Source organism: Atractosteus spatula, chromosome 14 (genome assembly GCF_055471065.1).
Source record: "Atractosteus spatula isolate fAtrSpa1 chromosome 14, fAtrSpa1.hap1, whole genome shotgun sequence".
In the NCBI taxonomy this organism is placed as follows: Eukaryota; Metazoa; Chordata; class Actinopteri; order Semionotiformes; family Lepisosteidae; genus Atractosteus; species Atractosteus spatula.
This window is the reverse complement of record NC_142719.1, coordinates 19,530,735-19,581,456: the sequence shown is the minus strand read 5'-3', so window position 1 is coordinate 19,581,456 and position 50,722 is coordinate 19,530,735. Positions and strand designations below refer to the sequence as shown.

The window sequence follows — 50,722 nt, the reverse complement described above, 5'->3', positions numbered from 1 at the left end:
CGTGTTAAGCTATCAGTCCATGCCGTCTGGGATACTTGCAAACCAGTAGACTTCCATTTGTGCTCTAGTTTGCGGCACTCCTGTTTAAGAGATCGTGTGATCATTAAACAATGGAGTGTCTAGTGGTTTTGACTACCTTAGTGTTTAACAGGGCTACTTCATTGAGGGACTGTCTGACCACTGTATTAGAGTTATGTGTGATTTCATCAACATTAGTACTAGAGATGAAGTTAGCATTATTCATCGCGTTCATAAATTTTAAATAAGTACCCCTACTGATGTGCCGTGTCATAATAATATTCTCCTTGGCAACTACAGAGTGTAGTCAAATCTCAAAAGTAATTAAAAAGTGGTTAGAATGATCCATGGGATGGACTAATATATGATGAATATCAGCTCTATGAGTGGTAATTAAGTCTAGGGTATGATTGTACATGTGTTTTGGCCCTGTTATATGCTGACTAAAACTAGAGTCAGGAACAAATGTCTCTTCACATGAGGTATATTAATGTGTTATAATCAGAGAAAATGAAGTTAATCTACATGTATTTGTGAAGCAGTGAGAAAAAGATATTGCTGAGAAAAACAGGTTAAAAGAAAAGTTGTCAGGCTGTAAGTCTGTGAAAAATGGAAGGAAGTTATGTCCTTGAAAAGGAGCTCTCCTGTCCTGTGTGCTGTGAGATCTTCAAGGAACCAGTTCTCCTGTCATGTAGACACAGCTTCTGTAAATCCTGTCTGCAGCAGCACTGGGAACAGAAGGGCTCTCAGGAATGTCCAGCCTACAGACATTCTTCAATGGACCACCCTCCTATCAGTCTGACTCTAAAGAAACTGTGTGAGGTCTTCTCACAGGAGAGGAGCCGGAGACCTCCAGTCGGGTCTGAAGAGCTCTGCAGGCTGCACAGAGAGAAACTCAAAGTCTTCTGTTTGACTGATCAAGAAGCTGTCTGGTTTGTTTGTCAGACTTCAGAAAAACATGAAAACCACAAATTACGCCCTTTGGAGGAGGCAGCAGAGAAGCAGAAGGTTTGAAAACTATTTATAAAGCAAAACAATGTTATTAAGAAGATGTTTTTGTCAATGTATTTTGCAAACTGTGTTAGTTTAGTTTAGGAGGATTTAAAATCTTAGAATGTGCGGAGAAAAAACACTATGCAATTAATAGTAGAGCCTACACAAATAACATATTGTATTTTTTGCTTCGTCACTGACAATAATAGTTTAAGATGTAGGGGTCTTGTAAGTGTTAAACAATCAATAGAAAAATCTGATCCCTGCAGAGGTAAGTGAACAGAGAGTGTGTTTCTCCAGTCAAGTGTGAACTCTGGTTACTGTCAACCTGTTCAGTTGCTTTCTTGTATGATTCGCTTGGGCAGTGAAACCTGCTGTCAGTAGTTCCTACAGTAAAGTGTGGACTGTCATCTCATTCCACGAGGAACTCAAGGCTGCACTGAAGCTCCTGCAGAAGAAGATAAAACTCTTTAACAAAGTAAAACAGACATGTGATCAAATTGCAGAGTACATTAAGGTATATTAAGAAATACATTGCAACCAGCTCAGGTTAAATGACCAATTAAGTGTTATCACTTAGATATTTTAAAGAAAGACATCAGAGAAGATATTTTAATACAGTACAACAATGAAGTGAAGATTCTTCCTAGCATGAGTTTTAGAGATAGTCAAGAAATTGTTTCAAATTTTATGCAGAATTGATTTGAATGTTTCATTGATTTGTTTAATGCCAACCTAAATAGATAACTATGTTGCTGCAAGTCAAGACTATGAGCATTTTGAATTCAAAGTAATCCAGCATCTCTGAAGGTGTGAGGAAACTCCATTGTGATAGTAGAATATAATTTTATTCTTGATTGTTACACTCTTTCCATTTCAGACACAGGCTCAGCAGACAGAGAAGCAGATAAAGGACGAGTTTGAGAAGCTTCACCAGTTTTTACAAGCAGAAGAGGCCACCAGCAAAGCTGCACGGAGGAAGGAAGAAGAACAGAAAAGTCAGATGATGAAGGAGAAGATTGAAAGCCTTACAAGAGAGATTTCATCCCTCACAGACACAATCAGAGCCATAGAACAGGAAATGGGAGGTGAAGACATTTTATTTCTGCAGGTAGAGATGACTCTGTGACAACAGTCCACTGAATGCAGACTGCAGACTGAAATTAATGAATGGTCAAATTCACACACTGACAACTAGAATGTGCACTATGCTGCACTGAGGAGTCAGTTCTACTATGAGTCTAATGCTGCCAACTAGAGATTTTCTGAATTCTCTAGGAAGGTCAGGTCCTCTCCATGAGAGAGCTGAGTTACATTTGTGAAAAGAATATGAAAAATGTTACCTTCATTTTGTTGAAGAACACCAGGGAAACATCCAGAGAGGACAAAAGTAGTTACAGCTTAGATTCTTCATTTACAAAGGTCAATTTCAAATATAAAGAGAATGAGAATTATTTTATGATTGTTTATCTTTCCTTGCATTATATTTTCAGATATTGTATGTGTTAAATGGTGCAGAACGTCAATTAAATATTCAGTGTTTTGTATAAATCTTCATTTTTAAATGTTTCAAATATATTTCATTCAGCTGTGCATTCTTATCTCCATTCTGTCGTCAAGTGTAATAGCCACTTAGCAGAACGATCTCTACTGTTATTCAGTCTGCTATTCTGAATTGTCACAACAAGTACTCCAAAAATCATTGCTATACATGAGCATTTAAATAAATCCTTGTAAAAAGATTCTATTTGCAATGATTCATTTTTCACATTAATATTGGTTTTCCAGAACTACATGGTCACAAAGAGCAGGAATGTAAACTCCAGACTGTCTTCCTGTCTTCTATTGTACTGTGCTGTGCATATGGATCCAAACCCACAGCAGCACTGACTCCTGAATGTTATTGCAGAGCCCAGCACACACTGCAGGATCCAGAGGTGGTTTCAGGAGCACTGATAGATGTTGCCAAGCACCTGGGCTCTCTGAAATACAGAGTCTGGCAGAAGATGCTGGGGATTGTTCAGTACAGTGAGTACTTGGGTGCAGGAGGGATTTGGAGGCCTTCACAGTACTGGAGGAACATTGAGAATTGTGCAGTCAATCAGATAGAAGCAGTGAGAGTGTGACTGTCTGTGTAAGAGCCCTGGAGTGAAGTGACTGATCTCCAGTTTGCTTTACAGGGGTTACTACATGGCTAGTTTGTCTCTCCTGACAGTGTGTCTGTAGTGTCCTGACTATTTATGTGCTTGCTCATGCATCACCGGCTTGATTGTGTTCTCCAGTGTTGTGTTTCCCTGCCTCTTTTTTGAGATTCAGTTTTTATTCCTTGAAATTTAATATACTGATACCACAGCACATTATTGCAGTCATCCTCCTCTGTAATATCATACACTTTAGACAATGTATGATAAGGGCTTCATTTAATAGGCTTGATATCTAATGCTTTCACCTCACTTAATTCTCATCAATATGATGCTGTTCAGGTTGTTCAATAAAAATCACTGACACACTCCATATGCTCAGGTTCAATGAAAAGGTTTAATATTAGAATCCTTATTTCTTTGCATTTAAGTTCTTTCACCTTTAGACTCAAAAATGTAATTCCATTGCTGCCATCAAAGAAAAAAAAATATTGTGAGAAAATTAACTTGTTATTGGCAGATCTTATCTTATGAGATTTACTATCTCATAATTACATGTACTGTATACTGTATATGATAATCACAAGATAGCACAATTGTCATACAATACCTATATTATCATTAGTTGATTTTCAGTTTGTGCTTCCTTAGATACGATTATTTTATTCTAAAATGTTTCTTATGTTTCTGTTTGTACATCTTCTCTATTTATTTCCATGTTGCTTTTACTGGTTAATTTATTTGGAAGTTACACTTTGAAAAAGGTGTAAATTTAATCACGTGTAAATAAGTCTTAATAAATTAAAAAAGTCTTAATAACTATATTAAATATTTAATATATATTTTTTTTAGCTGGTGTGATATTTCTTGTTATTTGTATTTCCTTACAGCTCCTGTGACTCTGGACCCCAACACAGCAGAACCTCGACTCTCACTGTCTGATGATCTGACCAGTGTGAGATGCAGAGCTGTGAGAGGGCAGCTTCCTGACAACCCAGAGAGGTTTGATCACTGTTACTATGTTCTGGGATTTGAGGGGTTCACCTCAGGGAGACACTGCTGGGATGTGGAGGTAGGATACAACACTTACTGGATTTTGGGTTTGGCCAAACAGTCCATCAGCAGGAAAGGAATAATCGCTCTGAGCCCAGAAGGGGGTGTTTGGGCTCTACAGCTGTGTGGAGATAATTACTTTGCTCTGACAACACTGTAGCGGCAAGGCTTATTAAAATACAGGACTTAAGTATTGCTGTGCTTTCTCAAATGAGGCCCCATCTCTCTCTTCATCTCTGTGGTGCAGCCACAGAGAAACTATTCATGCAGGCTGATTTAAAGAATGTTTTCTTTTGATAAGGGACAGCTCCCAAATGGGGATGCACTTAGCTAAGCCTGGCTATCATGATCAATGGTCATCCATTGGCGCCTATCTGTCTAGGGAGTGCCAGATGGACATCTGGACTGCATTCCTATGTGTCAGGAGTAAGTGACTCATATCTCACCTTGATCAACCAATCAGGGACTGGTAGGGCCGAGTAACCAACGTGGGTCTCTGATGCCCATGAAATTTTCAGCCAATGAACGAGCTGAAGTTCCTCCAGGTAAAAACAGGCAACACAGAACAATTCTAAGGAGAATTCCAAAAGGAGAATTCCAGGGGTGGGAGACAATTCCAGGGCAGGACGGCCCAGGAGCAGAAAGGCTCCCAAGGGCAGGACATTCTCGCAGCGCGCCTCCTGACCATCCTGAGACTTAGCCCGGACAACCACGTAACGGCCAGTGTGTCCGAGTGCCAGAACTTTGCTTTGTTCTAAGAGTTGAGAGCGGAGGTCGCCACGAGTAACCAAAGGATCCACCCGAGGTTAGCACCAGCAGCAAGCCTCGTGAACAGATCGGAACTGTGGACAGCTAAATCAGTATTCAGAACTAGCGCCTCATCAGGAACGAACCGGTCCTCTTCCTGACCTGCTGGGACCCACAGTCATCTTTTCTCCTGTGCACAAACTTCGCTAGTTAAAGCCAACACTAACTAGCCGGTCTCAGAGAGCATCAGCAGCGCACCGTCGCAAGCCGCACAGCACAGCCTGGCACGGAGCCAGAGAGCGCGGATTGGACAGCAACAAGCCTGCAACTGTTTCTTTGTGCCTGCAGGAGATCTGAATCCCCAGAGATTGGATGAGTATTCAACTTCACTGCATTACAGCTCGAGAATTCAATTGTTATCCCAACCAGTTGATATCAATTTAATTCCTAAGAGTTATGCACTTGTTTTGAGTATCTAATGAAGAAGTTGTAACCAAGTTCAATTACGAAACGGTCTAAATGAATGATATACTGAACATATGTCCTCTTGATATATGTAACTCTTTGTAACTGAATGAATATATATCTTTTGTATTCTGATAACCCTCACAATAAGATCTGTTATGTTTAGATGCACATTTTATGTATTAATAAATGTATCCTCGTGTATTAGTACCTGTGTGTGTGCGTTGTTTGAGTTATATCCCATGGTTGGATTCTAAGGCCATTAAAAGAATCATTTTGTGATTTACTGCCACAATTAATAATTGTCCCAGTAAATCCCCAAACCCCTACAGAACTGGTGCCTCGTGAGAGCACACTACAACACCACAGGCAAAACTCACTCTGAAGAAAAGACCTCAGAAGATCAGAGTGCAGCTGGACTTTGACAAGGGTAAGGTGTCATTCTCTGACCCCAGTGATGGGACTCATATCTACACTTTTAAACACACATTTACTGAGAGCGTGTTTCCAGTCTTCTGGCTGAATTCTAGATTTTCTCCTTTGCGAATCTGCCCACTGAAGGTGTCTGTAACAATGGACAGTAACACAGTGCGTTGAAGTTGAAGATCTTGGCACAGTGGATCACAGAAGTATTTTGGATGAGCACTTTATTTACAGTATATATTGATAGAATAAAGAAACACAACACCTCCTCCTCCACACTCTGGCCCTCTCGTCTGTGTGGAATGGGGCTGAAGAGGACCTGATGCCACTACTGACGAGTCCATCACAGCCTCTGTCTGGCCCAAGCCAGTCGGGTGTGATGTCTAGGAGGCGTGAGCAGGGGGCCTCTGACACGTCGCGTTGCTCTAAGGCCAGCAGTATAGAGTCTCACTGTCCTGTCACTGATGCAGGCATTGTGTCTGCCGGCAGTTTCAGTAGCAGTACGGGTTGCAGTTCTGAAACAATCTCTCAGATGGACCAGTCTGATGTGTTGGTCCTGCTCTGGTGTGGTCACTCGAGGGAGACCGGATCTTGGACGGTCATCTGTCCTGCCAGTCTGCTAAAACCTTCTCTGCAGTCAGGACACAGTGGAGCGGCTTACTCCATGGTGTCTGGCAATGCTGGCACATGACATGCCTGCCTGCAGCACGCCAATGGCCCTCTCCCTTGCTTCTGGTGACATTCAAGGCATTATGGAATGCACAGAAAACGGACTAAGTGTGGCCTTTTTCTTGCAGTGACCTAAGCTTTGAATTAAGGTCATTTTAAAGGTGACCTGATCAGGCATTGTTCCATCTGGACATCGTTGGGTAAAAGTGCACCTAATGAGCTTTCGAGTGATTGGCAAGTTGCGATGCCTCACTGCACAAGCTGTATTGCTGGTCAGAAGGCTTAAAACAAATTGACAACTTTGTGAAAGTACATAAGCTATAACTGCAGTATTCTCATTCCATAATATGTTGAGTTTCTTTTTTCTAGCATTATACAGTATATGCGATAATCTTTAAAAATTACTTTTCATATGTGTACTTTGGATTTTCAAATTTTCAATACACAGACATGCTTGTCTGTAACAGGCAATATCAGATTCTTTGATGGAGCATACAGAATGAGGACATTTCACACTGTTGCATGTAGAACAAACATTGAAAGAAGCATTATGTTTTTTCAAAAGGAATTAATATTGTTCTTCTGCTTTTTTCTGTCTGTTAAGTAGCAATGTTTTTTGCCATCAGTTATATCACTTTGCAACTCACAACTCTTAACCCACTGAATCTAAGCAGATATGTCCCTGAATGGATGGGAGACTCCTGGGAAAAGCTTGTTGCTGGAAGAGGCGTTAGTGAGACTGCACTCACTCTGCAGTCTGTGTGGGTCCTAATGGCCCAGTATAGTGATGGGGACACTATACTGTAAATAAATGCACCATCCTTCGGATAAGATGTCATTAAAAGTCCTGTCATTAAAAGTGCAAGGCGTTTCTTGAAAAGAGTAGGGATGTTACTCTGCTGTCCTGGCCAAATATTCACCTGACATTCACCAATCATGGCATGGCGTCCTTATAATCTCCGTTTATGCATTGGCTTCATTACTCTGTTCTCCTCCTAGCTGATGACTGATATATGGTGAGTGTACTGGTGTACTTTGACTGCCGTTGCATCGTCCAGGTGGGTACTACACACTGGTGGTCACGGAGGGGAGTCTCCACTACCTGTCTAGTGCTTTGAATGAAGTGTCATGAAAAGCACCATTTAAGTGTAAGAAATTGCTCTTATTAATTATTTTGTACGGTGACCAAAATGGAGCAAAATATTCCAAATGCCCAAGCACAATGTAACCATTACTTTCCTTGACTGTAGTTCTCTTTGGAATCACCTACGGGGTAACTACTGTATATATCAAACTGTCTTTATTGCTCAAAGGAGTCGAATAGGTTAATTAAGCAAAATCTTAGAATCTGTTAGAATATCATTTTCATTTATACTCTCTTATAATTGAGAAGTTTGTACTTACAGTAGCTTTATGTTTAATTAAATTAAGCTTTTGTTCTTTAGCTAGCTCATCTGTGATTGCAAAATCTATTGTTCATTCATATAAAGGACACAATCAGCACAACTCTTGCCCTGTGAGCCACAAGTAATATCAAAGAAGCACCAAATGTGTATTTATATTTGCAGTAAATAATGATTTTTGTAACTAAATAATTGTATATTGTGTAATGGACACGATTTATACAGAAACCAATACAGATAGATGTAAATAAAACCTAGATTCTTGTCAGTATATTTTTAAGCTGTAAATATTACAATAGAAGTCATGAACAAAATTTCTGATGCTCCTAAAAGAAGATCTGCTCATGACAATGAAATTATTAAACACTATTTTCAACTTTCCTAATTATGACAATCCATGCAGAAATTTCCATTTCTCCACAAGAAATGTCTCATCAACGCATAACAGACTCTGTTTGTGTGACAGAGTCTGGCTGATGTTATGTCTGAATGCTAAAAGTTCAGCTGGAAATTTTGCACAAAATGAATTAAAATAATAATCAACTGATTCTAACTCCTCTGTCATTTGTTGTGTGACTACTTAGAGCAGTGCAGGTGAGGTGGTGTAAGTATTGAGTTAGAGGACACAGGAGAAACAGAAGTGATGTTGGCTGAACAAGCTTTGAGCTTCTCAGGACGATTTTGCCCCCTAGAGGGAGCTTTAACTGGGAACTGTCACATTTTCCAAAAGAAGATGTACAGTATACCCACATTGCTTGTGTTGTGAAAATTAAGTTGACATTTAACTGAGAGTTGGGGTGTTAGCCCTTGTGCGTTGCATAAATTCCCCCATGGGCTTGTACTGTATAGTCTTGCCTCCCTAAAGTTCCCGCTTAATCAAATTATTCATCCAGATTCACACTTCTTTACCTTGTCTGATTTGCAGTGGGGCTGCTGGTACAGAGGCTGTTGTATGTTTTCCAGGTAGGTTCTTCATTCTGTGGTGGATAAAGTGAATCCCCTCCTACAACTTTTTGAAATGAAAGGTGCTGTATTGATTCCAGGAAATATTAACCTTAGGATATGGTTTGCAAGCATATTGGAGTCTGTATTGTTGTCTACGTTTAAGTGAATATAAAATATCACCTATTGTCAAAAGGTTAGACATGACTCTTCAGTGTCAGATCTTTTCAGATCCCTGGATCTATAAACTGCAAACCACAAAATACGTGTAAGATGGACCAGACAGCCTCTTTTCATCTGTAAAGGTTCTTTTTTTAGTTAGTGTCAGTAACAAATACAATATTAGTAAATACACAGAATTAGAAAGAAATGAGACATGGTTATGTGGATTAGTTGTTCTTTTTTAGATACAATAACAATTTTGGAAACAAACAGAACAAGCTGCAAAAGAAATCAAAGAAGACACAGACAGATTGCTATACCTAACTGATAACATTGGATTTGTACAATTGTGGGGTATTGTATACAGGTAGCAAAACATGGAATATGAAATGTAAAAAACTAAGCTGCGAGGATGGTGCAATTTGGGATGCGTCTTGTGATATTATTTACAAAGATGGTCTGTGGAAAGATATACAGTACAGTTTTTCTTCTGGGCAACCCTTCGGTGAATGTTCAGTGCCAAACCCAACTAGTTGTAGGTAGACACCTTAACATAAGGTAATACAATATTACACCACCTACAGTATATCAGTTTAGAAAAATACAGTATTTGTATCTTAAACATATGTGGAAATAGTTCAACTCTCAATTATAATGTGAATAAAGATATTTTATACACAAAGATCCTTGATGAGTGAAACTCCTGCCTAGAAGACAGAGCTGGCTGGTTTGGTCCATAATTCAGCTTGGCAACTGCTCGCTTTGTCCAAGGATGGTCTCAGTGCCAGAGAGTGGCACTGAGAGAAAAGAGCTTTGCCTAGTGTTAGGCTTAGCCACTAGCCAAAAGTTAGTGTCTTGCTGAACGCAAGTCAGTCAGGTTGGGAGAAGTCAGAAGTCCGTTTGTCCCAGATATACAGTAGATTGGTTCTTAATATGGGTAGATATTTAGGATGTTGACAAAAAGAAAGTGGATTCGCAAACACAAGATTTCTCCTGTTTCAGAAAGAATAACTTGGTCACAATTCTTTTTAACTGACTCACTCTCTCAGCCTGGTGTCTTGGAGAAAAGTGTAAGTCCTGACTGACATCTTGCAATCACGTAGTTAGAAAATCAGATTAACAGTTCAGTTAGAGAGAGATAAGGAGCCAGTGAGTTAACTAATGGAAATGAGTCAAATTCTTGTTTGTAAGGTATGACATCACAAGTTGTTGACTTATGGCAGATTCCTCATTGGTGGATCTTTCTTTGGGTGATGAACAGTAACCTTGAACCCGTGGTTCTGGGAAGAAAATTCATATCTGAAGGAGCCCATCTGCGCTATGAGGTCTCTTATCAGAAAGGGCTTATTACCACATTCCTGCCTTGTCAAGGCAACAAAAATATATATAGTTTTTAGAAATCTTTAAAACACTTGATTCTAAACTTAAATAACAGTCCTTGTTACTCCATCTATATGTTCTGTTTGTTCCTGACTTTGTACATCATAGATCCTCAGATCAATTAGCTAATAGCAACAAAATGATGGGTCTCCACTCATTTCTAACCAGTCTGATGTCCTACTGTTCTTATTTTAAATCCCCACATGCTCTTCACTGTTCCAGGCAAAACGTTTAATTCAGACCAGGCATTAACAGCACTCTTCTGGTTAATACTACTTCTAGAGTAGCAATGTCTGTTATTTTGTGTTGAGACCAAAACAGAATGGAATATTCCAAATACTCTCACTAGAGCATAATTTTATCCAAGGAACATGTTATTCCAAAAATAAATAAAATAATAATAATAAAAGGAACATGGTCAGTGGTGGATGAAACGTAAAAACAAGAAAAAACAGGGTGACACTTGAAGAGCGCTCAGCAATTGTCTCTCCTTTCTATTTTCCAGTGGAATTAACCTTTACTTATTTCTTTGAAATATACAGGATGTTATTTGTTTCCACCATAAAACATTATTTTTTCAGAAATGCAAAATGGTGTTCCATTTGACAGCACCTTCCAAATAAGAAACTTTGCAGATTCAGATTGTTAGACAAAAAAAGTGCTGCTGTATGTACAATTCAGAAATAATAAAATAAAGAAAAGGGAAAGTGAAATAGACACAGGAACAACCCAGCATCAGGAAACAGGCAGAATTAAATAAGAAATGCTGGGACATCATCTGTAAAAGGTATAATAAAAAATGAGGTTTTGAATGACAGATTGTTAGTATGATGCTGCCCCCTAGAGGAACCTGTAACTGTGAACATTTGGCAAGTCCAGCAGGAAGAGGAGGGGTGAGCTGACGTGTCTGAGTTTCTTACATTAATATAATCTGAATTAGTGATGTGTTTCTGTGCTGAAATATGTCACTTTTAAAAAATTAAAAACAAACAACAATAAAGACACAATAAATAAAGAACATCAATTATAGCTGTAATTTCACTGGGAGGTGATTTCAACACAACTTATAAAAGCACTAAGTGAAAGTGAAAGTACTGTATATTTCAAGCTGTGATCAGAAGACATTACTTAAAACAAGACAGTCTGTAACTCTGTGAAGAAATGGCAGTAAGATCTTCAGTCCTGGAAGAGGAGCTCTCCTGTCCTGTGTGCTGTGAAATCTTCAAGGATCCTGTTGTCCTGACATGTAGCCACAGCTTCTGTAAAGCCTGTCTACAGCAGTACTGGCAAATGAAGGGATCTCAGGAATGTCCAGTCTGCAGGAGAAGGTCTTCTAAAGACAAACATACCCTCAACCTGGCTTTAAAGAACCTGTGTGAAGCCATGTTAAAGGAGAGGAGTCAGAGACCTCCAGCAGGGTCTGAAGAGCTCTGCAGTTTGCACAGAGAAAAACTCAAGCTCTTCTGTTTGACTGATCAAGAACCTGTTTGTGTTGTTTGTCAGACTTCAAGAAAACACAAAAACCATGAGCTCTGTCCCGTGGAGGAGGCCGTGGTGGACTATAAGGTGAGAAAACATTGTATCTAAGAAAAACTTTCAAAGTAAAAAAATAGAAAAGAAATTGATAATTGTGAAAGAACATGTTAGAATTGTGACAGTTTGTAAATGTTTTGTTTTGAATATACTGTATACATTAATTCAGTTAATAAATATATTATGTAGACAGTTTTAAATATGGCAAATGATTGAAATTCACTCCATTTATAATAGAAAATAAATGACAGATGATGTACTTTCTCAGGCACTTAAGAAACACAGAGTGAACCAACATCTTCTTTGTCAAGAATACAAAGTACTTTAACAGCTTTCATCAGTTTGGTAGGGGAATTTGAACAGCTACAGTATAAAAAAGGAAAACTGGAAAGGACTGAGTTTTATCCCTTTTTATTTTATCCCTTTGCACATGCTGCACCTCCAGTCATTCCCACAATAATATGAGATTATTTGAGACCCCTTTCGTCCATCTTATTATTTTTTTCCGCTCCTCCCTTCAGGAAAACATTTTAAATAAATGCTTTCAAGAACCGCCTGTTTCAGCCTTGGCTTCTTTCCCTCTGCCATACAAACTTTGAACTCTTTCCCCTTCAGCTATTTTGCCTCTTATTATGCATCTGTATACGGATTGTCTTTTTCATTTTAATTTTGTATTCATTTCTTAATATTGTATGTGCTGTATGTCACCTTCATCGATGTTCTCTTGTTGTATTGAAAGCAAATTACAGCATTGTGAATTACGTGGCAATAAACTATATAAAAAGAAAGTGAGGTCTAGAATTACTGTATAATTTATTAGTTTGAACAAGAGACAACAGGTGTACTATTGCTTATAAATCACTATTGAACATGAAAATACAAGATGATAGTGTATTACGTGCTTTAACATATGAAAACATTTAACCGCAATTTCATAGCACATTACTTAACCAGAGTAATAGAATACCACAAAGGCAGTATCAGTGTATTGTCAAAGTTATATGCAGGATCCTCACTGTTTATTCTCACACATCACTGCACTATTAATACTGCATGGGAACAATGAAATAAAGCACAGAATTCTGATTACTGAGACAGATCACATCAGTGAGTGGTGTTCAGAAACTGAGAAGTTGACATGAAGTTAATACCAAAATCCAATCTTGGATTTACAGTATAGTTTTAAAATCTGAACCAAAATCATTTCAGTAACTGAGATCATATCAATTATCAGAAAGATCAGAACTGATACTTTTGTACTGAGTCCTGGTAACTTGAAGTCTATTCCAGAAGTTTACACCAGAAGGCAATAATACATGTGTGACAGGAGCTCAGTACATTGCTCTGTGTGCACTCACTATTGACATAGCCAGAAATACACCCAGTAAAATCCTGTGCTAAATCAGAGAAAACTTGCAAACTCCCCACAGACCATGCTCAGTCAGGAATTAAGTCCAGGATGGCCAAGGAAGAGAGACAGGTGTTTTCAGCTTTCAACACCACATCTATACTGCTCATCTTAATAAATTAAATGGAATGAAATATTTAAATTATAAATTAAATTAATCTTCATACACTTTATGGCAGAATTGTGGAAGAAATGTAAAATTATAAAAGCCAGTATTAAAGGGTACATTTACCTTCATATGCTTTTATCAAGGTCTTATTATTAGGTCTGAATATGGCTGCAGAGTCATTGGGAAGCCGGTGAATAAGGGGCTATGATTTTTAATTCAGGTTTAGAGGGGACAAAATTCTCTGTTCCCACAGTTAGAAATGACTAGTGCTCTAATTTCTGTTCAAGGAGAATTACACTGGGGCACTTCCATACAGTATATGGGCACAGAATCTCTGTGATTATTCACAAAGGGTTTATTTTTTCAAAAAGTATTTTTATCATTGGCTCTTATTGATGCTCCGATAATGAATAACCTTCAAAATTATCTCACCATTTTTTACATACTAAATAAATATGAGAAACTGGTTCAATTCATTTGAATTAAGTCTTCATTTAATCAATGAACAGCACGGTGAAACAGGAATTTTTTTATTAATCTATACAGAATTTAATCTGATATAGTACATACAGCAGGGATTTTAACGCTCAAGTCCTGTGATCTACTAAATTGCTGTTATTTTCTGCAACCTGCCCCTCGGTTCTATGACCATCAGCACTAATATAAGTGCTTGCTGGTGTCACTGCAGTACTGCAATGGTGTGGACTGGGGGAACTGTAGAAACCCTGTACTAAAGAGACTGATTCTGTGTTGTCAGTTATGTCCATCTGTTTCTGCAGTAAAGTGTCTTCTCATTCCAGGAGGAGCTCAAAGCTGTATTGGAACCCATGCAGAAGAAACTGGAAGCCTTTAATAAAGTGAAACACACATGTGACCATACTGCAGAGTATATTAAGGTAACCTTGCCCTGAAATGATATTTTGTTTCAGAAATACAAATTAAAATGTCTTTATTACAAAGTTGAATTAAATAGTAAGATGAATAATAGTACTGAATCTAAATCTAAATCTAAATCTCTGAAAGGATAATGCATTTAAAATAAATTGCAAGTGCAGCTGAATAAAACACCATTTAAACGTAATTTATGAGGAAACTGGGTAATCACACTTGTTATTGCCAACTGCTGATTCTAAAAACAATAAACTGCTAGGAAAGATACAGTACTCTACCCCAAAATATCCTAAACACAGAGTAATAAAATTCAACCTCTGATCAACAATTTTTATTCCAGTCACAGGCCCAGAGAACTGAGAGACAGATAAAGGAGGAGTTTGAGAAACTTCACCAGTTTCTACGAGATGAAGAGACAGCCAGGATAGCTGCACTGAGAGGGGAAGAGGAGCAGAAGAGTCGGATGATGAAGGGGAAGATTGAGAGCCTTACAAGAGAGATCTCATCCCTTTCAAATACAATCAGAGCCATTGAACAGGAGATGGGAGCTGAAAATGTTTCATTCCTGCAGGTACAGATCAGTCTCTCTGTGACAGCTACCCGCTGAATGCAGACTGAAACTAATGAATGGTCAGATTCACACGACTGCATTGTGCACTGTGCTGTGCTATAAAATGTACAGTATGAGTCAGTTCTGCTGGTAGTTTGATCCTGACAGCTACAGTCAGAAAATCTGAGGCTCAAACTGACCTCACTTTCATACACGAAGACCATTGACTACTCCTGGACTGCAGTCAATCAAAGTTGGCAGCAATACATACTGCTCAGTACACAGCAGGTTCTCTTCATTTACAATGCTTAATGAGGTCTTTAATCAGTATACAGAGTGTTTACAATACCGAAATGTTTTACAACTTTTGTATTTGTTTTAGTGTTCTACTCTTTGGAGATTTTTGGATTTGATTTCTGTGTTTTAATTATGACCAGAGTTGAATTAACTGTTTATATAAAAAAGTATATGCAGTAAAAGGGTGAAAATTAAATATCTATCTAATACATGGTCCTGTTGTATTTTTTCAGAAATACAAGGACACAAAGTGCAGGTAATGTATGTGAACTCCAGTCTGTCTTCCTCTTTTCTATTGTACTGAGTCTAAACTCACAGCAGCACTGACTCCTGAATATTATTGCAGAGCCCAGTGCACACTGCAGAATCCAGAGGTGGTTTCAGGAGCACTGATAGATGTTGCCAAGCACCTGGGCTCTCTGAAGTACAGAGTCTGGGAGAAGATGCTGAGGATTGTTCAGTACAGTGAGTACTGAGGGGCAGGATCACAAGGGGGAGGGATTTACAGGTTCTCACAGTGCAGGAAGAACATTGAGAATTGTGCAGTCAATCAGATAGAAGCAGTGAGAGTGTGACTGTCTGTGTAAGAGCCCTGGAGTGAAGTGACTGATCTCAAGTTTACTTACAGGAGTCACTACATGGCCAGTTTGTCCTGGTGATCCTTTCCTGACAGTGTGTCTGTAGTGTCCTGTCTCTTTAGCTGCTGTTCTCCTACTGATACTAACAGGAATGTTAACAAACTTCTAAGCCTCTATTAATATCATTTTCATGTTTTAAATCTTACTATATTTTATTATTTTAAAACATTTAACTTATTTAGAGCCCATCACTAGTGTATGAATTTCCCAACTGATGCCTGTAACTCCCCAGCTCTCTTAATATTTTAAACATTATAGAATGTGTAACATTTGATTCCTTTTACATCAAGGTTGAGGTATTTCAAAGCTATTGTTTGTTACACCCATTGCTGACTTCTGCACAGTTTTTTAAATTCTCAATTTTATACATCTTTTTGACCTTTGTATTAGTCATAATGATTTGCAGAAATTTGCCTTTACATTTTTCAAGCCTTTATTAATGTTAATTTTGTGTGATAATCCTGCTATACTGTGTATTTAACTTATATGTATGTATTTATATAATATATATATTAAATACAGAATGTCTCAATTGAAGATGACATTGATGCCATTTTTTAAAATCAAACTCATATTTTCATGATAAAATGTACATCTTTAGTTCATTTTTACAATGAGGCTGAGTTTTACTAATTACTAATACAGTACGTTTGTATTATTAAATTTTTACAAAATTGCACTGGTATTTAATTAAATTTTATTGATGGAAAAATGTCTTTCAGGAGGTTAATGTTGATTTCTGTCATTTTTTCTATCAGCTCCTGTGATTTTGGACCCCAGTACTGCACAGTCTCACCTATCATTGTCTGAGGATCTAACCAGTGTGAGATATCATGAGGAACAGCAGCTCCCTGACAACCCAGAGAGGTTTGATACCCATGTCTACGTGCTGGGATCTGAGGGATTCATCTCAGGGAGACACTACTGGGATGTGGAGGTGGGAGACAACACTTTTTGGGCTTTGGGTTTGGCCAAACACTCTATCAACAGGAAAGGATCACTCACTTTGCACTCAGAAGAAGGAGTATGGGCTCTACAGCTGTGGGGAACTGTTTACAGTGCACTGACCTCACCAAAGACACGACTCACTCTGAAGAACAAACCCCAGAAGATCAGAGTTCATCTGGACTATGAAAGAGGGGAGGTGTCATTCTTTGATGCCAACAATGGGACAACCATCTACACTTTTAAAAACACATTTACTGAAAGGCTATTTCCTCTCTTCTTGTGTTGTGACTTTGTTCCTCTGCAAATCTGCCCAATGAAGGTGTCTCTAACAGTAGATAAGCACACAAAGTATTGATTACAGCAGGACTGGTGTGAAAAAACTTTCCTAAATCTTCAGTATGTTCCTTCTGTACAATAAGTAAGAGTATTGAAACTTAGATGTAGATTAAATCAAGCTATAAGATAATAATAATACCACTGTCATTGATAAAAGCCATGTATCTCCTGGACGTGTGTCAGGGTTTGTGTTAATCAGGACCCTATGCAGACGGCAGAATCCTGAAGGGAGTGAAACAAACACAGCGGGAAAGAAGACTAGGGTCGGGGCTGGTAGAAGAGCAGGGGGGCTATTGAGGGTGCACTGGTGCTTGTGGGGCCATGGTCCAGGCGAAAGTCCAAGGGGAGTCCGAAGGATAATCCAGAGTGAGCAAAAGTCCAGAGCCGGGTGATCCATCCTCGACAGACACGACAAAGTTAAAAACCAGAGTGGGATCCGGTGAAGGGTCAGGGAAATAAAAAGGGGTAACGGGACCAGGCGCTCCCAGCCCCCGACCCAGATGGTCAGGACGCCGTTGTGAAGCCTATGCCGTCGGGCCACTCCTGGACCCACTGGTAGGGGAGCTTCTGGGCATCCATCTTCCAAAGCTAAGCCCAGAATGGTAGGAGCATCTGGCTTTTGTAGGGAAGGGCTGGATAGGAGTCAGGTGCAGAAAAATCAAGCAAAACGGGAAAGAGCCGCAGCACCCTTACGAGGAGGGACTTATGGTTGTGACAGTTTGATTAACACACTCTGAACCTTCACACTAGTGGTATCACATATGAAGAGAATTGAAGACAGGTCAATAGAAAATAAATAAGTCCCAGTAAGTGTACAAGACACATCCATATGGCTCTGGGAAATTTGGGATAATATCTAGTCTGGGCAAAAACTCTCATGTTATTTTTTATCTTAATGCTCAGGAAAATTATTTTATAATGACTGTAGCAGTAAATACTCATATGTCATCTATTCCGAACTTTCTAATGGAAATTCCAATGATTGCAAATGAAAAGACAAAATAATATAAAGATTAAATGATTTCTACCAGATAAGATCTCTAATGTATCAGTATCCAGAATTCATTTTTTATGAATGAGATTTTAGAGTTCTGGAAGATTGCTGTTGACTCACATTGTAGAAGATTGTCAGAGCTATGCTATAGAATGTTACACACAAAATCAGGATGAGCAATCATTATTTTTCAATACTGCTGAACAACTATAATAAAAGACAAAACTAATTTAGGGAATTTATTTACCATTAAATCTATTATAACACGGGATGTAAGAAGAAAAACATTTTGCTATGGAAAAAATAATTGTTACAGTACATGTTTATGGAGAATGTCTGGTCTTTCAAAATTCTGAAGCAAAGTATTAATTTCTAACAATTGTATTTTTACTGTAATAATCAGAGTCTTGCATTGTATGTCTGTGGTCTTTGAGTTTAAAACTCCAAAGTCACCATGCAGTTCTGTACAATGTCAAGTCAGCTCTGTGGATCATTAAGCTGTCAACTATGAAATAAGCATGAAATGGGCCAGACAACCTCCCTTCATCTGTAAATGTCTTATTTATTGACAGCAATGATTACAATATTAATACACAGTATTTAAATGACACAAGATAGTAAGATAAGATAAGACTTTATTGATCCCGTAGGGAAATTGATGAATTTCCCTACGGGAATATAGTATTTACTGTAATAGTATTTACTGTACTTACTTAAATAGTGTACTTAGTACACTAGACTGACAGCAAGTCTAAGTAAATAGTGTACTTAAATAGTGTAGTGTACTTACTGAACTTACTTAAATAGTATTTACTGTACTTATAGTATTTACTGTAAGAGAAGTGGAATGTGACTTGTTAGAGTTTTTGGAACATGCAGCAGCAGTTGTGAAGAGAAGAACATACAGTACTGTATAATATGGTATATTTACATTTTCCCAAGACTAGAATGATGTTCTTTGTAAGAGATTGATACTCAAAATGCATGGGGTCAACATTAAAGGAATGCATCCTCGATGAACTTTCTTAGAGCCCTCTACTTGTAATGGTAGCTGGTCCAGGCTCCCGTGAAGCGTAGTTCAGGACCCTATGCAGACGGTATAATCCGGAAGTAAGTGGAGAAGGACAACGGGGAGGAGATGTAGAGGATCAGGACGGGTTGACAGACAGGGGTGCATGACGACGGTGATCCGGTACTCCGGGGTCGTGGTATAGACAAACAAATCCAGACAGTCCAAAGGGGAAATCTGGGGCGCAGTCCAGAGTCTGGAGGATCCATCCAAGATGACACAAACAAGGTTAAAATCTGGAACAGGATCCGGAACAGGAACAGGGAGTAAAACCAGGGTAACGAGGCCAGGCGCTCTGAGCCCCAGACTCAGATGATCAATATGCCGTGATGAAGCCTGTGCCATCGGGTCTCTCCTGGACCTGCTGGTAGGCGGGCTTCCGGGGTGTCCATCTCCCAATGCTGAGCCAGGAAAAGCAAGAGCACCAGGCTTAAATAGTGGCAGACTAAACAGGGGGCAGGTGAACATAATGAACTAAAATACGAAAGGGTCAGAACGCCCTTTAGAGTAGGGATGACGATCGTATCACTACTCTCACAAAGCCACTTGCTACTTGCTGTCAGTCTTTTTCTCTATTGTGAGGTGTCGTAGCTACTAGCTCACATGAATTCTACTCACAGCTACTGTACATTGCTCACAACTAACAGCTGCCAACGTACCTCCCTCATACCCAGTCCACACTACCTTCACACACACAACTCTAGATCCTCTCACCACCTCATGCCCTGCAGAGGGTGGTGTTACATTCCTTAGAGTCACAATCAGGGCCCAGCAGCTAGGTAGACCTGTTGACTACTTTAGACTTCACACATACTGTATATTTGGGCCCCTCTGGCCTCACCTCTCCTCTCTGGTTCTCACATGCTGTCAGCATGTCCCAGAACAGAACAAACAAACTGTTATCAAGTGCTCACAGATAGATCCCCTCTTGGTTCCTAGATCTTACTATTGCTCCCCTTCTAGGGAAGGGGAACTTAACCTGCTGATTGCCCTTCAACAGCACAATCACACAGCTGCCAGCCTCATGCTGAATACACATCTGCAACAAATACAGCTATCATCACACTCACTTCATAAACCAGCTTGCTCACTGCACAGACCTGCGTGTGCTTCAGGTGAACATAACAATACACAAGTAGACTGGCACCTGACTCAATCTGGATTCAGAGCTACTGCCTCACCCCCACATGTGTCAGATGAGCTACTAACAGAGCATAGTACTCTGGAAACACGATCCTGATTTCTGAGGCTGGGTCAGACTGACGGCCCTGTCTCATTCTAGGGAAGTAAGTGGTCTGTATTGATAACACCACCCATAGCTTTAGCTTACTGAATATTGTACTTCCTACGGTATTAAGATATACTCTGGTTTATTAATTGCACGATAACTCATCAGAGTCTTAATCAGAGATATAAGAAGAAATAGAAAGAAAGAAAAAGGGAAGAAAGACACAGAAACATAAAAGACAAAGAAAAAAGAAGGATCACCATCACCCTCCTCTTTCTCTAAGCTTGTGCCATGTGAAAGGATTTTGTACTGATCAGACTTAGGGACCAGATTCTTGCTCAGTAGTCTGAACAGAATTTTAGATAATTTGCTGTCCTGTTTATTTTAGGAATTTCTAGTTTCATATATTGGGCAATCCTTAGGTTAAAAACTTCTGTCCCTGTTTGAGATGCAATTTTTAGAATAGAGAGATTAATTCCTATCAAATTTTGGGCATCCATGCTATCAGAAGGGAGATTTAGTTTTGAGTCATATTGTTTTCTTAGAATTCTATGTTTTTGGGTCTGTAGGACATAGGCATCTGAAATGCATAGATGTGTTACTGGTTTATATTGCGTAATGTGTGCTGTATAAGTTTTGTGTTGATTATTATTGTTACAGATAGGGCATTCAGAAAGTTGTAAGAAAGATAGGGCAGTCAGTCCCTGAGGACGTACGCTTTAAATGACTGGATCCCAGAGCCCTCTGACTGGACTGCCACAACTGGAGAAGGAAACTAATAATAACTTTCTAGTGCAGTTACTGTATGTCTTATTTGATAAGCACAAAGAAGGCATATTATTTGTCTTTGAGTTCTAAGTTGAACACTCCTTTTAGCTGTTGCTGTTGATGGACTCTACTACTTTCAGTAAATCAGAATTTTAGTTTCCTGCTAAACAGTTTTTCCCTTTGCTTTCAAAAGAGGAACAATCTGTGACCTGTAACTGTAGTAGGGTGGACACACAATTTGGGTGTTTTGTATATTGCTGGATAAAGAAAATCTGAACAAAAGAGGTAATGAACCAACCTTCTAAACCATAGCAGGAGATTTATTCCTTTATCAATATTTTCACAATAAGACCATTTACAGATTCAGATAGTTTGCAGGGGTGAACATCGGTACTGCTGCAGATACAATTCAGAAATAAAGGTGGAAGGGAGAAAGACACAGAGACAACCTAGTAACAGGAAACCAGAAGAATTTCAATAAAGGGGCACAAGCAAAGGAGACTGGAGAGTGGTGCAACATCTGAAGAGCCCTGACTGAGAAGGGTGTGAGTGCTCTGGGATGGACAGAGAGTGAAAAGTGAAAGGAGATGCTAATGGGATAATTAATTACTGGCCAGTGGGGATTTATCAGCCCAGACCTGTCAGAAAAGAGAAAAGAAATGGGGAGGTGTCAGTCCTAAGAGAAGCTGGCTAACTGCATCCCTGGTGAAAAGAGGCTGCTAAACAGTCTGTCGGTGGCAAAAAAGGAGCTTGAGGTATGGGAGAAACTGAATGGCGAGCCTCCTGAAAAGGGAACCAAACAGGTTTGAAGGGCAGCCTTGATTTCAATTAAGTACACTGTTAATGCCGTGTGAAACCAAGGACTGAGACAGACAGCTTTCACAGACAAATCTGCTCTTTATTCTGTATCTCACTGAACTGAACAGAACCTGCCAAGTCACCTTAGTACCATAATAGAGTAACAAAAACACAAGCAACATAAACACAAACTGGCGCTGTGTGTCGACATACTGTAACAAAACTGTACCTATCAGAAAAATGTGAAATTACTCACTGTATAAAATTACTAGGGCAAAGTCCCTGGACCTGTGGTACAAAAACAGTAAATGAATGATGAAGAGGAGGGTACTTTGAGAGGATATTCTCTTTTCCTGGAATTGTGCCCCAAGTCAAAACTTTTATATTTCAATTCATTGCACTTGTACCTATCAGGAAAAAGTGAAATTATTTTGTGCCGTTTATTTTACATACTGGGTCAAAGCTCTCGGAACTTTAAAATCTATATTAATCAATGTTTTGATTCTTTTTATGAAACAGTAAAGAAATGTGTAAAGGTAGAGCAGCATAAGAAAATAAACCTGTGAAGTTATTGTCTGCGTTCCGGCGCTCCACCATTCCGGGTATTACCCAGTTCCCATGAAAATTTCATTTAAAAATCTCTTCCGATGTGCACTTAAACACTGAAAAAGAAGCAGCGCGAAAGCAGTAACAGCAGAAAGTATTTTGACCGTGAGCTATAATCAATGAATGGTGTCATGCGATGGAGTCCCTTTTTATAACGATGCAACTTCGAATGCTCGCGCACTTTAAGTCCAGACTTGCGCTACGTCACAGAAATGCGGAGTTGAAAGAAGGGTTTTCCGGCATTTGGGACACCGTCTATGAATCTATATTAATGATGATCTGTACTGAATTATGCCACTCTTTAAAAATACAAAAATGTAACTCTCACAATAAGTAAATAAATGCAACTAATGCATTTTAACAGGACAGTGAACTCACCAAAACTTTTTAAAGCACTACATGAAAGTGAAAGTGGAACTTTTCAGGATGTGAACGTCATAAACACAAACTATATAATATAATATATAATCTGAATTAGTGATGTGTTTCTGTGCTGAAATATGTCGCTTTTTAAAAATTAAAAAAAAACAACAATAAAGACACAGTAAATAAAGAACATCAATTATAGATGTAATTTTACTGGAAGGTGATTTCAACACAACTTATAAAAGCACTAAGTGAAAGTGAAAGTATATTTCAAGCTGTGATCAGAAGACATTACTGAGAACAAGACGCCCGTTACTCTGAAGAAATGGCAGCAAGATCTTCAGTCCTGGAAGAAGAGCTCTCCTGTCCTGTGTGCTATGAAATCTTCACGGATCCTGTTGTCTTGACATGTAGTCACAGCTTCTGTAAAGCCTGTCTGCAGCAGTACTGGGAGCAGAAGGGCTCTCAGGAATGTCCAGCCTGCAGGAGAAGATCTTCAAGAGACAACCCTCCAATCAACCTGGCTCTAAAGAATCTATGTGAGGCCTTCTTACAGGAGAGGAGTCAGAGACCTCCAGTAGGGTCTGAAGTGCTCTGCAGTCTGCACAGGGAGAAACTCAAGCTCTTCTGTTTGAATGATGAAGAACCTGTCTGTGTTGATTGTGTAACTTTAGAAAAACATGAAAACCACAAATTTTGCTCAGTGCAGGAGACATCTCAGAAGTATAAGGTTTGGAAACAATTTAATTAAAACTTTAATATTGAAAACAAGGTTATTGTCAGTGTATTTAGAAAGCTGTTTAACTTTAGTTAAATAGGAATTTAAATGTTAATGAGTGTGATTAGAAAAATAACTTTTTGTTCCATGCTTTTTCACTGATGTGAAAATATATATTGGTATCTTTTATATACTGACTTTTACGTCTTGTCTTCAATATCGACATGCAAAAACACTGTCCATCTTCACAAAGGGAAAAATAAGACCTATGTCACAAAACTATGATTTGTATGATGAATTTTGGTACTGGTATCTAAATTAAATTGCAGGTACTTTATTATTAAAGGTATATAAAACCTCAACTTAAAATGTATTGTTTTGGGAATATTGTACTTTTGCATTTGCATGTTTTACAATTTTTCCTATCATGTTGGAATTACTATAAAGTAATAAAAACTCCAACAGTATTCAGTAACTTGATTGTTTTGTAGTGACCAGTGCTAGACAGTACTGACAAGGGAAAAGACACAGAGAGCTGCACTGTTCTGTTCAGAGTGTTTAATTCCAGAGGTGTCAGGTCCTGCTGTTTAGGGGACACTCTGTGATGAACAGGAACACAAACAGCTAATTTGAAGTCACTGTTTATTCCTAAAATATGATGATGATGAACATAACAATGATGTAATTGTATTTAAATGCAATTAATTAAATCATATCAATCATTTGACATTGTATTAAATAAAAAAATGTGAAAACTAGTTTAAATCAATGAAAAGATCCAATCCTTGCAGTGATACAGTATGTGAACATAGTCTCAGTGTCTTTCTCCAGTAAATGTGAACCATGTGTGCATTATTATCTGGAATTTTCTGTTTGGACCTGCTGTCAGTCATTCCTGGAGCAAAGTGTGAGCTCTGTCATCTCATTCCAGGAGGAGCTTAAGGCTGTACTGCAGTCCCTGCAGAAGAAGCTAGATTCCTTTAAACACACATATGACCAAACTGTGGTACACATTAAGGTACGTTTACTGTTATATGGTTTAAAAATAAAGCAATAAACTGAGTTTACAAATTTAAAATATCTAAAATACATTGTTACTAACCCAGGTTAAATTGCTAGTTTAGTGTTATTTGTGTTTTTTAAAGACATACTATTTAACATTATATATTAAGGTGTAATTTTTAATATATGATTGTAATACTTATACAGTAAGCTGTTTTTTGGGTGGCACAGCGGTTAAGATTAAGCCTCGCTGTGCTGGGTTTCTGAGTTCAATTCCTGACTTGGGGTGCATGGACTTTGTATGTTCTCCCCATGCTCTCGTGGGTTTCCTCCACAGACCAGTAGTTTAATTGGCTTCTGAGAGAATTAGCCCTTCCCTTATGTGAGTGTGTGTTTGTGTCCTGCTATGGACTGGTGCCCTGCCTTGCTCCTATCCCTTACTGGAATCGGCTCCAGCTCCCCCACGACTGATTTGAAAGAAGGTGTTAGAAATTAGAAAATGAAATCACAGAAGAGGTTAATGAAACAATGAAGTGAAGATTCTTCATATCTTGACTGTTAAAGATATTCCCAAGAAACTGAACTCAAAAGGAGTTCTTTGAGTTATTTTGGATTTAGTGTGGGATTTTTTGTCACTGGTTTTATTAATGTGTTAAAGGAAAAGTGACAATACATGTCAAGACTACACATCAAGTAGGATAAATACAGATTAGTCCAGCATTTCTGAAGAGTGAAGAAACTTCATCATGACTGTATAATACAGCTTTATTACTGAGTATTATACCTTTTCCATTCTAGACACAGACTCAACAGGAAGATGGTCACATAAAGGAGGAAGTTGCCTCCTTGGCCAAGGTTAAATTACCAGATAGAGTATGCATTATTTTACAGAAAGTTACAGTAGAGATTGTTAAACACAACTATGAGGTGAAGATTCCTCATAGCATGTTGGATATAGTCACAAAAAATTACATTCACAAGCTGATTGAGTTATTTAAAAAAAAAAATTAGAATGTATTTCATATGTTCAGATGTTTTTCCATTGCATTTCCCATTCCAGAAACAGGCCCTACAGACAGAGAAGCAGATAAAGGAGGAGTTTGAGAAACTTCGCCAGTTTCTACGAGATGAAGAGGCAGCCAGGATAGCTGCACTGAGGGAGGAAGAGAAAGAGAAGAGACAGATGATGGAGCAGAAGATTGAGAGTCTTACAAGAGAGATATCATCCCTTTCAGACACAGTCAGAGTTGTAGAACAAGAGATGGGAGCTGAAGACATTTCATTTCTGCAGGTATAGATCACTGTGACAACAGTCCTCTGAATGCAGACTGACAGTAATGAATGGTCTAGGTCAAAAGATAAAGAGTAACAGGGACTGTTGGGCACTGTCTGACTCTGGTTTTCACTGTAAAGCTGTCTGTGGTGTCCATTGTGAACAGCAGGATGACTGTAGGTGGACCTTTTTAACAATGATTATGAACTTTTTCAAAATTCCATAGTATGCCATGAGTTTCTATAGGGTTTTTTGGTCAAGGTGATCAAAGGCTTTAAGGAAGTCTACAAATGTGAGGATGTATTTCACTTTATGGTCTGTTCAACAATGACAAGCAGTGTAGCAATGTGGTCAAAAGCATGATCTGTCCTGTCTGAATCCTGTTTGCTGGTCTCTCAATTCCTTATCCAGATCTATTGACAGCCTTTCTAGGATGATCCTAATTATTACTTTCTCTGGCACAGATAAAAGCATGATACCCCTGTAATTGTTATAGTCTTTTTTGTGGAGTTTTCCTAAATAAACTTCTGTCCACTCTCTTGATACTTCCTCTTATATCTGCCCAAAAAGTTGGTATAGCAGTTTTATTGCTTTCGCCAGGTTTGCTCTGAGGGTCTCTGGGGGTATTTCAACAAGACCAGGTCCTTTTCTATTTTTCAGTTTTTGTATGGTTTTATTTACTGTAAGTGATGAAACTTCTCATTGAGAGGACTGAGTTCAGTTTGGTAGAAATTCTAAGCCTCAGAATGACCTCACTTTCACACAGGGAGACCATGGTGTCACGCCCTCTGCAGCCAGAGGGCGCTCCTTCTCTGTCCTGTCCCTAGTTTCCTGCCTGCTGTCCTTCCGGTCCCTCTCTTTCCCTTGGGCTATATATTTCCGGGTCTTGCACTCTGCCCTCGCTCAGCATTGACGTTCGGATGTCCTGAGACCCACCTAACACCAGGTCGCCCCACGTCCGCTGCCTGAGGGCATTGGTCTCTATACGGCACTCCTGAACTCTTTGCACGAACGAGCCCGGGCCTTTTTCCCGTTCCGCCGCTATGCATATGGGTCTTTTTCCACTCTCCTGCTCTCCACGGTTAGTCCCTTTGGACGTCCGTGACAAATGGACTCCCATGATCTTGTGCAACAAAACCAGCTGCTTAGTGAAAAGCAGTGTCTCTTCATTTAAAATATTAAACAAGGAATTGTATCAATATACAGTGTATTTACAATATTGGGGTGTTTATGCCATTTATATTATTTATGGTTTAATATTGTTATGGTAAATAGACGTGGTTATTGAGGTGTCTCAAGATGCTAGGGACTATAGTCAAACACCTGGCTTGTGTCAGCATTTGTTCTCAGGATCTACAAGAAAGGAAAATAATGTATTTACTTGGGTCTTGAGACACACTGATCAAAGGAATTGTATTGTTTTCCAGGTAGTGTTCTAGGTAAATGATTAAGAGTTATCAGCAACTGAGGAACAGTGGGTAAAAACAGGCGAGTAGGGGGAGAGAAAGGACAAAGAGAAATGATGGAAATGAGAGGACAGACAGCAAGACACAAGTAAAAAAAAGAGACAGTGCCAGGCTGGGGGGTCCTTGTTTTGATGTACTTGTCCTTGTACCAGTCTTTAAGACAAGATTCAAGATTCCGGTTAAGTACTTAAACATTGTTACATGAGCTTGCCATTCTTTTGTTTTTTAGGAAACTCCTGCACAGATAATCCCTACTGTAGGTTAAACCCGAAATCTCCTGATTTTGGATGTATTTTTAGAATAGAGAGAAAGGTTTCCCATTACTTTTTGTAGTATCCTGATTTACTGTATAAAGAGAGAGGCTTAACTGTAGGTTGTGTTCTGTTTAGTTTAGAAGGCATATCTCTTGTAAGCCTGTGTAGGTGTCATAAAGGACACTGGGGTTTTTCTGGTTGGTCATGACATACAGTATGCTTCTGGGAAAGCTGTGCTAGAGAAAAAAGAACTTACAGTCGGTGCCTATAATTCCACCAGATGCTTGGTTATATTCTTGGTAAACACTATATCTGTAACTATATTGTGCCATTATTCGGATATTGTAATATTTGGTTTTCATGTTTTAACCACGGTCAAAGTTTAATTAAGTGTTCTTTGTAGTTGAAAAATATTATTTTTTCCCAGTTTTAGATTTCTTGTGTACATCTGTTATGTTAGATTTTCTTTCTGTCTTTTGCTATATGAAATGAATAAATATAAAAATATAAATAAAAAATAAAAATGAATAAATTATCCATTTATATCCATTATTATGTTGTTTTTCAGAACTACAAGGACACAAAGAGCAGGTATGTAAACTCCACTATGTCTTCCTGTTTTCTATTGTACTGAGACTAAACCCACAGCAGTACTGACTCCTAAAAACTATTGCAGAGCCCAGTGCACACTGCAGGATCCAGAGGTGGTTTCAGGAGCACTGATAGATGTTGCCAAGCACCTGGGCTCTCTGAAGTACAGAGTCTGGGAGAAGATGCTGGGGATTGTTCAGTACAGTGAGTACTAAGGGGCAGGATCACAAGGGGGAGGGATATTTACAGGTTTTCACAGTACAGGAGGAAGATTTAGAATTGTGGAGTCAATCAGATAAAAGCAGTGAGAGTGTGAATGTCTGTGTAAGAGTCCTGGAGTGAAGTGACTGATCTCCTCCAGGAGTCACTACATGGACAGTTTGTCCTGACACTTAAGCTTCTGTTCCTATGCTGTCACTGACAAGAATGTGCTCAAGAGCATTTAAAAAAAATCGAACCTATTTTTTTTTCATTTATTTCAGCATCCTACAATTTTTTAACATTGTAAAAAACTTTTACAATTTTTACAGTTTTGATCTCAACAACGGTGTTTGATTTTCATATCTGAATCAAAACCCCTCAGCTTACTTAAACATGAGTGTGGTACTGCACTGTAAATCTTTTACAAATCATTTTTACTGCTCCTTATAAAATGTGTAACTGTCCTTAATTATGTTAATTGTTTTTATATCCATTTCTGTCATATAAAGTTTTTAAAAATGTCAGTTTTATACATTTCTATGATCTTTGTATTACTTCAGTTCCATGAATTTAACAGAAGTGTAATGATTTTTAAATACATTTTTATTTAGAAAAATATACATTTGGACAGGTACAGTAAGTGCTGATTTCTATTTTGTTCTTTTCCTATCAGCACATGTGACTCTGGACCCCAACACAGCAGAACCTCATCTGTCACTGTCTGAAGACCTGACCTGTGTGCGATACAGACCTGAGATACAGGAGCTTCCTGACAACCCAGAGAGGTTTCATTCTTTACAATGTGTTCTGGGATCTGAGGGATTCACCTTAGGTAGACACTGCTGGAATGTGGAGGTGGAAAACAGAAGTTTTTGGGGATTTGGTGTGGCTAAACAATCCATCAACAGGAAAGAATTAGTCTCTCTGAGCCCAGAAAGCGGAGTGTGGGCTCTACGGGTGGGCAATGGTGTTTATAGAGCTCTGACCTCACCACGGACACAACTCAATTTGAAGAGGAAACCCCAGAAGATCAGAGTGCAACTGGACTATGACAGAGGGGAGGTGTCATTCTCCGATCCCAACGATGGGACTCACATCTACACTTTTAAAGGCACATTTACTGAGAGGGTGTTTCCAGTATTTTGGCCAGGCGAGTCTCATCTTCTGCGTATCTGCCCAGTGAAGGTGTCTATAAGAGTGGATCATAACACAGTGTGTTGAGCGAAGCAGAGCTGGTTGTGAAGAACGTTTCTGGATGGGTCTTTAGTTTGTTCACTGTGTGGCTGTGATTGTAATTAGAATTCAGTGGTTTTCTACAAATTTTGTGTAAATGTCAGGAAACGTGTGAATCAAGATTTTTACTGAGACAAAAAAAAATACTGAATTGTGTAGGTTGAGTATGTTTTACGTACTCTAGTTCCAGATGTTAGGTCTTCTTAAGAAGATGAAGAGAACTGGACTGTGTTAAGTTCCTAAGCCCCTGTCCTGCTGACATCTCCCCAGCAGTTTTCAATGGAGCCCCATCAATGCCCACATCACTAGTACTTTATTTTTCTTAATAATTTTATGCTGATCAATATTCTACATATTAAGCTTCTAGTGCATTGACTGCAGACTTTATTCTTTGTCCCTCAGTTTAAACCCAGGAGACGTCTGCCCTGTATGTTTTAATACCCTTTGACTATTTGTTAGCAGGATTCCAGTGTTCACCTCATACAGCATGTTCCTCATTTTTTTAAATTAATGTTTTTTTCATTTAAATACAGTATATACTGAATCTTTTTATCCGGAAACATCAAAATGATTTTTGCATGTAAGACTGGATAGAGAAGTCAGAAATTACTTTATCAACCGAATTAAAGGGGAACAGAAGCAGAAGCTAGTGACAGAAAACCACAATGGACTTTGGTTAAGATACCATTGTTAATATTCTTCCCCTACAGTGCCTCTTGATGTGTAAGAGCCCTGGAGTGAAGTGAATGATCTCCTCAGTTTGCTCTACAGGTGTCACTAAATGGCCAGTCTGTCCTGGTGGTTCTGTCCTGACAGTGTGTCTGTAGTGTCCTGACTCTTTTAACTGTTGTCCTCATTCTGACACTAACAGAGATGCACTTTTAATAATTTTCAACCTTAATTAATATTAATTATATTAACCTACTATTTTTTATTATTTGGAAGTATTTAACTTATATTTATATTGTCAATGGTGTGTGAATTTTTAAATTGATTTTAATAGTGAATAAATTTACTTTAATTTCAAAACCATACTCTCATTTTAAAACTGATAATTATTTTTACACTGAGGTTTAGTTTTACTGATATTTTTATTTGTCATAGCCATTGGTGACTTTTATTGGGTCAATTTGATACATCTCTGTGATTGCATTCCTTCTATTTAATAAAATTGTACATTTAATTAAAATGATCATTTATCCAAAAAAAATACATCTTTCCAAAGGTCAGCATTTGCTGTAATTTTTCTTATCAGCCTTTCTTACTGTGGACCTGTCGTGGTTGACATTAAGAGTACCTGGTTGGACCCTACAGTATGTGGCGCTGAGTCTGTAGGCAGCTAGTCTTTGGTGTCCAAATCCCAAGGGCAAATGGCGAAAGTCGTAGTCGAAGTAGAAGAGCTAGGTTGGGTATTACAAGAGTCAGGTCAAGAGTATCCAAATCTAAAATGAGAGACGAGACGAAGTCGAAGCCGGAGGAAAAACAAGGTCGGGTAGCCAGAAATCAGGTCGAGAGTATTAAACGCACACAAGAGAAAGCCAAAGGTTATTCTCAATAGTGAGCGGGGACTGAGTGGAGTGAGAGGGTATAAATAGGGAAGAGCGTGAGGAATGACATTGATTAATTAGTGTGCGGGTGTTGGCGGCGAGAAGTGCTCGTAGGATTGCGGTTCATGACTGGACCCCAACACAGCAGAACCCAACCTCTCACTCTCTGAGGATCTAACCAGTGTGAGATGCAGAGCTGAGAGAGAGCAGCTTCCTGACAACCCAGAGAGGTTTGAACACCATTACTATGTTCTAGGATCTGAGGGGTTCACCTCAGAGAGACACTGCTGGGATGTGGAATTGGGAAACAGCATCTTCTGGTACTTCGGTTTGGCCAAAAAATTCATCAACAGGAAAGAATCGATTACCCTGAGCGAAGAGTGAGGAATTTGTGCTCTCAACAGGAATACGGCTCACTGTGAAGAATAAATCCCAGAAGATCAGAGTGCAGGTGGGCTATGACATGGGGGAGCTGTAATTCCTTGACCCCAGCGATGGGACACATATCTATACTTTTAAACACACATTTACTGAAAGGGTGAAAATCTGTTACTCTTAGAATCTGCCCAGTAAACGTGTCTGTAACTGTGGGCAATAACACAGTATGATGAGGGAGATCAAAGCAGAACTGGAGTGAAAAATCCTCCTTAAGCTTTAGTGGAGTCACTGAGTGATGCTGCTCAGACTCCAATAGCAGAGCAATGGGCAACACCGCCCCCAGTAGGACAGGAGGAGGAGAATTCAAACACGGCAGGACTGGTTATTAGAGGTAGCTTTAAAATTGTTCCTTCTTCTTTGTAGTTCAATAATGTAGAATAAATGCCAACACTGATTTAAATGTGTTTGAATTTTAGGTTACCTTTAAAAATGACTTGCTAGATAATAGCACAGTGTGTTGACCAGAGCATGGCTGATGTGAAAAACTCTCCTAAATGGACCTTCAGCATATGCACTGTGTTGTGCTGTGGGTAATAGTACTGTATGTAAACCTAGATGTAGATGAAATCAGGCTACAAGGTGATGATGCTTGGACTTGTGTCAGGGTCTGATTGATGGACTCTGAACCTTCACACGAATGGAATCACATACTGTATGAAGAAAAAGAAGAGAACTGAAGACAGGTGAATAGAAGAGAAAAAGGATTCCTAAATACTTTCTATTTTGAACTGTCATATGAAAATAATTGTAAATATAAATTAAAGGGCTAAATACTGTAAAAAGCTAAATGATTTACAGTATTCCTGATAAGTTCTCCAATGTATCAGTGTTCAGATGACAATTGTTGCCCCACATTGTACAATAAGATTTTTATTGTCCCCTGAGGGAAATTTTTTATGGACACCGAGCACTCCTGTACATTTAAATAGAATAGAATGCAAAAGACTGTCAGAGCTCTGCTATAGAAATAAACACATAAAATCAAGATGACCAATCATTATTTTTTAGCACTGCTGTCATTTATAATAAATGACAAGACCAGGTTTTAGAATTTATTTAACATTAAAAATTATGTTATGTGTTATAACAGGGGATCTGTTAACAAAAAATATTTTGCTATGGAAAAACATAAATTAACATGTTTACAGAGAATGTCTGATCTTTAAAACAATTTGACTTTAAAACTCCAGTCACCTCTACAGTGCCAGGTCTTAATACAATAAGTAGTTATCCAGAATGAGTGTAACATAGGACACACAGGCTCTTTTCATCTTTTCATTTAGGTACAGCAATGAATAAAACAGCATTTAAAAATTGTGGGACAACATTCAAAAGAAGTGGAATGGGACTTTTAGATACAAACAGAACATGTGATATTGCATTTTTAAATTTTAAGCAGACATTGGAATTCTTCATGAAAGATTATTTCTCACATTGCACACCATAAGCAAATAATCAAATAATGGAATTTATTTAAATTGCTTATTGATAATTGGGTGTGGTCTGCTTTTCGTAATTCGCCATTTTCTCAACCCTGTATTCGCAACAATATTTAATTGAATTAAAATACAGCTCTGTATTTACCTGCCTCAGCTGTGTTTGTGTCCTTTTTATGAATGACCAATAGATTTTGTAATCAAGGGGAGGAAGCCCTATCCTATGAGCAAAATTTAGCATCAAAGTAGCACCACATTAATAGTTGTATACTGTGTAATGGATGCTGATAATGCAGAAAACAATGCGGGCAGATATTAAAAAATGAATGGATATATGTCAATGCGGTTTTAATCTGTGACCTTTACAACATTAATGGTGATGAACAGGAAGTCATGATCGCACCCATATGGCGTCTCTCGACTAGAGGTTGTCCTGGGAAACCGTCACACTCTCACAAGGGCTCACGATGCTCCAGGGCTTGTCGCATAAACCACATTCCCTTCAGGTGATCTGCCTTTAATTACCAATTATTTAATTCCTTACTAATTACTTAGTTTCTCTATTTAAAGCTGGAGCCCTGCTTCGACATGCTCCATCATTGCTCTTTTCATCCCCTTTCAATTTTCATGTCTGCACTTTAATTTCCATTCCATTATTATTTTTCCACCATCCTGTCTGTTCTCACCTGATGTCCGGTTCCTGTGGCAGATGCCTCAGCAGTCTCTCCAGCTCGTAGTCTCACCCTGGATCCCGAAGCCCATCTGCACCCCTGTCTCTGGTTCTCAGCGCCTGGGTTCTGCTCCTAAGTCGAAATCCCATTCTCCCTCGGGGCTCAGCAATTGGATTCCCTTCCAAGACCAAGATACCCGCGGATCCTCCTTTTTTCCCTGGGAGCTCGGCACAGGATTCCGCTCCATAGCCGAGGCTGCTCAATTCTGTTGACAGGCTGATTCGTAGAGAGTCCCAGGCTGGATGCTGGCTACCCATTTCTTGCCATTGAGAAAGTCTGCTCAGACTCCGATCCGGTCTGGTTCCAGGACATCTCTCAGCACTGCAACCACTGTTCCAGTTCCTGACTGCACGCCAACCCTAGACCTCCTCCCTGGATTCCCTGGACTTTACCTCAGCTGGCCTCTCATCCCCAGCTTCTGTTGTTCAGGACCCCCGGGCTCTTCCCGTGCGGCCCTGCATCCCTGTTCCAGATCATTCACTCCACTCCAAATTTTTCACTGTACACTGCAGTCCTGCTTCTCCACTCCCATTCCACTTCACTCCACTCCAGGACTTCAGTGTACTCCAAAGCCTCTGAACCAGATTGCACACAGACATCTGACTTCAGCCCTGGGAACCCTGCAGTTTTTCTCTGTTGGTCTCCCTATCCCACATCCAGGAGGCAGCTTCTGCCGTCCAGGTCCTCAGGGCTCTCCCCATGCAACTCTCACCTGACTGCACGGTGATCCCTGACCTCTGCCCTGGACTCCCTGGACAACTTCTCCGCTGGTTTCCCATTTCTGTGGTTCTGTTCCACATACAGGAGGCAGCTCCTGCTATCCAGAACCTCAGGGATCTTCCCGTGTAGCCCTCTCCACTCCTCCGGTTCTGGTGGCTTGGTTTCTCCTGGTATCTGCCCTGGGAATCCTGGACTTGTCCCTGCTGGCCTCATTCTCTGGCAGTTCCATCCAGCATCCAGGAGGCAGCTTCTGGTGTGGCCATGTATTCCTGTTCTGTTCCAGATCATTCACTCCACTCCAATATCTCACTGTACACCGCAGTCCTGCTTCTCCATTCCCATTCCACTTCACTTCACACTTCACTCCCCTCAGCTCATTACCCACGGCCCAGTTTTGATTCCTGTTTAACCCTGTCCCTTGCTCTTTTTCTTTCCTCTGTCTTTCAGGCTGCTCTTCTGCCTCCTCTTTAAAGCGGCTTCTTCTCTTGGTTCAAGGCTCTTTTCTTTCCCCCACTCTCCTGTCTCTCGGGCTGTCTGGGTTCAATTCCTTCTTTATCTTTTATTCCGTAGTGTCCTTTCAGTGTCCCAGCAGAGCCTTCTGTTCTGTTCTGGCTTCAAAGTAAATGACTAAACTAGAGTAATAGAATCCCACAAAGGCAGTATCACAGTATTCTCACAGTGTAATGCAGGAGCCTGCATGGGAGCAACAAAATAAAGTGCAGAATCTTGGTTACTGAGAAAGAGCTTAGATTTATAGTATTGAAATCTGAACAAAAAGTATTCCATTAACATTCAGTAAGTGAGCTAATATCCATTCTTAGGAAGCTATTTATTTATTGTGAGAATCTTGTTAACTTTAAGTCTATTTCAGATATCTATATTAGAAGGCAATAATACGTGTGAAAAGAGCTCAGTACATGGCTCTGTGTGCACTTTTAACATAGCCAGCAATACAACCCACTAAAATCCTCTGCAAATGCAGAGAGAACATGCAAACTCCCTACACACAAAGCTCAGTCAGGAATTGAATCAAGGACAATCAAGAAAGGGATACAGATGTTTTAACCAATACATTTCCATTCTGCTCATCTTAAAAATGAAATGGAATAAAATATTTGAATAATAATTTAAATTAGTCTTCATGTACAGTACAGTAGAATTACAAAACCTTTACCCCCAAAACAGTTTAGATGCTGTCGTCACTGCAGTTCTGAAATGGAATGGACTGGAGGGGCTGTAGAAACACTGTACTAGAGAGGGTCTCTCTGTGGTGATTTTTTTTCTGCAGTAAAGTATCATTTCATTCCAGAAGGAGCTCAAGGCTGCACTGGAACCTCTGCAAAAGAAACTGGAACACACATGTGACCTAACTCCAAAGGTAGATTAAGGTAATCTTGCTTTGAAATCCTAAAATATTTCCGAAACACAAATGAAAATCTTCTTATTACACCTAGAACAAATGCCTGAAAGGCTGTTCCTTGGTGTTCTTACAGCTGTTGGAATAAAATACTATTTAAATTTATTTTTTGTGGAAACTGGATAACGCTTGTTATTGCCAGCTGCTGATTCGGAAAACAATAAGCTTCTGCTAGGAGAGATATAGTACAGTACCTCCACCCAAGAACAAACCAAATAAAAATCAATAAAATTCAACCTTTGATCAACAAATTTTATTCCAGTTACAGGCCCAGAAAACTGAGAGGCTGATAAAGGAGGAGTTTGAGAAACTTCACCAGTTTCTACATGATAAAGAGGTAGCCACAATCGCTGCACTGAAGGAGGAAGAGGAGCAGAAGAGTCAGATGATGAAGGTGAAGATTGAGAGCCTTACAAAATAGATCTCATCCCTCTCACATACAATCAGAGCCATAGAACAGGAGATGGGAGCTGAATTAGTTTCATTCCTGCCCGTAGAGATGACTCTGTGACAACAGTCCTCTGAATGCAGACTGACAGTACTGAATGGTCACAGCTGCAGTGTGCACTATACCGTGCTATAACATGGAGGAGTCAGTTCTGTTGTGAATTTAATTCTGCCAACTACACGTTCTCCTGTAGTGTCCCTGAAACATTTTTCCTCTCACAGACAGGTCAATTTTTGCTAGAAAATCTGAGGTTCAGACTGAACTTACTTTCATACAGGGAGATCATGGACTCCTATCGGCCTGCAATCAGTCAGAGTTGGCAGCAATGCTGACTGCTTAGTACACACAAGTGCCTCTTCATTTACAATATTAGATGAGTAATTTTCTCAAAATAAAGAGTTTTTACACTACTTTTATGTCTAATAACATTTTATATGTGGTTTAAAAGTGTGACTCTTTTGAGATTTTAATGTTTGATTTGTATGATTTAATTATGTCACAGTTGAATTAACTGTTTATAAAAAAATGTATATTAATGTAAATTGAATTTCTATTTAATAATTGGTCCTGTTGTTGTTTTTCAGAAATTCAAGGATGTGAATTCCAGCCTGTCTTCCTCTATTCTATTGTACTGAGTCTAAACCCACAGCAGCACTGACTCCTGAATATTATTGCAGAGTCCAGCACACACTGCAGGATCCAGAGGAGGTTTCAGGAGCACTGATAGATGTTGCCAAGCACCTGGGCTCTCTGAAGTACACAGACTGGAAGAAGATGCTGGGGATTGTTCAGTACAATGAGTACTGGGGGGCAGGATCACAATTGGGGGTGGGGTGGGGGAGGGGATTTACATATTTTCACAGTACAGGAGGAACACTGAGAATTGAGGAGTTTGCTCTACTGGTGTCACTATGTGTTTGTCCTGGTGATCCTCTCCTGACAGGGTGTTTGTCGTGTCCTGAGTTTTTAGCTGTTGTTCTCCTACTGATACTAACTCTAAAAATGTCCGTGCCTTTATTAATATGCTGATGGAAAAAATGAAACACAACATTTTCTGGAATGAGAATACTATAGTTATAGCTTATGTACTTTCACAAAAAGTATTTGATTTGTTTTAAGCCCCCTGACCAGCAATACAGATTGTGCAGTGAGGCATTGCAACTTGCCAATCACTCGAAAGCTCGTTAGGTGCACTTTTACACATCAAGGTCCAGGTGGAACAATGCCTGATCAGGTCACCTTTAAAAAGGTCTTAATTCAAAGCTTAGGTCACTGCAAGAAAATGGTCACACTTAGTCAGTCTTCTGTGCATTCCATAATGCCTCAAATGTCACCAGAAGCAAAGGAAAGGGCCATTGGCATGCTGTAGGTAGGCATGTCATGTGCCAGCATTGCCAGACACTATGGAGTAAGCCACTCCACTGTGTCCCGACTACAGAGAAGGTTTCAGCAGACCAGCAGGACAGATGACCACCCAAGATCTGGTCACCCTCGAGTGACCACACCAGAGCAGGGCCAACACATCAGACTGGTCAATCTGAGAGATCGTTTCAGATCTGCCACCTGTACTACTGATGAAACTGCCGGCAGACACAATGCCTGCATGAGTGACAGGACAGTGAGGCTCCATGCTGCTGGCCTTAGAGCAAGGAGAGCTGTCACAGGCCCTCTGCTCACACCTCCTAGACATCACACCTGACTGCCCTGGGCCACTGCTGACGAGCCTGCGATGGACTCGTCAGCAGTGTCATCAGCAGTGTCACTGACAATGACATGGATGAGACACTCTTCAGCTTGTTCCACTCTGACGGGAGGGCCACAGTGTGGAAGAGGAGGTGTTGTTTCTTTTTTCCATCAGTATATTATTTTCATTTTTCACTATATTTTATTATTTTCAAACATTTAACTTATATAAAACTTATCACTAGTTTTAATTTCCAAGCTGTAGTCTGTAACTCCCCAGCTCTCTTAAACATTTTTTTACATTTTAAAAGTTGTAACTTTTGGTTGTTTTTACATTGATGTAAAGCTGTAATGAGGCTTTATTGACTTCTGCACGTTTAATTTAAATGTCATCTTTATACAACTTTATGACTTTTGTATTAGTCAAAACTAATTTACAGAAATCTGTTTTTAAAATTGTCCACCTTTGATTAATTGTATTACCCCAATATTTTTATTATTTGGAAACATTTAACCATATACATTATCAATGGTGTGTGAGTTTTCCAATTGAAATTGACAGTGATGTAATTTGTTTTAGTTTTTAATTCATATTCTTATTATAAAATGTATAACTTTTGATTATTTTTACAATAAAACTGAGTTCTACTGATGCTATTGTTACAGCCATTGTTGACTTGTCTACATTTTAAAAAGTCATTTTTATAATTTTTTATTAATTTATTCTATATAAGTTTCTATACATTCTGCAAGATTGCACGGTTATTTTATTTAATATAAAAGGATAGGGTTGATCTCTATCATCTTTCCTCTCAGCTACTGTGACTCTGGATCCCAACACAGCACAGCCACATGTCTCACTCTCTGAGGATCTAACCAGTATGAAACACAGTGATGAGGAACAACATCCCCCTGGTAATCCGGAGAGGTTTGATTATAATTTCTGTGTGCGGGGATCTGAATAATTCGTCTCAGGGAGACACTGCTGGGATGTGGAGGTGGGAGACAACACTTTCTGGGCTTTGGTTTTGGCCAAACACTTTTATCAACAGGAAAGGATCACTGACAATGACAATAAAACATTATTTTCAGAAATGCAGAATAATAGATTTGTTCCATTTGGCAGCACCTTCAAAACAAGAACATTTACAGGTTCAGACTGTTTGGTGGAGAGAACATCAGGTGGAAAGGAGAAACAGACAAAGAACAACAAAGAATCAGGAAACATAATTAAATTATAAATGAGGGAATAAAACGTATCTTTACAATAATTAAGTTTTGAATGACAGTTTATTAGAAAGATGCTGCTCCTTAGTAAACCTGTTACTGGGAACACCTGACAGGTATTTGTCAACACCTAACAGTTCAGCAGGAAGAGGAGGGGTGTGATGACAGGTTTAACTACCTTATATTCAGTAACAATCTGTATTAGTTATTTTATGTAGTGAAATATGCTGCATTTTAAAAATGTTAAAAATACAAAAATAACAACAATAAACACACATAATTACTAGAGAAAAGTAATTACAGCTATAATTTCACAGGAAAGTGATAAACCCAGCAGTATGAAAAGCACTAAATGAAAGTGAAAGCAAATGTGAAGCTGTGACCAGGCACTATTTATGAGAACAAGACGGACTGTAAGTCTGGTGAGAAATGGCAGCAAGATCTTCTATCCTGGAAGAGGAGCTCTCCTGTCCTGTGTGCTATGAAATCTTCAAAGATCCTGTTGTCCTGATATGTAGCCACAGCTTCTGTAAATCTTGTCTGCAGCAGTACTGGGAGCAGAAGGGATCTCAGGAATGTCCTGTCTGCAGGAGATCTTCTAAAGACCAATCTCCAATCAACCTGGCTCTAAAGAATCTGTGTGAGAACTTCTTACAGGAGAGGAGTCAGAGACCTCCAGCAGGGTCTAAAGAGCTCTGTAGTCTGCACAGGGAGACACTCAAGCTCTTCTGTTTGACTGATGAAGAGCCTGTCTGCCTGGTTTGTTAGACTTCAAGAAAACACAAAAACCATGAGCTCTGTCCTGTGGAAGAGGCCACAGGGAATTGCAAGGTGAGAAAATACTGTTCTAAAAAATAAAAAATGTTTTTCCAGTTCATTTATTATTATAAAGATTTGGATTAGCACAGTGTTGCTGTTAAACCCATGTATTACCTTTTCTGACACAGACTCAATCATTATATTTGCCACTTAAATATTTTTCTGGCTTTATAGCTGTCTATAAAATAGTTTATTCTATCATCTGCCAGTGACTGATTTAATTTTTAGAAAATTAGCCTTTCAATTACTGTGCTCTCAATTTAAGGAATTTCTAAGTAGATATCCTCAACATACAGTATCCTCTTCAGTCTGATACATTTTCAGTCTGCAGTGTATGATACTAAATTAGATTTCAGTTAAATTATCTGATTTTTCTAATGGTAACAAAATCAGTAATAAGAGGACAAAAGAATAGATGCATATGAAGCTCAATTAAATACAATTTAATTAAATACAGTTTTCACCTTAAAATGGGAGATTACAGCAACATGTAAGATATCTAGCTACAGAGTCTTTACAAAATTAATTATAATGTTGCACTTTCATAAAGGTTTATGTCTTTATGTTTATTTCATACTGATTTTCATACATATGCTGTGTTTTTCAGTGGGCTGTGCACTGTTTCCCTGTATGCTGCCAGAAAGATGGAAAGACATAACCTGGATTGGATTTATTTTTTTATTTACTATTTTGTTTTTATTTTCAACTGTATGCTTCATTTCTCAATCATGACTGCAGCACTAAAATTAAAATACATTTCAAGAAATTAACTTCAGTGATTTAGAGCATAGCTGCAGTGATCTACAGGAAATCTACACAGTGCAGTATAAATAGAATATAAAATGTGAAAATATATTAATACCATAGGATAGCACAGTGACTACAAGCTAAAAGTGTGTTGTTCAGGGAAACCAAGGTACAAAGTGTGAAATTACTATGATCAGTATTAATTCTGTATGTACTGTAAGTAATAAGCCAACCTTACTGACTGCGAGCACTGACTTAACAACTGCTGTCCCATATTTTGATATCTCTAGTGTAAGAAATTTTGTAATTTTGTAATTTTGTAGAAAGGCCTGCTGTAAAGAATAAAAGAGTGTCCCAAATCAGAAAGGATCAAACAGTGAGATAATCATACTGTATGTAGGGCCACACTCACTGATTATTATTACAGGACTGTTAGAAATGCATGTCCTCAGTGAGATCATTTCTGTTCTGTCAGTTGTCATCAATATAAATTAATTATCCAGTTATATTATTTTTATTTAATTTTTTATATTATGCGGCTGTAGAGATTTCAAGAATCAGATTAAGGAGCAGTGTTTTCTTCAGTGTGCTGACAGTGAGGCTTCTTCTTAAAATGCAATCTCTGTGACTTCATTAAGGAGAAACTCAAAGCTGTACTGGAGCCCCTTCAGAAGAAGCTGGAAACCTTCAATAAAGATAAAGAAACATGTGATCGATGTGCAGAGCACATTAAGGTAATCTTGGTTTGAAATTATAAATGTAGTTGAAAAAATACAGACTAAAATATTCAACTTGGATTGTCTCCAGAATAAGAAATGAGAAAAATAATGGCCAGCTCTACAGTACATCCATCTCAGAAAATCAGTCTGTAAAAAACTAATTTCATAAATGAAATAACAAATCTAAGGATGCTGGAATAAAACAGTGAAAGGCTTTCAGCAGGTGCCAATCTGCAGTGAGTTGGTGCTTTGAGGAGCGGAGGCTGTAGGAGATATTGTATTTAAATGGACTGTCCAAACTCTTGTGAGGAAGCAAACCCTCTTTTTAAAAGAAAACAGTCTTTGGTAGATGACTGGACAGCTGAGCACTGCAATCCAGAGGTGCCACAGAGATGCAGGGAAATCAGCCTGCGAAGTGCATCACAGCTGTGTCACCAGAGATGTAGTCAGACAGGGAACATGGGAGTGTTTAAATCCTGTGTTTGTACTGGTGGAAACATAGCAGTGAGATAGGAAGTGGATGAGTGCAGAGGTAGAATCCCCAGTGGTTTCCGACAGAAGGACAGCTTCTGATTGACAGACCACAGTGATGGAGCCAGCAGTGCATAGTGCATTCCATAGTGGTGTATTAGACTACAGTGGGTTTTCTCTCCTTTGTGATCATGCCTGAGCACGGCTGAGGGGTTAGAGTATGAGTGAGAATATATTGTTGTAGTGAGAAAACGATAAAGATGTAATATGAAAAGGGTTGATGTGTATAAGACAAAGAGTTATAGTTAGGCACAGATGGGGCCAGAATGAACACATATACAGTAATAGGATTGGAGCTCATCAGTCACAAACACTTATTCTTAAGGTTTAACTTATTAGTGTCTAATTCATTAGGATTTTTTCACTGTTTATTATTGAGAACTCTTCAAATTGTTAAAAGTACTGTACCTTGTGTTAGAAGATAGAACACCACCCCCAAAAAATAACAGTACAAGTTTTGTGGAAAATTATCCCTTAGTTTCACAATGAACTAATTCGGCCATTAATAAATACTTTCCTTTCCAGACTCAGGTGCACCAAACAGAGAAGCAGATTAAGGAAGAGTTTGAGAAACTTCACCAGTTTCTACAAGATGAAGAGGCAGCAAGGACAGCTGCAGTGAGGGAGGAAGAAGAACTGAAAAGCCACATGATGAAGGAGAAGATTGAGAGCCTTACAAGAGAGATCACTTCCCTTTCAGAAACAATCAGAGCTGTAAAACAGGATATGAGTGCTGGAGACATTTCATTCCTGCAGGTAGAGATGACTCTCTGTGACATCAGTCCTTGAATGCAGACTGACAGTACTAAGTGGTCACATTCACACACTGACATCTGCACTGTGTATCACTGTAACATTGAGGAGTGAGCTCTGCTGCGAGTATAACACTGGTAGCTAGAAATTCTCCTGGAATGTCCTCTACCAGATATTTCTGTGTTAAATTTGGAGAAAAAAAAACTACTTCTACCTTGTTTTCTGGAACTGCATTTTACCTACAATGTTTATGTTAATATTTTATTGTATGCATGTATTAAATATCAGACAAATTCAATTAAATATTCAACATTGTTTAAAACAATATTAGTTATAGTTATAACTACTAAATACTAGTTATTAGCTATAACTTTCAAAAACTTCATGAAGCTGTGCAAAGTTATTTGTGTTCTTTATTTACTTTATTTAATGTGACTGGTAGAACTATATGGTGGCCTGTAATTAACTGGTATCTGGTTCTGTTGTTGTTTTTCAGAACTATAAGCACACAAAGGGCAGGTATGTGATCTTCAGGCTACCTTCCTCTATTCTATTGTACCAAGTCCAGACCCACAGCAGCACTGACTCCTGAATATTATTGCAGAGCCCAGCGCACACTGCAGGATCCAGAGGGGGTTTTAGGAGCACTGATAGATGTTGCCAAGCACCTGGACTCTCTGAAGTACAGAGTCTGGGAGAAGATGCTTGGGATTGTTCAGTACAATGAGTACTGGGGGACAGGGATCACAAGGGGGAGGGAGATTGACTGGTTTTCAGTACAGGATGTGGTATAATATGGGGTGTTTGGCAAGGAGACATAGTCCTCATTAGAGAGACATACAGTACATTGGTATGTGAACGCAGCTAAAGGGAATGACTAATTTAACAAAATTCAGCTGGGGTCGTACCTATAAGAACAGGCTAAGTACTTCCCAGAGAAGAGCTAAACCCAGGTTATCACTGACTCATTAAGCTTCAGAGTGGAAAGACAAAATCAGGTCCCTGTTAGCAGACATGCTGAAGCACAGCAGTGTGAGTAGCGGGTGCAAGATGCTGCTGACAACAGCAGTAGGAAAGATCTAGCCTACAATATACAGTATGAGAGCCGACTAGTGGCTGCAGCTTTAGATTTTTGGAGGAAAGATCTTGGAAAAGGCCCTTCCAGATCACAATTTGTGGATACACTACTATTATTAACTCCCAACACAACCTTATTTTGCTATTTAGAATAATTAAATATACAGTATGAATTACATAACTAGAAATTTTTTATTAACCAGCTTTGAAAAACACATAATAGCTTACAAACAAGAACAAGAAGTACCCATTTTACAAAGATACAGTGATATGTATTTTAACTTTGAAAGCAATAACGTGAAATGTGAATCTGTTAACTTCTACTTAAACACCTCAAGTATTCTACATGTCAGGAAAGAAAATGTGGCTTGTCTAGTGTTAGCTAGTTACACGGATCTGACAGACTCAAATAAAATACAAAAACTTTATTACTTGATTTAGCGAACCTCTGTTTTGAGATTTCTTGTCTTCCAGCACATTTGTTGCCTAGTTCACCTAAGCTCAGAGCAGCAATAACTAAAATCTCGGACGACTGGGGAAGAATAATCATTCCTATTTTTGTCTGAAACCCAGAAGGGGAGGATTAAAGGCAACAGTTTCAGAGCGATTTGTGGAGTTTGGGAACATCTAGTTCCTTAAAGGGACAGTCTGTTTTGGAGTGTAAGAAAAGAGCTACTCAAAGAAGGTCCCCTTAGTGTGAGGATTAGTGCATTAATGAGTGCTAGTGTGTGTACCAGAAAGAAAGGTGTAGAGGGACCCTTCCCCTGGCAATACATGTTATCTGGTGAAGAAAGGGGTCTATCTGGCTACTGACCTTGGGTGGTAGGCATGCTGTGGCAACAGTGTGAGAGTGCCACTGATGCTGGTATGTGTGAAAACAGAAGTGTCTGGGCATCAATAGAAAATGCCCTGTCTGCGTGTTTCAGAGAGCAGGGGTGTAGTGAAGGGACCCTCACTCTAGAAATGCAGGGCATGAAGAGGGTGGATGTGTGGAACTCTAAGTATGAGTAAAGGCAGGTGTGGCTAGGCATGAGGGAAAGATGTGCTGGCACCTAAGAATGCACAGCTTGGGATGTAAGAGTGAGGAGACAGACAGGTTGTGTGGCTTTAATGTGTGGATTACGTCTGAGTGTGAGAGTGAGGCTGTAGACTGGTGTGATGTGAGTGGTGGTCCAGCCTGGTGGCATCAGGTAGTGATGTTGGTGGCTGGAGGCAAACCTGTTAGTCTGAGGGCTGACTTGTTGAGGGTGAGAGAACCACTCAACATTGTTGACTATGAGTGACAGCAGAGAACCAGGAGGTTCCAAGAGTAATGTGTGGTACATACAGGAACAGGAGGCTCATTGTGTGAAAACTAGCAGGGGGGTAAGCTCCGACACAGAGCAAGGGAGCAGTAGGCTCCATGTATGGTAGCTAGGAGCAAAGAGACTCCTAGTAGAGTTTATGTCATCAAGGTACAGGGAAGGATTCTGAAGAGCTGCAGCCTTGCTATTGCAATCTCAGCCTGCCTATAAGATTAAGAATGTGGTAGAGCAGATGCAGCCAAATGGGAATGACCAAGTTGAAGGTCTTCCACTGTTACTTCCTAGCAGCCATATCACCCTGCAACTCACAACTGGCAACCCACTGAAGCTAAGCAGGTGTGAGCCTGGTCAGTACCTGGATGGGAGACCTCCTGGGAAAAACTAAGGTTGCTGCTGGAAGAGGTGTTAGTGGGGCCAGCAGGGGGCGCTCACCCTGTGGTCCATGTGGGTCCTAATGTCCCAGTATAGTGATGGGGACACTATACTGTAAACAGGTGCCGTCCTTCGGATGAGACGTAAAACCGAGGTCCTGACTCTCTGCGGTCATTAAAAATCCCAGGGCGTTTCTCGAAAAGAGTAGGGGTGTAACCCCGGTGTCCTGGCCAAATTTCCCATTGGCCCTTACCAATCATGGCCTCCTAATAATCCCCCTCTATGAATTGGCTACATTACTCTGCTCTCCTCCCCACTGATAGCTGGTGTGTGGTGAGCGTTCTGGTGCACTATGGCTGCCGTCGCATCATCCAGGTGGATGCTGCACATTGGTGGTGGTGGAGGGGAGTCCCCATTACCTGTAAAGCGCTTTGAGTGGAGTGTCCAGAAATTCTTGTGTTGCGGTACATGAATATAATTATATCGTTATTAATTTCTTTAGATATGCGATTCCATATTATATTCCCTTTTAATCAAATTCTAAAAGTATGCTTGTTGACTCCGGTATCACGTTAGTTAAAGACTTCGATGCTTAAAATGTTTAGGGAGAAATGGAATACTGGCGTGTATGTTTTCTTTAAAGTACCGAAACCAGCCATATACTGTATGTTTATGTTCCAAAATTAATATCGTTTATGGCCTTCACATGCGTTACAGTATGATCCTATTCTTTTTATGCTCAGCTACTAAGATTTCCCTTCAGTGGTAAAACTCCATATAAATATTCAATACTCAAACGGGCACAGTAAAGACATTAAATATACATATACATACTGTATAAAGTACAGTTTGCATACAGTAATATGTTTATGTTCCTAAATCAATCTCTTTTATGAGCATGTGAAAGGCATGGTGAATTGGAGATTCTCAAAAATTACTGTACTTTGCATGATTGGAAACAAATGCGTGATTGCAAAATGCTGTGGTGTTACTTTTACAAAGACGGTCAATGAAAAAAAGAATATTGACCAGGGCAATACTTTGAGTTTACAGCTTGTCCAAGGTCATTCATTATTAATACTATTAGTAATATCTTCGTTAAAGACTTTGATGGCGACAGCTCAAACATGAGAGGTTGAGCTTTATTAGCTCCACCTTGCGGAAATTCCGGATACTATTATTTTACTTGCGGTACTATAGGAGAATTTACGGTAACTCGTGGTAGACTGCGTAAAGCTCACCGCAAAATAATGCGGTATCGCCCGCTTTTTTTGAATGGCTGCATCTGTAAGTGTTAGCAATTATTATTATTATAATTAAAATGGACTAGCATAGCAGAGAGAGAGCTGGAGGTGAAGTTTGTTGAACCCAGGTATTCTTGTATGTTGGGGAAAAAGTTTCCTGACAGGTTGCGAGGGGAGTGTTTGGTACCCTGGTCACTTGTTTCATGCCTTAATGTGATAGCTACAGTATGGTGTCACATGGAGAAACATTTAGAATTATGGAGTCAATCGGATAAAAACAGTGAAAGTGTGACTGTCTGTGAAAAAGTCCTGGAGTGAAGTGAATGATCTCCTCCAGTTTGCTCTACTGGTGTCACTACATGTCCAGGCCCTGGTGATCCCCTCCTGACAGTGTGTCTGTATTGTCCTGAGTCTACAGTCCAATGCTGTCTGGATTCATCTTTTGAAGTCAATAACCCTGCAGCTCTCTAAAATTATTTTAATTTAAAAACTATTTTGAAAAGAACATGTCACTGTTGAGTTTCACATCATTGTTGTAAAACATGGATCTTTGTTAGTTTTTGTTAATTGAGCTTTACCCATGGTACACCATCACATGGTATGTAACTAACTTTCAAACAGGCCAACATAATCATAACTGCAGTAAACAGAAACATCTATTGTTGAGGTGGTAGGAGAGAAAAATGTCTATATACAGTATTTGCAAATCTCTGCCTTATTTTGTTGGTATATGGGTTTTGGTTCAGGAGTATGTTGAAGGTGTCTCTTAAAGAAGCTAGCTGAATGACTTGGTACCAGATCTCCACCTAGTGTTTAAAAAGGAGCTGGTCTAACCATCCAGCTTACAGTGGTGTGAACCATACATTCTATCCCCATAAAACAAATATATACTGTATAATATATACAGTAGGCTTCCTGATTGAGGTTTTGGAAAAAGGAACATTAAAAAAGAAGGAACACAAATTTATATATATATAGGTAAATTGTTAGTGAAGTGGGGTCACTGTATGTATAAAAGGCTCTTGTTTTGATTATTTTGTAATGGGCCTTTTAAAGATGAATTGTTTTAAAAGAAAATGGAAGTGGTTTCAGCAATAAAAGGCTGACTCCAGCTCCTGGTAAGAAGTTCTGAAGCACAGCAATATTGTTGATTTTGAATTTATTGGCTCAGTATATGTTTTTGTCAGATGTCAATATTCATGGCCTGTTCTTTTGGACTGTGAAACTGCAGACCATTCAGTGTAACAGAATAAAAACATCTAAGCGTAGGGTGAAAATGTCCCATGACATGGTGTTTTATTAATAATATTAATTTTATACATTTCTGTGACTGTTATATTTCATTCACTTAAGTTGCATAATATTAATTTAAAAATATTTTTACAAAAGTGTTTGATTTGTTTATGTTTCTTTTTCCATTAGATCCTGTGATTCTAGACCCCAACACTGCAAATCCTCGTCTTTCACTGTCTGAGGATCTAGCCTGTGTGAGATACAGACCTGAGAGACAGCAGCTTCCTGACAACCCAGAGAGGTTTGATCACTTTGAAGTCATTTTGGGCTCTGAGGGATTCTCCTCAGGGAGACACTGTTGGGATGTGGAGGTGGGAGACAACACCTTTTGGTTCTTGGGTGTGGTCAAAGAGTCCATCAACAGGAAAGTAATAATCCCTTTGAGCCCAGAAGAAGGAATCTGGATTATAGGTCACTGGGAAGGTGTTTACACAGCTCTGACCTCACCGAATACACAACTCTCTCTGAAAAGGAAACCCATGAAAATCAGAGTTAATCTGGACTATGACAGGGGGAAGGTGTTGTTCTCAGATCCCAGCGATGGAATTCTCATCTATACTTTTAAAAGCACATTTACTGACAGGGTGTTTCTTTCCTTATGGTCTTCTGACCCTGTTCCCCTGCGAATCTGCCCAGTGAAAGTGTCTGTAACAGTGGATAATAACACAGTGTGTTGAGGGTGAAGATCACAGCAGAGCAGGTGTGAAAATCCCTCCTTAATTAAGTATATAATGAATTATAGTTATAAACACTATGAGGTACAGCAATACATTTCTGTACATCTGTATCCTAAAATAACATCAGTAATATGATTTTCTAAATTAAGCATTGTATTAAGTCGAAGGCATGAAATAGCACTTCTTAGCTGTTCAGTCTTGCCTTATCATTCATCTTGGAGTACCTTTTGTGTGGAGTGTGCAGGCTCCTTCAGTGTTAAGTGTAGTTTAACTGTTACAGTAGCTTCATGTAAAAGAAAAGGATATCAATGTCTGGGAGTTGGGTTTACCTTCTACAGAGTACAAATGGAAGGTCCTGTTTTTTGTTTGTTTTTGCCGTGAATTCCTAATGCATTTTAATCAAAATAGCACATTGTAATTCAAAATAAAATCCAAAGTAGAACCCTGTTGTATCTGTTGTATCTGACTTTTCAAGAGCTTCACCTGTGTCTTCCTCTGTTTCTTCACCTGAAATAAGTCCACACTTTCTCTTGCCTTCATGTGCTATGTACAGACCAACTGCTGCTGGTTCATTAATAACACCCAAAGGATAAATATCACTTCAGACAAGATGATTAACTGATGACAGTTCTAATTTCTTCTTGAAGAAAACAAACTCCTACTTATGAAAAACTTAGATGTTTGTGTTGCTTACAGTATATCATTTACTGTACATCTTCCAGATAATGCGGGGAAGAAATGAAAATTTGTTATGATAAACAGTATAGTTAAAGGCAAAGAAATGACAGATGTTATTATCAAAATACATAACACCACAGTATGGCCTTATTTAAATATTTTGTACAATTTTGGTCACCATGTTATAGAGATGATATGCCAGCTCTTGAATCTGTCCAGAAAAGAGCTGCCAGTTATATTCTGGGGCTTAAGCAAATATTTTAAGGGAAAAAAGAAGACTATAAGCAGTCCTCATACAAAGTCAACCCAGTGCATCCCTTACAAAATGAAAAGGTAAACATGAACCAGAGGTCACAAGAGGAACATATGAGGCACTTCTTTACCCAAGAGTCCAACTGTGTCCTCTATTCTCTGCACATGAATTTTATTCCAGTTTACATCAATAAACTCTCAAGTACATTCCCTTTGTCAAATATGTTTAGGTACTTAATGACTTTTAGTAATATGTTTATATTTGTAACTGATTTAAACAATCTTGCACTTCTATGAAGACAAATACAGAGTCGATGAGTTATGGAAGAGAAAGAGGACATCGTGAAGATTTATTATTGAGATAAATTGGGAGTTATTTGATGATTAGTGGAAGTGTAAATTTTTCAAATTCAGTGAATTTTAATTGCACAAAATGCCACGCTTTAGTTCTTAATGACATCTAAAACAGGAAAGGTGTGAGAAAACTAAACAAAAGATTGAAAATGAGAAGATGTGGACCTGCAACTACATTAAAGTGTTGCATTTAAGTGCAAGCTGATGTACAACATTGAAATACATGTTTATGTGAGGCAATGCCATCATTATCTAGTCTACTGTATGTGTAGTACAGATAATCAATCCAAGTACTTTTTCAGTATCTTTATCAACTGTGTTTTAGTTTCACTGCTCAGTTATATTTGTAAAAGTGAGATCTTTAAGAACTCACAGCCGACTATGAGTCTGTTCTCAGACAGCCTCTGACTCCTTCCTGAATGCTTTTATAGGGAGCTGGCATCCCCAGCTGCAACCAATTCTTTAATTCCCTCACGGGAATGCAAGGAATGTATTCCTGGGACTTTTGCAACACTGCCCTCAGGCAGTTCAATCCTGTTACTCAAGTCCTGGTTCATACGCTCTGCTACACACCAGAAATCT

At 39.1% G+C, this 50,722-nt stretch overlaps 3 protein-coding genes and 1 pseudogene across 4 annotated transcripts; all 4 read left to right on the top strand.

Annotated features, from left to right (window-relative positions):
- Positions 1–627: 627 nt before the first annotated feature.
- LOC148820878 (zinc-binding protein A33-like) lies at positions 628–6,014 on the top strand. Its single transcript, XM_088933403.1, has 7 exons — positions 628–1,026; positions 1,436–1,528; positions 1,892–2,122; positions 2,371–2,401; positions 2,923–3,039; positions 4,043–4,347; positions 5,769–6,014. Exons 1-7 carry the CDS (start codon positions 628–630, stop codon positions 6,012–6,014), a joined length of 1,422 nt encoding a protein of 473 aa, XP_088789529.1.
- A 5,471-nt stretch (positions 6,015–11,485) lies between these two features.
- Positions 11,486–17,276, top strand: LOC148820877 (nuclear factor 7, brain-like). The gene is made up of 6 exons (XM_088932784.1): positions 11,486–11,962; positions 14,247–14,342; positions 14,678–14,908; positions 15,418–15,440; positions 15,531–15,649; positions 16,581–17,276. The coding sequence occupies exons 1-6, from the start codon at positions 11,558–11,560 to the stop codon at positions 17,123–17,125; spliced, it is 1,419 nt and encodes a 472-aa protein (XP_088788910.1). The 5' UTR covers positions 11,486–11,557; the 3' UTR covers positions 17,126–17,276.
- A 5,917-nt stretch (positions 17,277–23,193) lies between these two features.
- Positions 23,194–30,856, top strand: LOC148820876 (E3 ubiquitin-protein ligase TRIM35-like). Its single transcript, XM_088933168.1, has 6 exons — positions 23,194–23,665; positions 24,585–24,671; positions 25,716–25,946; positions 28,217–28,239; positions 28,325–28,443; positions 29,114–30,856. Exons 1-6 carry the CDS (start codon positions 23,261–23,263, stop codon positions 29,659–29,661), a joined length of 1,413 nt encoding a protein of 470 aa, XP_088789294.1. The 5' UTR covers positions 23,194–23,260; the 3' UTR covers positions 29,662–30,856.
- An 8,687-nt stretch (positions 30,857–39,543) lies between these two features.
- On the top strand, positions 39,544–49,292 carry LOC148820875 (nuclear factor 7, brain-like; annotated as a pseudogene). Its single transcript, XR_016094160.1, has 5 exons — positions 39,544–40,151; positions 41,525–41,620; positions 42,662–42,888; positions 43,386–43,408; positions 48,309–49,292. The product of XR_016094160.1 is annotated as a nuclear factor 7, brain-like (transcript).
- Positions 49,293–50,722: the final 1,430 nt, after the last annotated feature.

Excerpts from the sequence above, each read along its gene's own strand:
- LOC148820876 (XM_088933168.1), top strand. The coding sequence starts at position 23,261 with ATGGCAGCAAGATCTTCAGTCCTGGAAGAAGAGCTCTCCTGTCCTGTG. Across the intron at positions 23,666-24,584 it reads AGACATCTCAGAAGTATAAG|GAGGAGCTTAAGGCTGTACT; the intron begins GTTTGGAAACAA and ends ATCTCATTCCAG. Across the intron at positions 28,444-29,113 it reads GCTGGGGATTGTTCAGTACA|CACATGTGACTCTGGACCCC; the intron begins GTGAGTACTAAG and ends TTTTCCTATCAG.
- LOC148820878 (XM_088933403.1), top strand. The coding sequence starts at position 628 with ATGGAAGGAAGTTATGTCCTTGAAAAGGAGCTCTCCTGTCCTGTGTGC. Across the intron at positions 2,402-2,922 it reads AACATCCAGAGAGGACAAAA|CCCAGCACACACTGCAGGAT; the intron begins GTAGTTACAGCT and ends GTTATTGCAGAG. Across the intron at positions 3,040-4,042 it reads GCTGGGGATTGTTCAGTACA|CTCCTGTGACTCTGGACCCC; the intron begins GTGAGTACTTGG and ends ATTTCCTTACAG.
- LOC148820877 (XM_088932784.1), top strand. The coding sequence starts at position 11,558 with ATGGCAGTAAGATCTTCAGTCCTGGAAGAGGAGCTCTCCTGTCCTGTG. Across the intron at positions 14,343-14,677 it reads ATACTGCAGAGTATATTAAG|TCACAGGCCCAGAGAACTGA; the intron begins GTAACCTTGCCC and ends TTTTTATTCCAG. Across the intron at positions 15,441-15,530 it reads TACAAGGACACAAAGTGCAG|AGCCCAGTGCACACTGCAGA; the intron begins GTAATGTATGTG and ends ATATTATTGCAG.